This window comes from Convolutriloba macropyga, chromosome 15 (assembly GCF_964194025.1).
Source record: "Convolutriloba macropyga chromosome 15, txConMacr16.3, whole genome shotgun sequence".
NCBI classification, from domain to species: Eukaryota; Metazoa; Xenacoelomorpha; order Acoela; family Convolutidae; genus Convolutriloba; species Convolutriloba macropyga.
The window spans coordinates 48,583,025-48,655,113 of record NC_134482.1 but is presented as its reverse complement, the minus strand read 5'-3'; the positions used below and the strand labels follow the sequence as shown (position 1 = coordinate 48,655,113).

General features: G+C 34.3%; 1 protein-coding gene across 1 annotated transcript; it reads left to right on the top strand.

The window, feature by feature from the left end:
• The first annotated feature begins 33,579 nt into the window (after positions 1-33,579).
• Positions 33,580-64,160, top strand: LOC142354232 (uncharacterized). Its single transcript, XM_075406483.1, has 5 exons — positions 33,580-33,766; positions 54,352-54,663; positions 57,677-57,732; positions 58,164-58,383; positions 62,277-64,160. Exons 1-5 carry the CDS (start codon positions 33,580-33,582, stop codon positions 63,983-63,985), a joined length of 2,484 nt encoding a protein of 827 aa, XP_075262598.1. The 3' UTR covers positions 63,986-64,160.
• The last annotated feature ends 7,929 nt before the right edge of the window (positions 64,161-72,089 follow it).

The window sequence follows — 72,089 nt, the reverse complement described above, 5'->3', positions numbered from 1 at the left end:
CGTTCATTGTGCGACCAGAAAACTGATGTTTATAAGAGGTGTATAAGCTGTCCACTGTCTGATGTTAAAAAGATAAATCATCTGTTTTTGGAGTAATTCATTAATGGAACACGAAATGAGAATAATGTGATAAGAACAATTTTTCAGAGGACGAAAAGGGTAATTGTGGGACAAAACAGAGTATTCACTAGTAAGCAAGTAAGGTTTAAAAACCTTAACGGATACGCAATTGAAAATTTTTTTTTTCGCAAATTTTTTTATAAAGGTCAGGTAAAACTAGACACATAACTGCTGCCATTTTGTACCCAAACTGATTTTGGAGTGATTTCTTTAAACTTTGGCATAAGGAAGTAAAGCAATTCAGTTCAAACGCCTCGAAAATTTCATTTGAAAAATGACGTAGTTCAAGAGACAGCAGCTCTGAAAAATCCGCTATTCATAATGGATTACGCAGAATAAGTCTCATATTTCGTTCTGATACACAACTAGTAACCATTTCACAACGTCGATTGGCCCGATATCAGGGGAGTTTTCTGATAAATATTGAGATAAAAAAAGAGTCCGAGAATTTGCTATAGCATCTCTCTACAGTTTTATCAGTTTTTGTAAACTATTTTGTATTTGTTCAAAAATATAATAAAGTTGTTGAATACCTTATAGGTGTTTAATACTTAATTTACATTTTCAATTAAATTATATTTTTTTAACTACATTTTTCTAGTTTTTCAGAATAAACATTAAAAAAATTTTGTTTGAAAATTCGACATTTAACAAATAAAATGAGTTCGAGCTTCCACTTTTAGAATATTTACTAGATTCATAACATAATATAAAAGCCGAATTACTCGTTTGTTTTTTCTGGACAAAGATTGTTTTAGTACGAATATTTTATTAGTTTCTAACTTCAAAGTATAACAAGGAATTATCAGTTATTTCGTGGCCATCTAGTAAACAATCAACAAAGTTTGATTAATTCACCCTCTTAAATTGAGTTCTGAAGAATCTGATTTCGTTCGAAGAATGATGATCTCAATGTTTGCGTGCTTGAAATGTTTGCTCGACTTAAAATTTCTGACTTAAGTGTTTGTAAGGAATATTTGCAAAGTCACGCAATTGAATTCTCAATATTTGGATATGAAAGAAGGATAATGGCATCATTACCAAAAAAAGGTGATAGGAAGCAATAGATGGAATAATAATACAAGTCAAATCATTCCATTAATTTTTCTCTGTCAGATCAATCTGATAAAACGTCTCTCTTTAAAGTTTCTCCGTTTTACTCGAGTGTTTCTTCTATGTGTGCCAATTCCCAACAAAAAACTGGAACTCATTCGGTTTCATAGAGACTTTGGTTCTAACCCAAAAAGATTTGTCAGATTTACTGTGTCCAGATTTTTAAAAATGAACAAAATTTCTGAATCAACTTTTCAAGTTTTCCAAAAAGATAAATCTGGCGCCTTTGAGAAGTACCAACAACTTTGAATTGGAGATAACGAATTCAAAATTTTCTGTTTCCTCGAGAATAAAATCCTGAAAAAGGAGCTGGATTTGAGTGAGCACCCCGCTCAATTTGATAAGAACCCATGTATGTTGCAACGATGTCAAAAAGGCAGAGAAGGCAGCATAGGTCGAAATTGTTGAATAAGTGTGAATTTCATTCAATACGTTCAGGAGAATCCAGCTTCCATTTATGTGCAGATTTGACTCTTTTATCGAACGAAAACAATGTGTTCAAGTAAGTGATTTATGTCAGCTACACTTTAGACGAGTTCACGAAAATGATTAAAAATTTGAATTCCTTTTTCTAACACTGAACAGTGTACTTTTCAGTCATAATTGGTGAGTGATCTTGTGATATGACTTTGTGTTCTCTACAATAAAATTTTCATTTCAAAAAAATTTGATCTGAGATTGAGTTAGAATATTGGTTGCTCAAGAAACAATTTTTAAACTCTCAGAGATAAGTCAAAGGTTTTACACGTTAGATTTCATTAAGTACTTTAAAGATATTCTTATACTGTTCTTGAAGCTCAAATTTCCCAATTTAAAAAATAATTGGACGTAGAATCCCAAATTTCAGAAATTAAGTGGGCTATTAATAATGAATTAGCCAGAACAGGTGTTATATATCGTACAGATATACAACAAGTTACCATTTCAAAACACCGTTGGACCGAATATCAGTTTTCTAACAAATATTGAAATAAAAAAGAAGAGTCCGAGAACTTACTATAGCATCTCCCTACAGTTTTATCAATTTTGTAAACTATTTTGTATTTGTTCAGAAATATAATAAAGTTGTTGAAAACCATATATGTGTTTAATATGTAATTTACATTTTCAATTTTATTATAGTTTTTTAACTATCTTTTTCTAGTTTTTCAGAATAAATATTGAAAAAATATTGTTTGAAAATTCGACATATAACAAATAAAATGAGTTCTAACATCCACTTTTGAAACATACACTAGATTCAAAACGTTATATAAAAGCCAAATTATCCGTTTGATTTTTCTGGACTAATATTGTTTAGTACGAACACTTTATTACTTTCTATCTTCAAAATAAAATAAGGGGCTATCAGTTATTCCGTGGCCATCTAGTAAACAATCAACATTTTTTTTTAATTTACTCTCCTAATTTGAGTTCTTAAGCGTCTCATTCGGTCGAAGAAAGATGATCTCAATGTTTACGTGCCTGAAATGTTTGCTCCATTTAAAATTTCTGACTTAAGTTTCCGTATATGGAATTTTTCAAAATCACGCAATTAAACTTTCAATATTTGGAAATGAGAGAAAGATAATGACATCATTACCAAAAAAGGTGATGGGAAGCAATAGAGGGAAAAAAATTGAAGTCAAATTATTCAATTATTTTTCTCTGTCAAATCAAGTTGATATAACGTCTCTCTCTCTCTCTCTCTCTCTCTCTCTCTCTCTCTCTCTCTCTCTCTCTCGCTCTCTAAAGTTTCTCCGTTTTACTCGAGTGCTGCTTCCATGTTTGCCAATTCTCAAACTCAAACTGGAACTGACTCGGTTCCTTCTATATAGACTCTGGTTCCAGCCCAATAAAACTTCGCAGATTTACTTTGCCCAGATTTTTACAATTGGACAAACTTGCTCTGAATCAACTTTACAAGTCTTCAAAAAAGAAAACGCTGGAAACTTTGAGAACTACCAACAACTTCGAACTGGAGATTACGAATTCGAAAAACTCTGTTTCCTTGAGAACAGAATTCTTAAAGGGGAGTTGGAACTGAGTGAGCACCTAGCTCACTTTGATAAGAACTCATGTATTGCGGATGTGCTGCAATTATGTCACAAAATCAGAGATGTCAGCTTAGGACACAATTGACGAGTAATTGTGACTTTTATTCAATGAGTTCAGGAGATTCCAGCTTTCATTTGCGTGCAGATTCGACCCTTTTTGTTGTAAAGAAAACCATGAGTTCAAGCACGCGATTTATGTCAGCTACACTTTATACGAGTTTAAGGCACTGTTTCGAAGTATGAAAGAAACATTTTTTGAGTCTCAGAGATAAGTCAAAAGTTCATCATATTAGCTTTCATTACGAACTTAAAAGACATTCCTCTACTGTTCTTGAAGCTCAAAAATTTCCCACTTCTAACAATTTGCACTAAGAATCCCAAATTTTAGAATTTAAGTGGGTTATTCATAGCGGATTACGCAGATCAAAACTTATATATCGATCAGATAAACAACAATTTATCATTTCACAACATCGTTCGAACGGATATCAGTGGACTTTTCTGACAAATATTGAAAGCAAAAAGAAGAGTACAAGAACTTACTAAAACACCTCCAAAAACTTTTATCCTATATTGAAAAAATTATGAAAAATTGCATAGACCTGGACGAAGGAACGCCAAGTTGATGGATTTTGTCATTCTTGTCAACGTATTCAATTGGTACGAAAACATAAAATCAATTTTTCCCGAAAATGTAAAATGGGAAAACTGTTTCTGAGCAGCCTGTGTAAAAATTGGGACAAAAAAATAAACTTGGAGGTAATTAACCCAACAATTTCCTCTTGCAGGAACTATTGATTAAGTAAATTCTTTTTTTAGACTTTCCCTTGCTAGATTGAAGGTATTTTTATTACATGCTATACTACACGATTCTGCTGGAGCGGTTAAATCAATTACTAACAAGGGAACAGAATACTGTTACAAAATAACAACTTTTCCAACCTCATGTTTCGTGGGACATTTAAGTGGGTTAATCTTGTGGGTCCATCCTCAAACTTTCAAATTGCAGAACTGCTAATTCATTATTATTCGAACCTAGAAAAAAGAATGTCTCTCGTTGCAATTAATATTGAGTGCTTGGAGGGAAAAATTGTCAAGATTTTGTGTGTTTTCAGGGATGGAAAAGTATTGGGATACATTTTCCTCGCGCCCAAAAACCACAATCCAACTTTCAAGCAAAGTGGAACACTTAAAAATTTCGTGGCAGAAATTGGAACAATGAAAAACTGGATAATAGTGAGTTGCCACCAGTCATTCACCAAAAATGTTCACTTACAACAGAATACTTTGCAAAAGGGTTAGAGAAGTGTAATCTCTCAAATTTCTTGCGTAAGGATGTGGAGAATATAGATCATCTTGGTTGTCCAACAGTTTCCAAACTTCTCGACAACTTGGATACACTGACTTGGATTGTAGCAACTATCCGTTACGACACAAAAAAAATTATTTCAATGTGTAGAGAAAAAAGCTTATGCGTAAGGAATTTGAACTCTTGTTTCCTTTGATAACGAGTAAAATTTGTAGTTTTTAATTGTATTTGTGATCGTTTTGTAATTAATTAATTTTAAGTTACTACTTTTGAAATCAGGGGAAAGTCGCATTGGAAGATGATTAGCTGAAAAATTTTCCACCCAAAGGAAGACAGATACTTTATTGTTGATTTTGTCTTTTTTCAAAATTTCAACTCTTTTGTCATCTTTCATGTTTTTTTTGCTGCCAACTGTTGTGAGCAAACAGTACTTTGTCTCTCTGTTTTTTTTAAGTCTGGAGGCTTACCTCATTTTTCTAGTTACTTATATTGTAAATCAGTTGGACTTCGAGTTCACTCAGAGTCTAACCAATAATTGAACAAAGTATTTGCTGATTTTCGATTATTTTTGTGACGAATTCTCAAGCTTGAAAGATTTTGTTAAAATTGCAACTGCTGGAAGGCACAAAAGACTTAGTGCAATATAAATAAAGCATTAACCTGTTCATCAGAGTATGTCGGAAAGAGATATTAAGTTACAAAGTACTCATACAGTTTTATTCCAGTCTCCTATTCTTTGACAACAACTCGCCTTAAGATTGAAAGACGGGCTTACAAAAGCTATTTCAATCCCGTTTGGTCACTTACTTATTGATCTGACTCCGAAAACGGTCGAATCTCATAGATTTTGTAAGAACAGTGGTTCTGTTCCCACTCATTTTTCTTCCTAAAACGAAACAAGAGATAGATTACTTTTTCAACGATGAACACACAACATCTCTCTACACTGATAACATTCCGAACCTGTTCCCAGAACTATATGAAAATTTTCTTAAGAAATGTTCCATAAGATTTCGTTCCGTCTCTTAAATGAGTGCATAGTAAACATTCTCAGAACGCAACTACAAGAAATGCAAAAACAAGACGTAATTAAGTACAGAGACGAAAATCATCAACTCGTGCTAAATAAGAAGCGGAATAAATAAAAGAAGAGCAATTGTAAGTTCACGAAAAGGAATAGAGCTCCTATCAATTTTGACACCATCTATCGTTATTCGATTGTCCATAAATGGAACAACTTGTTTTGATTCCTCAAAACCTTTACGAACAAAAATTTATAGTGGAAGCTAAAATTTTGAACACTTTAGAGCAGAAGCCAGTTTCTTTTCCAAGACATTGAACCCTAATTACAAGAAAATCAACGCCAGAAAAAGATCATCCAAGGACGAATCAATTTTTGAGAATAAATCAAATTTTGAATTGGCCGCGAGTCAAGCTATTTCTTACTGACTCAATTTTATTGGATGGAACAGATACAGAAGTAGCTTTCGCATACTTTATTTATGCATTAAAAAGAAAAAACTTTGTACTGACAAGAAAGTCAAAATTTACTCTACTAGAAGTGAAACAAAGCTGCTGCAGCAGAACAAGCTATCAAATCTCTGCAAAACCTTATTTATCGCTATAGGGAAGAAAATGGTGACAAAAACAGGAGAAAAATCGATTCATTTCTAAAAAACTATGAACACAAGAGTTAATCGCTCAACAGGTAAAGCTCCAAAAAATAAAACAAACAAAGACTTTTTGTCATTTTTTACAGATACCCAATTAACCAAAAAAAGCGACCATGTTTTGAAGTGGATGAAAATTTTCGTATATCAAAAAAAATTTTCCGGTCAGAAACAATTAGAAATCTTAGTTCACAATTCATAAATCTCAAATTATAAAAGTTTTTAAAATTGCTACTTAAAAACCACCAACATAAAACCTTTGCAGAGAAAAAGGCGATGAAAATCTAGGTAAATTTTATGATCAAGAGCTTTCAAAGTGTATTATTTTATGATGAGTTCTTTAACTGTTGAGATAAGGAATGGGAGGTAGCGATAAGAGGACTGTCGAATCCTTCCTTGAACCAAAACATAGCAGAGGGTATAATCTTCTATCTGGATGAAGCGATATCTGATCCAAAACCAGCGGAATATTACACACTTGATCCAGGTCTATAACCCTCCATCTGTGATATTGTAAATGGAGTAATTAGAAAGGAAGGAGTTTAGGAACGTGAAATATATGAAAAAAAGCCGTTCAAAATACACGCTAACAAATTTACACAGGGATTTCCTTCGAGTCTTCCAAATGAGAATTCTTTACTTGTCAATATTAGTGCGTATATTTGTCATGCCTTTAGATGCGAACAAGTTGCCTATGGTTCAGGTGTTAACGTTGATGGTGATGGTCCATATGTTCCCCTATGACATTGTACGAATACATACCCTAATAATATATATATATATATATATATATATATATATATATATATATATATGTATATATATATTATATATATATATATATATATATATATATATCTTTCTATATATATATATATATATATATATATATATATATATATATGCATAGAGTAATATTTTTGGATACAATATTGTGGGCGATACAAAAGCTGCTTTTTTACGATGCATTCCGTTCATATCAAATATTAAGAATGATGACATCATCTCAATGGGACAATAGATGAAATTATCAAAATTTTCCAATATTTTAATTTTAAAAAAATCTAAAAAACACTTTCCACAGTATTAAGCTCAAGTTCTGGAACTCTTATGGAGAAAAAAAGATTCTTTCAACTCTGTTGGTGTAACAAGAGCAGTAACAATGTTTAGAAAAACCTCTGACAATGATTTTTCAATATAAAGTTGTCAAAATTGTTTGCTGATAGTGATTTACCGTACTTTCGTGGTTATTCCGGACGGGCTTGTCATGGTTTCCAATTTGAAAAAGAGCCTCGCTATTTAGAGAAAAGCCCTTTTATAGATCGAGAGGAAGAACTTTCGCTGAAGAATAGAGCTACGTATTACAGTAAACTAGCTATCGATTTACCCCAATGCGAAAAGTTACTGCTTCCAAACACAAACGTTAGACAGAAATTGATTCAAGCAGGACCCTATTTTTACATGATCTCCTACAATCATCACGTTTCTCCTAAGGTTGTTGGTTGTTCCCTGTTTACAAGACGGGGTTGATGTTAGCGAAGTGTATGACCAGACTATCAAATATTAATTAACTCACCAACCTGCTTGTTGCAACTTTATGGAAATAATTGCACATAGATTTATAATTCCTTCAGGACAAAACCAGTAGTAGTAATATAGTGAGCTACCCTCCCCGATCCCATTTATTAAGATAGGGTATTGCGGTCTTTTCGGAGTAGGGTCCCCTTCCATGTATTAAGATAGGATATAGGCGCACATAATATTTTTGAATACAATATTGTGGGCGATACAAAAGCTGCTCTTTTACGATGCATTCCGTTTATATCAAATATTAAGAATGATGACATCATCTCAATGGGACAATAGATGAAATTATCAAAATTTTCCAATATTTTAATTTTAAAAAATCTAAAAAACGCATTCCACAGTGTTAAACTCAAGTTCTGGAACTCTTATGGAGAAAAAGAGATTCTTTCAACTCTGTTGGTGTAACAAGAGCAGTAATAATGTTTAGAATAAACCTCTGACAATCTTTTTTCAATTTAAAATTGTCAAAATTGTTTGCTGATAGTGATTTACCGTACTTTCGTGGTTATTCCCGACAGGCTTGTCATGGTTACCAATTTGAAAAAGAGCCTAGCAATTTAGAGAAAAGCCCTTTTATAGATCGAGAGGAAGAACTTTCGTTGAAAAATGGAGCTACTTATTACGGTAAACTAGCTATCATTTTACTCCAATGCGAAAAGTTACTGCTTCCAAATACAAAGGTTAGACAGAAATTGATTCAGGCAGGACCCTATTTTTACATGATCTCCTACAATCATTACGTCTCTCTTAAGGTTCTTGGCTGTTCCCTGTTTACAAGACGGGTTGTTGTTAACGAAGTGTATGACCAGACTATCAAATATTAATTAACTCACCAACCTGCTTGTTACAACTTTATGGAAACAATTGCACGTAGATTTATAATTCCTTCAGGACAGAACCAGTAGTAGTAATATAGTGAGCTACCCTCCCCGACCCCATTTATTAAGATAGGGTGTTGCGGTCTTTTCGGAGTAGGGTCCCCTTCCATGTATTAAGATAGGGTGTAGGCGCACATAATATTTTTGAATACAATATTGTGGGCGATAAAAAAGCGGCTCTTTTACGATGCATTCCGTTTATATCAAATATTAAGAATGATGACATCATCTCAATGGGACAATAGATTGAATTATCAAAATTTTCCAATATTTTTATTTTTAAAAAAATCTGAAAAACGCATTCCACAGCATAAAACTCAAGTTCTGGAAATCTTATGGAGAAAAAACGATACTTTCAACTCTGTTGGTGTAACAAGAGCAGTAATAATGTTTAGAAAAACCTCTGACAATCATTTTTCAATTTAAAATTGTCAAAATTGTTTGCTGATAGTGATTTACCGTACTTTCGTGGTTATTCCGGACAGGCTTCTCATGGTTACCAATTTGAAAAAGAGCCTAGCAATTAAGAGAAAAGCCCTTTTATAGATCGAGAGGAAGAACTTTCGCTGAGAAATGGAGCTACTTATTACGGTAAACTAGCTATCGATTTACTCCAATGCGAAAAGTTACTGCTTCCAAATACAAAGGTTAGACAGAAATTGATTCAGCAGGACCCTATTTTTACATGATCTCCTACAATCATCACATCTCTCTTAAGGTTCTTGGTTGTTCCCTGTTTACAAGACGGGTTGTTGTTAACGAAGTGTATGACCGGACTATCAAATATTAATTAACTCACCAACCTGATCGTTACAACTTTATGGAAACAATTGAACGTAGATTTATCATTCCTTCAGGACAGAACCAGTAGTAGTAATATAGTGAGCTACCCTCCCCGAACCCATGTATTAAGATAGGGTATTAAGATCTTTTCGGAGTAGGGTCCCCTTCCATGTATTAAGATAGGGCGTAAGCGCGTACATGTATTAAGATAGGGTGTAGGCTGCGTGTATGAAGTATAGGGATAGAATATGCATGCATTAAGATTAGGAATAGAATCTCCATTTATTAAGATTGGGTATAGCCGCCATGCATTAAGATTATGTTTAGCCGCCATGTATTAAGATTATGTATAGCCGCCATGTATTAGGATTATGTGTAGCCGCCATGCATTAAGATTATGTACAGCTGCCAGGTATTAAGATTATGTTTAGCCTTCATGTATTAAGATTATGTATAGTCGCCATGTATTAAGATTAGTTATAACCGCAATGTATTGAGATTATTCATATCCGCTGACATTTACTAAGAATAGGTAGAGGATTAGGGTTATTTCTTGAAAAATTGTTGAGATTTTTGTACAATTTTATGCTGTTTTTTTTTAAATAATTTCTAAATACTCTCTTCTGATTGGTTAAAAATGACAATTTTTTTTAAAAATGAATTGAAAAAGTTATAAATAACCAACAAAGTATAAATTATGCACATCAAACTACAAAATCACTCGAACTTTTACATTAAATAGGTATAAATTATTATCAAAATAAGCGAAATCCGAGGTACATCCAGCCGAGTGTGTTAATAAAGTCGACAAAAATGAAAAACTTGCGTAGCTAACTGAGTAAAAGGTACACCGGCTTAGTGTATACCCCAGTAATTAAATTTACAAAAAGTTACTTATAAAATTTAGTACATGCCCATCATGAACATTGTTCAATTTTGCTGTAAAAATTTAAACAGATGACATGCAGCATAAATAGTGTAGAATCCACACAAGTTTTGCATTTTCTGGAGTGGTCTGTGTATCATTTTCTGATACTTTTTATTCAAAAATTTGTAATGAGTGACTGATCGTGCTAGAGAATCTGCATAGTAATAGTTCCTATTGAGGCGACCAATCATTATCGAATGTTCATCAACCTCACTGATTGGGGAAGTGTTGATGATTGCAAAAGTGAATTTGGTTAAATTTGGGACAAAATCTGCTGGAAAGGATCCAATGTTCCGGAAATTGAGCTCTGGAATACGTTCAATAATGTCACGACGTGAGGTGTTATCCATGACAAATAAGTTTTCTTTTCGTTATCTCACAAGCACCGTTTGTACAAGGATTCCTGACAGAGCAATCAAGTTGAAAACTTTCGTTCTGTTGAGAGAAGCAACAATCTTTGGATTTTGTGATTTTTCGATCGTTTCTTCCTGAGTGCTGGGATAAAACAAAAACAATCATTATAAAAAGTCCAAGGAAAATTAGCAATGGAATATAAATATATATATTTGAAGTTAGTCTACCGCATTTCACATCCATTAGTTAACTATTTTGATGTAGAGAACAACAGCCAGATAGAGAGGTTAAACCTAATAATGTTCCAACAAAGTATATAAAATCGTAAACAAATGTGAAAAATCTCACACAATTTTAGCAACCATCCCAAACTGATCAATTTTAACAGTAGACATCTTTTCTCCCAGAACAATTATTTCAGTCACGTTTCTTAGCGGATGATCGAAAAACATTTCCAATCGAATACTTTCACCGATGAGCTCAGGATAATGAATATTCTCTCCAGCATTTTGAAGTGAAGTGAGATCAAACACGAGTATGCAATGGTTCCGAAACAGATGATGTGGTAACGCAGCAATTTCCTCGTTAAAGTTCATTGCTTTCGTTTTTTCTACGTATGCTCTACAGTCATTAGCTATAGCTCTACTTCCGCGAACAATTCTAGGTTCTCGCAATCCAAATTTTTGATAATGGAAAGGATTTTCTCGAGAACTTTCTGTGAATTCCGAATGGTGTTCATCGCAATAGCTACTCTTCTGATTGGAGCATTGTTAAAAACATTTTCCTAAATAAACTGGTTCTGTCCTGAGGGATTAATAAATGTACGCGCTATTGTTTCCAAAAAGTTGTAACAGGCAGGTTATTGAGTTAATTGGTATTTGATAGTCTGGTTATACACTTCGCTAACAACAAAACACCGTGTAAATAAAGAAGAGTCTCGAACTTTAGGGGAAACGCGAGGATTGTGGGAAATCATGTAAAAACTAGATCTTGCATGAATCAATTTCAGTCTAACTTCTGTATTTGGAAGCAGTAATTTTTCACATTGGAATAAAACTTTAGCCAATTTGCCGTAGTATGTGCTTCCATTTTTCAGTAAAAATTCTTCCTCTCGGTCTATAAATGGGCTCTTCTCATAATCACTAGGTTCTTTTTCAAGTTCGTAACCATGACAAGCCAAAATATCTTCATTATTCTCGTTGAAACATTTAATTCATTGGAATTTAAAGCCTTGTGTCCATAGAGTCCATTCGAGTTGTACACTTTTTGATTGTTCAGATACACGTCACAGTTGGAGAAGAGTGAATGTAATATATTGTTGACGTGAGTTAGATAATGTAAATCTCCATCCGTGGAAGACATACCCATATCTGCTTATCCATGCTAATTTTTTTCATAAAGTAATCAAACAATCTTCCCTTTTTTTGCCCAATTTTGATTTGAAGGTGGATATCTCTCAAATCAAGAAAGATACTTCTATCTGTTTCAAATTCAATTTCAATGCTGCTTTTATCCAGTGAAGTACTAGGATAAACTTCTTGAACATGAGAAGACTCAATTGGTTCCAAAGCAGGAATTTGGTCAAAAACCTCCAAGAAGAGTTTGGTAAAGTGTCCATATCGAAAATTAGAATCGTTTGTTGATCTAGAATTCTTTCTAGATTTGCAAATATATCTTTTCTTTTTCGACGACGTCGACTGATTTTTGGAGGTGATCTACGAATAATGCGACGCTTTCTTGTTTTCCCTGCACCTAGCTGTTTACGTAAAGTTTTCTTTCCAACATCAGCAGCTACAGATTTGATTTTTTTCTTCCCAGTCAAAGCATTTACAATTTCAGCAGCGGCCATTTCAATAAATCAGCTCCCACTCTTTTTGCTGCTGGGACAACATTTCGTCTCAATAATGGAATCGCTGTTCTCCCAATTGTTTGCGCCAAAGCTCCAAATCCCCCACCCCTCTCTCTGGTATATCCGAGAAAATACGGTAAATCACTATCAGCAACCATTTTTTACACTCTTAATTCTAAAAATAATTTTCAGAAGACTTTCTAAATATTAGTACTGCTCTAGTTACTCCAACAGAGTTGAGAGGTATTTTTTCACCATAAAAGTCCCGGAGCTCTAGTTTTATGCTGTGGAATGAATTTCTCAGAATTTTTTTGAAATGTATGTTTGGAAAATTTTGATAATTCATGTATTGCCCAGTTGAGATGATGTCTCCATTCTTGACCTTTGATATAAAAGGAATGCTTTGTAAAAAAGCAGCTTTTGTATCACCCACAATGTTGTATTCAACAACATCGCTATATATCATCAAGGCATGTATTCGTAGAATGTCATAAGGGAACTTGGGAAAATGTGGACCAGCACCACTCATGAAAACACCCATCCCATAAACAGCTTCTTCGCATCTAAAGACATGACAAAGATCTGCACTAAAAATAACACGTAAAGAATTCTTAATGGGAAGACTCAAAGAAATTCGCTGTGTAATTTTGTTAACGTGTAATGTGATTGGTGTGCTTTCATAATTTTCACGTTCCTGAAATCTTTTGTTCATTTCGTTTACAATATCAGAGATTGACGGATATAGTCCTGGATCAAGTGGGTAATAGTGGTTTTGGATTCGATGTTGCTTCATCTAGATAGATGAATTTCCCTTCCGTGATGTTTTGCTACAAGGAAGAATAAGATAGTTCTGTAATTGCAACCTCCCATTCTCCTTCGAGTTAGATTTAATGCGAAAGAAATTTTGTAAAAGAATTTAATGTATTATTTAGATAACAATCAAAGGAAGCATTCGAAACTAACTCTACAGAAAAAGAATTCATCTCGAAATGATACAATTTGCAAGCTCTTGTTCTTAAAATTTGCCTAGAATTTCGTCACCTTGTTCTCCGTGAAGGTTATAGGTTGGTGGTTTTGAAGTCGCACTTTTAACAAATGGAAAATTTTCACTTGTGAATTGAGACTTGTAACCTTTTCTAAATAGGATATCGTACTTGGAGATTCGAAAATTGTCTCCAGTTTCAGAGCGTGGTTTTTTGTACTCAACAATAGGGTTTTTGTAAAAAAAATTGATAAAAAATCTTGAATTTTTTAAGTTTTCGGGTGATTTACCTATAGATCTGTTAACTTTTGTGTTCATAGTGTTAACAAAACTATCCATTTTGTGAACGTATTTATCGCCGTTTTCCCCATGTAGCAGTAAATAATGTTTTTTTTTTAAGGTCTAATTGCTCTTTCTGCTACAGCAGCCTTTGTTTCACTTCTTGTAGTGTAGATTTTGCTGTCTTTACTCTTGCAAAATGTTTTGAAGTCTCTCTCAAACTCAGTACCTTGATCAACCCACACTCTATCAGGTTTAGTGTTCTTCTTTCACGTTTTTTAAAGGCAGCTACAGCTTCAGAGGCATATTTTGACTTCATTGATTGAGCATGGACCAGGCGAGAAAAGCTGTCAACACATATCAATAAATATTTCACAACGTTATTAAATTCAGACAATTTATCCATAAACGCCAAATCAAGACACCAAATCTCATTGATGCATTTTGCAAAAGCAGATAATCTTCGGAAATGTCGCATCGCTTGTCCAAATTTAGTGTAAGAATTCTTTCTGTATAAAAAATCAGTATCCTTCTTCTTTGACAACCAGCTAGCTTTCTGAAGGTTTTGAACTGAACCATATGCGACTTTTCCTTCCTTGTACAACCTCTGTCGCTTGCCTCTTTCAGAATTGGAAAGAGATTCAGCTTGCTCGTTCTTTGCTTTTGGCATCTTTGTTTATAATTTTATGTAGATTTCAAATAATTGCGTCAAGAATTGTGTAATAAATACCGAGACATTCAACAATTTTCTTCTTCAAAGCGTATACAAAATCGACAAATGAAATGTTTGTATCTCTTCCGTCTAATAAGTAGGAGTCAAAAACGGACAGCTTAATGCGAGGAGAATTTAAAAATTCATTGGTAAGTAAATCGTTAGAGGAAGACTTTGTTTTAGCGTTAACTTTTTTTATAAACAGTGTCCTAATTTTTTGGAACCGAATCCTGTTTTTCGTTATATTTGTCCAATCTTTGAGGTGATAGCCTTTTTTTTATCATAAAGTTGTTGAGGAATCAAAACAAACTGATCCGTTTCAAGAGAGACAATTAATGATTGACGGAGTTAAAATTGATATAAGACTGATCACTTTTTTGGAGCTCAGGTTCTGTCTTCTTTTACTGAGACTAGTTTTTTTCAAAATAAGAAGATGAATTTCTTCTCTGAACTTTAAAATTTCTTTTTTTTGAATTTCTCCTGGCTCTCCTCTTAGAAGTTTTACTATGCACTCGTTTAGAAACTGGATGAAGTCTTTGGGACAAAATTTGAGGAAAGTTATTTTGAAGCTCTGGGAATATTTCTGGAACGCGATCAGAGTAGAGAGATGTTGTGTGCTCATCGTTCAAAAATGTTATCTGTTGCCTTCTTTGAGGTAGAAAAAATAAAGATGGCTTTGAACCACTGTTAGATCAGTATCTTAGAGAGTCGACTGTTTTTGGAGTCAAGTCAATAAACAAATGACCATAGCGAACTGAAGTTGCGGTGGTATACCAGTCTTTTAGTTGAGATCCCAATCCCAACTGTTGACTGAGCGTGTGCATTTGTAAGACGTCTCTGGGTGATTTGAAAAAAACTATATGGGTATTCTGTAGCTCAATATCCCTTCCTAGTCGGCTTTGATGAAAGAGATTGTGCTTTATGTACACTGTCCTTAAACCTTTATGTCTACCAGCAGTAGCTATTTTTACAAATTCTTTAGAACTAGAAATTTCTTCAAAAATAAGTAAACACTTTGTTCCATTATTAGGTAAATTCGTTATCAACTCAAAATCAACACCTTGAACGAACTCAATGTTTTCAAAGTTTTTTGAAACGTGAATTGAAACTTAAACAACAAAAAAATGCCAAAAACTAACAAAAAGATAAGTGAACTAAACATAGCACACAACCAAAAGATTGTTCCGTCAAAGGAATCAGTGAGAAAAAGCATCAAAATTGAAAAAGTACCAAAGTTAGGGTCAAGACTATGAAGGAAAAATAAAGTATGGGAACACAGTATTTGTGGATATTTTTTAACCAACTCATTCTTTATTACTAATTTCAGAGAAAAAAAATACAAATGAAAATGGTAAATTACAATCACGAATACAAACATTAAATTTTATCGAAAAATTCAAAAAAAAAGTCCAAAAAAAGTCCATATCCCATAAACGTAAGCCTTCTTTTCTGCACAGTGAAGAGTTTTCTTGTGTCGATACGGGTAGTTGCTGCAATTCCATTCAGCATCATCGTTTTCTAATAGTTTGGAAGCCTTCGGACAACCAAGATCATCAAGATTTTCCACATCCTCACACAAGTAGGGTAATAAAACTTTGCATTTTTCAAATCCTTCAGCAAAGTACTCTGTTGTTGGTGAGCAACGTTGATGTATAAAAAAAATCAGCTCAGAATAATCAAGCTTTACATGGATCCAATTTAAACTGTGAACACTTTTTGTATTCAATTTTGCTTGAAATGTCGGTTTGTAGTCTTTAGGTGGTACAAAACTGTATCCAAGTACAATTCCGTCCTTAAAGATTCCCAATTCCTTGACAATTTTTCCTTCTAAGCATTCAATATCTACTACAACGAGAGGCAATCTTTCTTCTGGGATGATTTTTCAAATAATGATCAACAGTCTAACATTTTGAAAATACGTGGATGACAAATTTTTATAATATAATATAAGTTTTTGGGTGAATTACCTATAGATCTGTTAACTTTTGTGTTCATAGTGTTAACAAAACTATCCATTTTGTGAACGTATTTATCGCCGTTTTCCCCATGTAGCAGTAAATAATGTTTTTTTTAAGGTCTAATTGCTGTTTCTGCTACAGCAGCCTTTGTTTCACTTCTTGTAGAGTAGATTTTGCTGTCTTTACTCTTGCAAAATGTTTTGAAGTCTCTCTCAAACTCAGTGCCTTGATCAGCCCACACTCTATCAGGTTTAGTGTTCTTCCTTCACGTTTTTTAAAGGCAGCTACAGCTTCAGAGGCATATTTTGACTTCATTGATTGAGCACGGACCAGGCGAGAAAAGCTGTCAACACATATCAATAAATATTTCACAACGTTATTAAATTCAGACAATTTATCCATAAACGCCAAATCAAGACACCGAATCTCATTGATGCATTTTGCAAAAGCAGATAATCTTCGGAAATGTCGCATCGCTTGTCCAAATTTAGTGTAAGAGTTCTTTCTGTATAAAAAATCAGTATCCTTCTTCTTTGACAACCAGCTAGCTTTCTGAAGGTTTTGAACTGAACCATATGCGACTTTTCCTTCCTTGTACAACCTCTGTCGCTTGCCTCTTTCAGAATTGGAAAGAGATTCAGCTTCCTCGTTCTTTGCTTTTGGCATCTTTTTGTTTATAATTTTATGTAGATTTCAAATAATTGCGTCAAGAATTGTGTAATAAATACCGAGACATTCAACAATTTTCTTCTTCAAAGCGTATACAAAATCGACAAATGAAATGTTTGTATCTCTTCCGTCTAATAAGTAGGAGTCAAAAAAGGACAGCTTAATGCGAGGAGAATTTAAAAATTCATTGGTAAGTGAATCGTTAGAGGAAGACTTTGTTTTAGCGTTAACTTTTTTTATAAACAGTGTCCTAATTTTTTGGAACCGAATCCTGTTTTTCGTTATATTTGTCCAATCTTTGAGGTGATAGCCTTTTTTTTATCATAAAGTTGTTGAGGAATCAAAACAAACTGATCCGTTTCAAGAGAGACAATTAATGATTGACGGAGTTAAAATTGATATAAGACTGATCACTTTTTTGGAGCTCAGGTTCTGTCTTCTTTTACTGAGACTAGTTTTTTTTCAAAATAAGAAGATGAATTTCTTCTCTGAACTTTAAAATTTCTTTTTTTTTGAATTTCTCCTGGCTCTCCTCTTAGAAGTTTTACTATGCACTCGTTTAGAAACTGGATGAAGTCTTTGGGACAACATTTGAGGAAAGTTATTTTGAAGCTCTGGGAATATTTCTGGAACGCGATCAGAGTAGAGAGATGTTGTGTGCTCATCGTTCAAAAATGTAATCTGTTGCCTTCTTTGAGGTAGAAAAAATAAAGATGGCGTTGAACCACTGTTAGATCAGTATCTTAGAGAGTCGACTGTTTTTGGAGTCAAGTCAATAAACAAATGACCATAGGGAACTGAAGTTGCGGTGGTATACCAGTCTTTTAGTTGAGATCCCAATCCCAACTGTTGACTGAGCGTGTGCATTTGTAAGACGTCTCTGGGTGATTTGAAAAAAACTATATGGGTATTCTGTAGCTCAATATCCCTTCCTAGTCGGCTTTGATGAAAGAGATTGTGCTTTATGTACACTGTCCTTAAACCTTTATGTCTACCAGCAGTAGCTATTTTTACAAATTCTTTAGACCTAGAAATTTCTTCAAAAATAAGTAAACACTTTGTTCCATTATTAGGTAAATTCTGTATCAACTCAAAATCAACACCTTGAACGAACTCAATGTTTTCAAAATTTTTTGAAACGTGAATTGAAACTTAAACAACAAAAAAATGCCAAAAACTAACAAAAAGATAAGTGAACTAAACATAGCACACAACCAAAAAATTGTTCCGTCAAAGGAATCAGTGAGAAAAAGCATCAAAATTGAAAAAGTACCAAAGTTAGGGGCAAGACTATGAAGGAATAATAAAGTATGGTAACCCAGTATTTGTGGATATTTTTTAACCAACTCATTCTTTATTACTAATTTCAGAGAAAAAAAATACAAATGAAAATCGTAAATTACAATCACGAATACAAACAATAAATTTTATCAAAAAATTCTGAAAAAAAGTCCAAAAGAAGTCCATATCCCATAAACGTTAGCCTTCTTTTCTGCACAGTGAAGAGTTTTCTTGTGTCGATACGGGTAATTGCTGCAATTCCATTCAGCATCATCGTTTTCTAAGTGTTTGGAAGCCTTCGGACAACCAAGATCATCAAGATTTTCCACATCCTCACACAAGTAGGGTGATAAATTTTTGCATTTTTCAAATCCTTTAGCAAAGTGCTCTGTTGTTGGTGAGCAACGTTGATGTATAAAAAAAATCAGCTCAGAATAATCAAGCTTTACATGGGTCCAATTTAAACTGTGAACACTTTTTGTATTCAATTTTGCTTGAAATGTCGGTTTGTAGTCTTTAGGTGGTACAAAACTGTATCCAAGTACAATTCCGTCCTTAAAGATTCCCAATTCTTTGACAATTTTTCCTTCTAAGCATTCAATATCTACTACAACAAGAGGCAATCTTTCTTCTGGGATGATTTTTCAAATAATGATCAACAGTCTAACATTTTGAAAATACGTGGATGACAAATTTTTATAAACATACAAAAGAACAGACCAGTAATGTGAGCCAAGAGACATGAGCTCGGAAATTGAGGTAACATGTAACAAAAACCCGGTCCTTGGGTTGTAGTTGCCTTAACCGCTCCAGCAGAATCGTGTACAATTGCATGTAAACAAAATACTTTCGATCTTGCTAGGAAAATGTCCAAAATTGAATTAACGTAACCAAAAAGTTCTCTGCGGGGGAAATTTTGGTCAATTTCTTCCAAATTAATGTTTTCATCCCAAATTTTACATGCAGCCAGGAAACAGTTTTTTCGTTTTTCGTTGTTGGGAAACATTGGAAAAATACAACTTTAACAATTAAAAATGTTTAAAAGTTTGACAATATCCATCAAATTTTTTTCTTTCTTTATCTAAAGTGATACTGGGCATTTTGAAAGTCTCTACATAAGAAAAAAATTCAGGAAGATGTTCCAATAATTTTTTGTATTCTTCTTTTTTAGCTCAATTTTTGTCAGAAAACTCTATTGAACTCCGCTCCAACGATGTTGTGAAATGGAAATTTCTTGTTAATCAGATTGATATATTAAAGTAGTTTGTCGTAATCCGTTATGAATAACCCACTTTAGTTCTGAAAAATTGGACTCACTGTCAAGTTTATCAATTTTGGGAAACTTTAGAGCTTCAAGAACTGTATACGAAGACTTTTTTAGTTCATAGTGAAGTGTCACATGGAATACTTTTGATTTGTTTTTTAGACTCAGAAAAATGTTTCTGGAGGAGCCAATATTCCAACTTATTTTCAGGTTGAAAAAAAGAACAAAAAAGATTTCAAATAATATGAATTAAAAAGACAAATACATTATAAAATTACACATTTATTGAAATGTACATTGTTGAATGTTGGAAAAGTCCTTCAAATTTTGTATCAACTCCTTGAATTCATCCAGAGTATAGCTGACATAAGTCACTTGTTTGAACTCGTTGTTCTCCTTTTCGACAAAAAAGTCGAATTTGTACATAAGTTGAAGCTGCGTTGTCCTTGATGTATTGGAGGAAAGTAACATAGAGTCTGCGGTTTCGTCCAATGCTAATCTCTCCCACTTTGTGACACTGTTCCAGCATGTGTTCCATGCCTATGTTTTTAGGTTGGTTTTCTCTCACCTCTAGTTCTCCATTGAGAAGATCCTCATCGAGGAAGCAGAAATTTTGAAACTCATAGTCTCCAATTCGCAGTTGCTGGTACTTTTCAAAAGTCCCAGAATTTTCTTCTCTAAGACTTGGAAGGTTGGATCAGAATAAAGTTGTCCGTCTCTTGAAATCTGAGACACAGTAAATCTCCCAAAACTTTTTGAATCGGAACCAACGTCTATATAAAAAGGAACCGAATCAGTCCCTGTTTTTGTTGAGGATTGAGTGTACATTGAAGGAGCACTCGAAAGAAAAGGTGATACTTTGGAGGGAGACATTTTAACAACTTGAGCTGAGAGCGAAAAACAAATTAGGTGATTTGTGTTTGTATACAATTCCTCTCAATAACTAAAAGTTTCCTTTTATGGTGATGACGTCATTTATACCCATAAAAGGTATGATAAACGACGTTATTTCCTTATAGGGTAATCTATTCGGAAATCGTGAGGTTCGCAAATTTTTTAACCAGAAATTCGAAAGGATCCTGGTGTTTAGCTCGTCTGTGTTGCATTAAAGAAAAATAGTGCTTGAAAAAACTTTGAACAGGTATAACAACGAATTCTTTTAGCCTTCAGTTTCTTGAACTGTACCATTATGAAAATAACTTTTTAGCTTTTTAAGGAAACAGAAATTGATACCTCTAAAAATAGAAAATTACGTTACCGTACTTTTTGTTTCCATATATAGGTTCTACTCTGTTATCCCGATAAAGAAATGGCAGCAATAATGTGTCAGGTTTTACCTCAGTTTTACTGAGATTATAATGATAAGACATTATTCATTTCTGTATCAGTAAAGGATTACAAACCTTATCTGCTCACAAAAATTACTCTGTTGCTGCTCATAATGACAATTTTTGTCCATTAAAGACTTGTCGCTACCACATTATTCTCATTTCATCCTCAGTGAAGGAGATATTAGAGAAAATAGAAAACTTGTCTTATATTTATCAAACATTTGATTGCTTGTACACACTCTATAAACATCAGTTCTTTGGTTCCATTTTAGAAGAGTCAGGAGTGGTCTTTGCTCAGTTAACCAGAGCGATGGAGCACAACTTGGAGAATAAGTACGTGCAAAAATTACCCAGCATCTCGAATAAGCGATTGAGCAGAAAAAAGTTCAAGCGTCACCTACTACGCGCTAAGCAAAGAAATGCGAGTATTCAAACCCTTGGATCATATTTTCTGCATAGAATTCATTCCCTTAGAAACTCAAAGTATCAGAGTGAACTTATAAAGATTGTTGATTGTTTGTTAGATGGCCATGGCATAATTGATGATCCTTTTTTGTATCTTGAAATTAGAAAATAACGTATTTAGTTTCTTGTTTGTGTGTTGTGTTTTGTATTTGTCATTATAATTTGACTTAACTTATTGTTAAAAATCTATTTTACAAAAATTTTTCTTAAAAATCGGAAATTCAAACAACTTTATTGTTAAAAATCGAAAAAGTTTTCAACGTTTTCTCTTAATAATCGGGAATTTTTTCAAAAATTTCTCTTAAATATCAAATTTTGATTTAAAAAATTTTCTTAAATGTCAAAAAAATGCTCAAAAACTGTCTTTTAAAAACGCAAGAAATATTCATTTTTTTCGCTTTACGGTATGATTTTGCTCAAGAAAAGAAACTTTCCGTACATTTTAAAATGACAACTTTCGGGCTTGTTTTGTTTCAATAAAAATCAGTTTTCAAAACAAAGATTTTTATTAAAAATCGAAAAAAAAATTCAGTTTTTTTCTTAAAAATCAATGTTTAAATCAACTTTTTGTGTTAAGAAGCAGAATTTTTATCAAAGGAATTATAAAATTTCGACAAAAGTTGCTGTGTGTTTGTCTGAACATAGCCTGCACAGTGTTTGGAGTAAAGAAATAGTTGAACTTGAAAATAAATGAATTTAAACAAAAGCATACATACATCAAAACGGACTTTAAAAGAATTCAAGCATAACATTTACAATATCAAATTTATTCAAAAAAGTTCTCACAACGTACTCTGTCAAGTTTTGAATTTCATTGCCAAATGGTCTGACTCTTTCAACGATTGCTGGAGATTCTGTAGGTCTAACACTGATGGTGTTTACCGGAGCCTCATCGGTCAGCACAATGGGGTTGTGAGCTGTTCCGTCCTCTATGGAGGGGGTTGTCATTGACGGTGTAGTCGACATATCAGTCGAACCATAATACTGAGCTGGATCGAAGTTTTCCAGATCGTTAAATGACCACGCTTTGCTAGTATCGACACTCAATTCGCTTTGTCCACTGCTGCCAGCATTGCTGACTATCTGGAGAAGGCTGTTTTGCGCTCTGGACTGGACACTTGACTTGTCTCGGTGTATTGAACCAGTTGTTGGGAATCTGTCTTTCCTCCCACAGAAATGTGTACTGAATGCTTCCAGCAACGTAGTTGTCGGGAAAATCTGTTCCATTAACGTGAGGATAGTGATGCCCATTGATCACAACAACTTCGTGACCCATTGCGTGAGTTTCAAGCTGATTTTCCGTGATTGGAACTTGTCCTTGATGATATGTGTGAAACTGTTGTCGCTGGTGATCAATAATGTGCCACACTGTAATAGGCAGGGTTAGAATTAACTTTTAGAGCCCATTCGATAGGTCTCTGATGCTCATCCGAGCAGTCTCCTCTTTGACAGAAACTGAGTAGAGAAACTGTTGTTCTGTACTGTAAATTCCACTTCTCAATGTGGTGAGATGAGAAGAAGGATTAGAGTCAAAGGTAGCAGAGACAGAGGTGACGTTGTTTCAAGAGAAGAGAAAGAAAGTGATGTTGGATGAATTTTTCAGCTCTATTCATACTAAACTCCAACCAATGAGTTTCCAAAATGGTAACGTTTAGCAGAAAAAGTGACGTTTTTATCCAGAAAAGGAAATGTATCAGTTGTAAAGTTACCAAAGAAAGAATCAACTCACAAAAAATCCAACAATACTATACGAAACAGGTAAGCTATATACAGAATAATGACCAAAAAGGTAACTTTTACACGTGTTATCCATCTAATTAAAGATGGATAAATTAGAGGAAATGAGTTGACCTAATTGAGCAAAAAAGTCAAGCTTGATAAATTCTCTCCATCTCGTTAAATATCAATTCGATTTCGGAATTTTTGGAACTAAATTTTTGTATATAAATGTTGGGGAGTCGTACTCCAAATCGTACTCTTACCCCCTCTGCATTGTAGTCCGTGTAATAATGAAAAAATAGCGCACTCTGCAGAGATGAAGTTATTTTTACGGGTTCAGGAATTGGTACATAATTAGATTGAGTCAAATTTCTGTACTGTTCCATATTTTCTGGGACAGAATTCAGTATGAAAAGCTTTTCTTACTTGTTGATGTGTAGTTCTGTCGATAAATCGAAAGATTGTTTTGTTATGTAGTCCTCATACTCGAATTTTTTGATAGAGAAGGTTGCATATTCAATTCCTTTCTAAATAGAATTATTCTGTTCTTTCGAGTAAAAACGTCCAAGAAATTGTAAAAGATATAAGAATCATTATCAATTATGTCTACTCTGTAAGTATCAGCGATTCTTTCCTTTCTTTTGTAAATGTTTTCCAAAAGTTGTAAGTGATTCTTGATGAACTTTTTTCACAAATGAATACAAAATCAAGCAAAACTCTGCTAATATAGAAGAAAATTAAAATAGAAAAAGCAATGCATGAAATGATATCGTTTATCTTGAGAATTAGATTTCTAAATTTGAAGTCTGATTGGATGGGAGGTTCTATTACAACAACATTAATTTGTACAACGTAAAATTGTTTTTCTATAATAGATGGAAACTTTTGCTTCAGATCTCTCTGGTTGTTTCGAAAGCACATTTATGCGCTAGCTTCTATTTTCAATAAAACTACGTTTGATCTCAGACAGTAACTTTTATCGATATATGAGATACACAATTTTGGACTACATCTATTCAAAATACTGGAACAATCGGGAAGTTTTAAAGAATAATTTTCTTGTTGTATTTTCTTGGGGGATAAACTCTGTGTTGGAAAGGAAAAATTCAAGTAAAGGTTTACAAATAAGAGAGAGAGGAAAATGAGAACGTTTGAGAAATGAGAAATGCAAAAAATTGTAAAGTTCGAATTTTTTGCCACGGAACGAATTTGTACATTTAACTGAAAGTTAGTTAAATATATTCGGAACTGTCGCAATCGGAATCATATCAATCTTCGGGAATGTTCTGTCATGACGCCTGAATCTAGAATAGAAATGACGTCATTTCCACATATGGAAGTGATGAGTCATCATCAAGTAGCTCAAAGTTACATAGCAGCTTTTAATCATTATACTTTCTGTTTTTTTCAGATTCAGATGCTCCGCAATTTACCTGAATTTTACTCAATTCATCTTGAAGTACCACAACAATGCCTGCTCTCGATAGAAATCTCCCAGTGAAATGCACAACGTGCGAAAAAATGGTGGTGAAAAAGCATATGGCAAGACACAAACAATGTGATAGTGGGACTTTATCATGTCCCAATTGTCCCAATTGTTCCACCAAGAAGAAGGAAGACTTGAATTATCACCTTGCCAAGCATCATGCACCGAAAGATGTTAAGCTTAGTACTGCGTGTACCGTGTGCTTGGAAGAATTCCCAACCTTTTATTTTCTTCAACAACACAAGAGGAGAAAACATGGAACTTCTACAAAAGTTGGGACCAAATCCAGTGAAAAGCTCAAAGAGGTCCTAGAATCAGAGGAGCTAGACAAGAACAACGAGCAATTGCAGCAGGAACTTAGTGCTTGTCAGCTTTTTTGACGATACGGAAACGGAGAATGGGAGACATCGAGTGTTTAACTTCAAGTTGTCCAAGATCGATCCCATTGAGATCAACGAGAAGTTAAAAGATGTTTTTGAAAAATTAAATTGTGCTGTTAAAGTGAATCTGGCTCTTGGATTTATCTTGCGCAATGTGGACACAGATGAGTATCAGTACTTTTATGCACATGAGAACAACACTTTCTTTGAAAAATCTTATTTACTCTGCTCAAAAGGAGACCTGGTCTCACTTCAAGACAGAGTTGAAAAGATGGATCTAGTGGAGACGTGTGCACAGGAGCGGGAAAATAAAAAGTTGCGATTTGCTTTAACTAGTAACGTAACAATATTTTGCACTCTCCTAAAAAACATTCCAATGGGATGTATCGATGCAGTTCTTCCTGAACAGTTACTCAGACGATCAGATGTGAATTGTCTTGTATCGAACGGTTGTATTTCGCAGATTAACGCTAGTGGTTTTCGCTAAACTATCAGAAAACCAATAGGGCTCTGTCTGTGGCATGCAAACGACTTCAAGAGAAAAATATACTTCTAATGATAGAAAAAAAGTAGACACTTGATGAAGTATATGATAAGATACGAAGAGAAAATTTTAAGTTTATTTCTTGTAAATAGGTGATGGTTCATTCTAAATTAAACCAAAAACCAAAACAACAGCTTGCTAAAGAACGAATCAGTCCTCAATCTGAAAAGTTCAAAAGAGAAAGAATAATACCGTAATGCAAAGAATGTAGATGGATTTCATTGTTTAACTAATTCTAACCCTGATCCCTGTAAGAAAGATGAGATTCACAAATACTAGAAAAAAAAGCAGGATATGAAGGTTTATTTGATGAGATATTAGAAATAGCTGAAAGTTATTAGAAAAACAAATTAGAACTCGAGAAAAACTAAATAATTTTCTTTAATGATGGTAGATAGGTGCAGCCAAAACTACAAAATTAATTAGTTATGAATGCACAAACAGCTGGCCAAAGAAGTGTTTACTCCTCGAATAATAACGTTTAATAGGCAAAGAGTAAAACAATTGTATGAATTTGATACATGGTCTGCAACCCTAATACATTCCGGCGGCTATACTTAATTTTAATACATTGCGGTAAAAATATAAAAAAATGATTAATTTAAATGCGAGGGGAATCATCCATTTTGAATTTTCCGTTAATTTCTGATGCCTGTACAATTCCCCTGCCGTTACAACTTCCGTGCGCGCTGCCTGTACAATTCCGCTGCGAGCTGCCTGCAAAATTTCCCTGCGCAAATGACCTCTAAAACACGTGACAACTGGCTCCGGAAAATAACCCACCTCTGCTCCTTCCGTACTACCCGGGAACACATGTAGGCGCCAATAGATTTATTCCCCATCCTAATACATTAGAGTAGACCCGATCTCAAAAATACTCCTATACCCTACCTTAATACATGGGGTCTACACCCTCCCAGGAGTTTTGCTCTTCCTATTACTACATGTTGTTTGAATATAGTTAAGTTGTTGCGTTTTATCTAAAATAGGATACAAAACAGGATCTAAAAATAGCCAAAATAGGATACCAATTGCAGAATATATTAAAAAATATCTTTGATTTCCGTTGGTGTTAAGTCTAATTTGAAAGCTGCTGATGTCATCTCAAATTTTATTGCGTACGGTCTGTATCTTCTTATTGTTGTTTTCTCATAGATATCTAGCGGTATATCGTAAGTTGTTATATGTTTGTGAGGTTAGTTCTGCTAAATCTGATATTTCTTGAGTTGCTTCATGTTCTGTTAGTTGTTCAATCAGTAAATCTTTTTACGTCTACATCTTTGCTATAAGTGTCTAATAATTGCCAATTCCAACCAGTAGAGTAATCATGTAATTTTTGTTTTGACTGTGATAATTTGGTATATATTTTGAGAAAAAGTTTTTAATAGTAATTAGTGCTATTTGTTTTACAATTATAAAGGTGTTATTTCCTAAGTTTCTAATTATTTTTCTTACTGTTTTGTACTTTTTGTCGCTACGTGATAATGCTACAACAAACTCAACTTTAATATTATTGGCATAGTTAACTCTTTTTTGTCATCTAGTTTGTTCTTCAATGCTTGAAAATGTCTTCCAGTGTTTATTAAAGTTTCTGGTTAGCTAAGATATAGAGAAAATTAAAGATTGTTTTGTTAGTATCAAAGCATGTTTTGCAAATGACACTTTTTGAATCAGACAAGACATGATATCAAGCTTACTTTTTCATACGTTAATGAAAGAAGATTTGGGTCGTCTACAATGCTAAGGCGTAAACATATCACCAGATATTAGAGAGTGAAGTGAGAGAAGAAAATTTTATTGATATACCAAGAATGACTCAAAAGTTAAAGCGAATAAGATTCTTAGTTTTATTATAATAGTTTGTAACACTATTTCTTTATTCATCTGGCGTCATATAATACTGACTGCAGTGACCAAAGATATTAAAGATAGGACATTGCTAAGGATGTGAGCGTAATTTCACTCCATTTATGAATGATTAGCCACATTTTATTGTCCAGTCGATTTCCAAGACGGCTTTTATTAACAAGCCAATTTTCAGAAAATTTTTAATTGTCCAGCCGAAAATTGAGGATGGTTGTTTTAGTTCCAGCCAAAATCAAGGAGATCAGTTCAAATCGAGACAAAATTCTTTCTTATCAAAAAAATATCCAGAAATTTTTTTGGTCCTGATATTGGTCGAGGTTATTCTTTTAAAAATTCCAGTTCTAGACCAGCATATTCAGCCACGAATTTAGAAAGAGAACTAAAGCGTCTAATTAGAACATCCAAAATGACCTCTAAAACACGTGACAACTGGCTCCGGAAAACAACCCACCTCTGCTCCTTCCGTACTACCCTGGAACACATGTAGGCGCCTCTAGATTTATTCCCCATCCTAATACATTAGAGTAGACCCGATCTCAAAAATACTCCTATACCCTACCTTAATACATGGGGTCTACACCCTCCCAGGAGTTTCGCTCTTCCTATTACTACATGTTGTTTGAAAATAGTTAAGTTGTGTCGTTTTATCTAAAATAGGATACAAAACAGGATCTAAAAATAGCCAAAATAGGATACATTGCAGAATACAATTGCAGAATATATTAAAAAATATCTTTGATTTCCGTTGGTGTTAAGTCTAATTTGATAGCTGCTTATGTCATCTCAAATTTTATTGCGTACGGTCTGTATCTTCTTATTGTTGTTTTCTCATAGATATCTAGCGGTATATCGTAAGTTGTTATATGTTTGTGAGGTTATTTCTGCTAAATCTGATATTTCTTGAGTTGCTTCATGTTCTGTTAGTTGTTCAATCAGTAAATCTTTTTACGTCTACATCTTTGCTATAAGTGCCTAATAATTGCCAATTCCAACCAGTAAAGTAATCATGTAATTTTTGTTTTGACTGTGATAATTTGGTATATATTTTGAGAAAAAGTTTTTAATTGTAATTAGTGCTATTTGTTTTACAACTTTAAAGGTGTTATTTCCTAGGTTTCTAATTTTTTTTCTTACTGTTTTGTACTTTTTGTCGCTACGTGATAATGCTACAACAAACTCAACTTTAATATTATTGGCATAGTTAACTCTTTTTTGTCATCTAGTTTGTTCTTCAATGCTTGAAAATGTCTTCCAGGGTTGATTAAAGTTTCTGGTTAGCTAAGATATAGAGAAAATTAAAGATTGTTTTGTTAGTATCAAAGCATGTTTTGCAAATGACACTTTTTGAATCAGACAAGACATGATATCAAGCTTACTTTTTCATACGTTAATGAAAGAAGTTAATGACATGATATAAAGCTTACTTTTTCATACGTTAATGAAAGAAGTTAATGACATGATATAAAGCTTACTTTTTCATACGTTAATGAAAGAAGATTTGGGTCTCAGGAGTCGTTAAAATAAACTCAAGTTTACCTGGCTAGTTGAAGATCTATTTCTCTGGTCTAGAGATCTTCTGTTATATGAGTAACAGTATTCAAGGTACCGTCTACAATGCTAAGGCGTGAACATATCACCAGATATTAGAGAGTGAAGTGAGAGAAGAAAATTTTATTGATATACCAAGAATGAGTCAAAAGTTAAAGCTAATAAGATTCTTAGTTTTATAATAAAAGTTTGTAACACTATTTCTTTATTCATCTGGCGTCATATAATACTGACTGCAGTGACCAAAGATATTAAAGATAGGACATTGCTAAGGATGTGAGCGTAATTTCACTCCATTTATTAATGATTAGCCACATTTTATTGTCCGGTCGATTTCCAAGACGGCTTTTATTAACAAGCCAATTTTCAGAAAATTTTTAATTGTCCAGCCGAAAATTAAGGATGGTTGTTTTAGTTCCAGCCAAAATCAAGGAGATCAGTTCAAATCGAGACAAAATTCTTTCTTATCAAAAAAATATCCAGAATTTTTTTTGGTCCTGATATTGGTCGAGGTTATTCTTTTAAAAATTCCAGCTCTAGACCAGCATATTCAGCCACGACTTTAGAAAGAGAACAAAAGCGTCTAATTAGAACATCCAAAACGCTATTACACTCACTTAAAGTGTTACACAATTTCTGCATGGCACTTATTGAGCTTCTCTTTTTCATTTTTCATAACGTTAAACTAAGATGAAGTCAAATCCAATTACCAGTGTCATTCAAAAAACCAATTACCAGTTTCAATGTTATTCATTCATTTACTTTAGTTTTTGCGCTTTTTGAAACTTTTCAATCATAGCAATGTTTGGATCCATGTTTTCCGTTGATTCAGGACAGTGACAATTTTACAAAGTGGTATAGTGAACCGTGTTAAGATTAAGAGAAGAATGCTTAATAATAACACGTGGTTTCTTAGGTGTTTTTTATTAAAAAATCAAGAGTTCTGCTTAATGATTTTCTTTATTTCAATTTTTAACTGCTGGTTGAGAGGTAATAAATTCAGTCTAGAATTTTTTACTGTCTAAATAACGTAGGAATTCCTAATAACATAACCAATTAAATCGTGAATTTATGATTGAAAAAAATATGCATAGACTATTTACATAGAAAATAAACAAACTAAAAAAGGAAAACTGACAAATTGATGGGAAGGTAAATTTAGACAACAAGATTATTTTGGAAGCGTTAGAAAAAATTGATGCTTTAACTAAAACACTAAATTTACAATTTCCTCACCCGTAGTAACAGAATCAAAATAGTGAGAAAACGCTACAAGCTCTTCTAGATAACACCGCAACATTCATAGCAATAGAAATTCCATTTTCCCCTGCATAACGAGATCATAGAATTGATTCATTTAAAGTTACAATTGAAATGATTAGTTTTCTACCATTAATGGGCTAACAAACAATTAAACAATTATTTTTAAAACAAGTTGACGCATCTTCAAACAACATTCAGATGGTTGATTTAGATGTTTTCATCGAACCCAGAATTATAAAAGCGAAAGTCTGCAACTATGATTTCACTGACAGTTTCACTATGTTAATCACTATTAACGATTTCTCTGACCAAAATAACAGTTGAAAAGAAGAGGAAGAAAGGGTTTCTAAGGTTTGTCATTTAAGCGCGGAAAGATAATAGAAATAATAGAGCAAATGTTATTGGAGGTCTATTGACTGTTTAAGAGAGTCACACGGAAGGTGCAATTCCAGAGATCAGTGAACCTACTTCGCTGATTAACGCTAGTGTTTTAGGCTGAACTAACAGAAAACCAAAAGGGCTCTGTCCGTTGCAAGCAAACGACCTAAAAGGAAAAATATTCTTCTAACGCTTGAAACAAGGTCGACACTTGATGGACTATACGATAAGGTACGAATAGATAATTTTACGTTTAATTTTTGTAAATAGGGGATGATTGATTCTAAATTAAACCGAAAACCAAATAACAGCTGGCTAAAGAAGTTATTAGTCCTCAATCTGAAAAGTTCAATAGAGAAAGAATAATACCGTTATGAAAAGAATGAAGGAGGATTTCTTTGTTTAACTAATCCTAACCCAGATCCCTCAAAGAAAGATTAGAATTACAAATACTAGAAACAAAAGCAGAATATGAAGGTTTATATGACGAGATATTAGAAATATCTGAAAAAATATTAGAAAGGCAAATTAGTACTTGAGAACAAATAAATAACTTTCTTTAATGATGCTCGATAGGTATAGCCACAAATACAAAGTTAATTACGTAAGAATGCACAAACAACTAGCTAAAGAAATGTTTAGTCCTCGAGTAACAACGTTTACTAGGCAGAGAATAAAACAATTGTATGAAGACAAAACGTGGTCTGCATCTCAACGCAAACTCAAAAACATTTATAAAGTATACTAACAGTAAAAGATTTTTCGCAATGTATGCTTTGGCATTAGTTTTGAAAAGTAAAACAGATACCTGATTTCGAAAAACTTTACCTTCGAAAAGTAAAACAGGTACATCTTTTACACTTATTTTAGCCCAATTCTTCTAGGAGGCGGTACAACACCAGTAAAATTGTAGATTGAAAGGAGGAAGTGAGGTTTAAAATAAACAATTTAAATCGTTACTTAAACAACTTAGTGTAGGGTTATACTCAACCTATAGTGACCTTGACGCTGTCTTTTTGGAGAGATTAAAAAAAACATTACAATAAGTGATTAAAAAATTAAAATGTTTTTTTTTTCCATGATGATTGTCATTGGTCACATTTATTGAATGGTGCTGTTGTAACATATAATTGCATTTATTGAATGATTTATATCAAATTTTTTTTGTGTTGCTGTCGTAACTATGATGTTAGCTGTTGATGCTTCTGACAGTCCTAAGAAAGTTAAATACTCGTTAACTTCTTGGAAACTCTGAGCCCACACCAAAACATATAAAAAAGAAAACATTTATGCAGAAAAGTCAAAGATGAATATTATGAACAACAGTTACGCATATCTTTGGTTAACAATTTGCTCTTCTTTGAAAAAAAAATGGTTCAATTTTTAGACGAGAGTGACAAAATTTTGACGCTACGTTTTTGTTAACTTGACTGATTTTTTTCACTTATTGAGTTTGACTTGTTGCAAAAGTGTTCGCATTTGTAAGACGGAGAAAAGTGCCGACAGTAAAGTTTAGCTTTGTTCATAGCGTTGCGGGTAAGTCTGTCGCGCTCTGAGGTTTCTGCTGCCTGGTCAATTGTTTCCTCTTCTGTTGGAGCTTGAAGATATATAACTGCAGTTGCCCGTGGTTATTTAAGATTTTCCAGTACTATGTTAAATCTTGCCGTGAAAACCAGCTTCGCTTGGGGTCTCCATTTTTCACATATAGTATGTAGATTCGAACTTACTTGGTCGTTTGCAGAATGGAATATGTTCCAAGGCCGTATGATACCTTTTTCTCACTGCGCCATAACATAAATTAATCAAAGGCTGTCGAATGAACAATGCAAACGCTTTAGGATTGACGAGAGTTTAGAAAAGACTTTAATTAGTTTCGCTCTACGTCATCTGCGGTTGGTTAAGCCCTTTTTTCTTTCTTATCAATTGTAAGTGGTATGGAGAGACAATTGCATAATATAATGTAGTGGATAACGACATAGAGGAGAGTGTCTTAGCTCTAGATTTATATAGAACTAATGTCAACCAAATGATATAGAACGAAAGAGTAATATAGTAAACAACGAATGGTTATCCATGAGTATGTACCACACTGTGGGATCTAAAATATCAAATCGTTTTACGATCAAGTATACTTTGTTTTGCAAGACAAAAATTTTTAATATGTATAAATGAAGGTCGCACTGGTTAATTTTTTTCCTGAGAAATGTGTAATTGTGAAAACATCAAAAATCACTCAACAGGTTCTGATGAGTATTTTATTTTTTTTCAGTGGTTAAAAGGAACCTTAATAATTTAGTGTGATTTGACTGAATTTTTGTTGTGCGTTTATTTGATGCAACTTCTGATCCAACTTTTCCCTTAAATCTCTCTCAGCTATTAATTGAGCACAATCTGTGCTAAATGAACGGTAATGCCGTTTAATTCAACCAATAGAACAATTTACTGCTTTTTTTCTTGAATTTTTTGATAGAATTTTTTTCTAAATATTTTTTCCAATCCTGTAAATTCCATTCTGTAACTAATTTTTTGTTTAGTTAATGAAAGTTCATTGAATTGTAGGTCAGGACTATTCCTGCTATGATTATTTTTAGATTCGTTCGTCGCAACCACATAATTAACGTTGTTTTTGTACTCATATGGCCTTGACGAGAGGATTGAACAAATACAATTTTTTAGCCAAAATGCATTATGTGAACATGCAGCACCGTAAAACGTTATGAACAATTTTTTGCCTTCATAACTATGAAACTATTTGTATAAAATTTATCAATCACACGAGGTTTGTGATAAGAGATTTGTTGACATTATTTCTTCTCTTATTGTTATCATGGCCGACAATCGATCTCTCGGTGGATACTCTCAGAATTCAAATGGATCATTCAGTCGTACCCACACCATCGAAAGTTCAATCAGAAGCAACCACACATTTGACGACAGTGGAAGAAGAGGCGGATTCCCTGCGACTACTGTTATGATGGCCATGGATCCCGACGGCAGTTTCACACTCTCCACAGGTATTTAGTGGAAGTTAAATCGCATTGTGGGCTTTTGTTCTATTTGCAAATTCATTTAACAAAACAGAAACGTAAAAGAAGAGAAATGTTCGCAGGACTCATCAAGTTCCTTGTAAAAACCGCCAAATCCACTTTTCGGATACATATTTCCATTTTAACGGTGATATCATGATTAACCGATTTAAAAGATAATGGGTTGATGGCAATCTAAGTTGCTGGGCAAACCAATTTATAACTTCCTCTTCCATTTCCTTTTTCCAAATATATTTTCTGTTCATTTTCCATAATACTTCAGGCGACTTTCACTTTTAAACTCTCCGTTGGCGTTCGGTTGATCACTCAATGAAGTCAAAATAGGGTGAGAAAGAAGTAGAGAGATGCAAACAAAAAATGAAATGCTCAAACCAGGAGAAACAATCGAAGAATTAGTATATGAAATTGTTCTGGTAATTAAATGATTATATAAATTGTAGCCCTTCCTAATTGTTACCTCAATCATTTCAGTTGCGAAAATATATATATATATATATATATATATATATATATATATATGAGGACTGGTTTCTAAGGCGACATTCAAAAAATATAACAAGGAGGTAACCACTTGAGAAAGGAACGAAAACACGTTTTCCTTTTTCGGCCCCTTACTTTAAAAGTTTATTAACTTGGAAGCTTGCAATATAAAATTGATATCATCTTCATCAGCGGTCTGATTTTATGGAACTTTTATGGAATTTTCTTATATGTTCCAGTTTTGAGAATTTCATCTGATTCAAACCTAAGGAATTGTCGGTTTTCGTTGGTCTCGCTTCGCCAAAGCCGATCAAAGCCCTTTCGTTTTTTCGTTGTTTTGATCGGACTGCGTCGGTATTTTTTCGTGGGTTTCAAAACTTGAAAAAAGTCGGGTTTCGTCGGTTTAAAACGTACGAAGTGTCGGTTTTCGTTGGTTTTAAAGCAACGAAGTGTCGATTTTCGTCGGTTTTAAACGTACGAAGCGTCGGTTTTTGTCGGTTCCAAACGTACGAAAAATTGGTTTTTGACATAAACTAGCTGATGTAGTGTCGAAACTATCTCAATTCAAGCTAAAAAGCCGACTTTCGAGGTTTTCCAGAATGATACGCATTTTTACCCTCCTCCTTTTTCATTCCGGGCTTGGGACCGGCAGTGGCAGAGTTATATATGAAAACTTTGTTTAATTAACATGAACAGCAAATAAAGACAACAGAAAGAACTTTTTGGAAGGTAGGTGTTACGCAGTAAAGTTTAGAGTTATTGTCCCGGTGTTTTAGAGATCAATATTCTGAGTAACTAACTAGAAATGTCGAGCTTTGTACAACGACTTATTTTGTTGTTTCATAGTGCAATTTCCAGCGGATGTAATTTGGATGAAACTAGCTAGTAATAGCCTTCTGTTGAGCAGTTCAACTGCGTGATATATGCACTAAATACCTTGTATTTTAATAGCTCGTCACTGTTCTATTCAGGTTCTCTCAGAGTCTGTTATAACTTAACTTTTAAATAAAGAATTTCCAGTTCCATCTGTAAATATATTAACAAAATTACAACAAAATTTTCAAAGGTAGAATAAATAATTGAAAGCTTTTTATCAATTTTGGTTATAGAGCGATAATCAGGCTGGTTCTCCGTTGTTCTTGTGATTGACCGTTCCACAGAGTTCTACCTCAATATGTATTGGTCATTCGCAAACATCTACTGATCTTCAAGTAGGACAGTTTACTGATCTTCCGGGTGTTTTACATCTCTTGTTGTTTGTTAAGTACATACACAACTTCCAAATTAGCACGCATTTTATCAGCATATCAGCATACCTAGTTCACATAGTACATATTTTCTCTTGTAGTTATTTACCAATAATACAAATTCATCGCCAGGGAACGTAAAAAATTAAAAATTGAGGCTTTTAGGTACTTGATATGCTTATCTGTAAACTGTCAATCTGCAGATGTTTTTAGTAAACAAAAAGAAATAAGGGGTTCAGGATTAGATAGAATTATTGGCTAAATATGGCCTTGAGAACTATCTGAATCTGAATGTGAACTAAATTACAGCACTTTTTATGGATTTTTAAAGGACAATCATCACAGAATAATGAGGCGAGAAATAGGGGCGGGAAACTGCCGGAATTAATCAAAATTTTCCACGAAAACTTATAGAAGGAACTGGGTTTGACATTTTTTTATGAAACATATAAAATCTGCACCGATATAAGATTGTACATAAGTTTTTGCTGGAGCCACCCAGACTATGTTTTCTTAGAAAAGTGGTTTGAACAAAAGCATTAAAATTAAAGACAATTATAAATTAAAGAGAAAAAAGTTTAAGTGTAGACAAACTTCATTTAGGATTAAAGTGAGCAAAGTTAACGCAAGATAAGAGTTAAGGTTGTTTAAGGAATGCTGTGATAGTAGAGATGGACTAATTCTGGAGAATAAGAATAACTTAAAGAAAGAATAACTCAAATAAAGGCAACAGAAAGAACTTTTTGGAAGGTAGGTGTTACGCAGTAAAGTTTAGAGTTATTGTCCCGGTGTTTTAGAGATCAATATTCTGTGTAACTAACTAGAAATGTCGAGCTTTGTACAACGACTTATTTTGTTGTTTCATAGTGCAATTTCCAGCGGATGTAATTTGGATGAAACTAGCTAGTAATAGCCTTCTGTTGAGCAGTTCAACTGCGTGATATATGCACTAAATACCTTGTATTTTAATAGCTCGTCACTGTTCTATTCAGGTTCTGTCAGAGTCTGTTATAACTTAACTTTTAAATAAAGAATTTCCAGTTCCATCTGTAAATATATTAACAAAATTACAACAAAATTTTCAAAGGTAGAATAAATAATTGAAAGCTTTTTATCAATTTTGGTTATAGAGCGATAATCAGGCTGGTTCTCCGTTGTTCTTGTGATTGAGCGTTCCGCAGAGTTCTACCTCAATATGTATTGGTCATTCGCAAACATCTACTGATGTTCAAGTAGGACAGTTTACTGATCTTCCGGGTGTTTTACATCTCTTGTTGTTTGTTAAGTACATACACAACTTCCAACAAATTAGCACGCATTTTATTAGCATATCAGCATACCTACTTCACATAGTACATATTTTCTCTTGTAGTTATTTACCAATAATACAAATTCATCGCCAGGGAACGTAAAAAATTAAAAATTGAGGCTTTTAGGTACTTGATATGCTTATCTGTAAACTGTCAATCTGCAGATGTTCTTAGTAAACAAAAAGAAATAAGGGGTTCAGGATTAGATAGAAATATTGGCTAAATATGGCCTTGGGAACTATCTGAATCTGAATGTGAACTAAATTACAGCACTTTTTATGGATTTTTAAAGAACAATCATCACAGAATAATGAGGCGCAAAATAGGGGCGTGAAACTGCCGGAATTAATCGAAATTTTCCACGAAAACTTATAGAAGGAACTGGGTTTGACATTTTTTTTACGAAACATATACAATCTGCACCGATATAAGATTATACATAAGTTTTTGCTGGAGCCACCCAGACTATGTTTTCTTAGAAAAGTGGTTTGAACAAAAGCATTAAAATTAAAGACAATTATAAATTAAAGAGAAATAAAGTTTAAGTGTAGACAAACTTCATTTAGGATTAATGTCAGCAAAGTTAACGCAAGATAAGAGTTAAGGTTGTTTAAGGAATGCTGTGATAGTAAAGATGGACTAATTCTGGAGAATAAGAATAACTTATAAGTGAAAGTTAGGATTGCGAGAAAGGCTTGGAATTAGCATTGGAAGTAGCATGATTAACTTCACTGAATGAGAGCTGTAGTTTTCAAGAAGATACAATAGTATAAATTTACTGGTTAAATGAATGGTTTAAAGCTCTGGTTATTTTCATGAGTTTAGCACTGTTTTGCATTTTTGAAGCACTGATGAATAGGACTTTGTGGTTAGAATGAGACTTAATGGGAAATAAGATAATTACTTTTCGAACTATTTCGGACATTTCGGGCGAAAACTTCGTGGTTCTGTTCGTCTTCTGTATCAAAGCTCTTAATTGTATTGAGTGACATGGTTGATGTTGCGGGCATTGAGTGTCGTCTTGGTTGTCGTTTTAACGCTCCCATGTCTTCTAGTTATATAACTGTTGGTGGGTTCTGGAGTTGTTTCGTCAAATCTGCTACTACGTCTGCTTTCAGGTGTTTTTGTATTGGAATTTCGGGGTCTATTTGTTCCACTTAGCCGGATAAAACTATGTAAAATTCGTCGTACTAAGGCTATCTTCTTGTATAAATACATAAAGAGGATTTGTAAGGCTAAGTTTCCAATGAGGACAATGATTGTTAGTGACAGAGAAAGCCTGATAGGAACATAGGATTCAAGTTTGTTGATTAATGCTGGCTTACATGACTTGGAGTCGATAAATACTGTTTTCAATTTCCTCAGCAAATCAAGGTTTCACTCAGTGCCAGCTCCATTTTGGAAGTTCATCAATGATAAGCATTGAATCGTTTAAGTGTGGAAATCGGTCAGGCAGTTTAACATTAATTCTCTTTGCTGGGAGGTACTGAAAACTTTTTAAACAGGCTCCAATCTTACTCTGGTCGCTGAATTTGGTATGTCTGCATTTTAATGTGATTAAACAGATGTTACAACCTGTATGAGGAATATTGGTTCGTCGGCCAGTTCCTTTTATAGCAACCTCACTATGGGTAAAACCAATTGAAGCTGATGTTAGAAGCCAAACTCTGTATCCAATGTACTGTGCTCTACCTGGGTTTGGTAATGCAACCTTTTATGTGTCATACGATTTCAATGCAGTAATGACATGGTGAAGCTTGAGGGTTGGTAGACACGAGGATTGCTAGGTGTTCTCCCTCACTTACCCATTGTATTGCGTCAACAAAGTCCATTTGGGGCAGAGGGATTATATTTGAACAGTAAAATTCAAACACTGTCTGGCTAGAGGCTATTGCCATTGCTAATGTCAGTAGAAGTCTGTCTTCAACTATTGAAATCTCTTGTACTAATTTCTCATCATAGTACAAAAGTATATCAGTAATAGGTTTTGCCAAAGTTAAAAGATCTGGGGCATTCCTTTGGTTGCCGTGAACTGAATCGAGCATCTTGATCAAAGGTTTACGTGGTATTAAAGAGAATGGAAGCCGTTTATCAAGTAAAGTCGGATCTGCATTAATAACATTGATTCTAAATGAATATAAAGCGGCTCGATAACTTTTGATATCTGCAAAAATTGTAAGGAAATTTAAGACTGCTGTGTTAAAGTTGAATTTGCGTTGTTGTTGTGTTGCTTGCATGTCCATGCATGTTGTTGGTTGGAAGAAAAATAGATTAATGCTAACTGTAACACTAACATATAATTTTGATTTAATTGTTAATATTAATATTAAATTAATTTCCCTTTTAATATTAAAACTAGCATTATGTTTAAATGTAATACTATTCTTAAATTGTGATATTTTTTTTGATTTTGACATTTACATTAACTTTAAATTTTTCTACGGGTGTTCTTATATGTTTCACAATCAAATAGATTGTTAATATTAAAACTTTATTTTAAAAAAGCACCTAACTCAATTTTCTTTTCAATATTATAATCTTCATATACTAACTATGTAAACTAGTTCATATATATGTTAACTATTTCATTATATTCATTACTTTTTTATCATGCTTTGTTTTGTCGTATAGTAGAACAAACGTTTCACTGAACTCTTTGTATAGAACATACATTTGCGATTACTTTCTTATTTTCTTTCTTAATTCCGTATTATATGTTTTTGATAGTAAAACACATAGAGTTGCTGTTGCAGATATTTCTGGTATAGAGGAATTTAACAAAATACGTGTTAATGAAACTTGAAACTGATTTTGTTGTTGCTATCGAAAATAATACAAAACTCTTTTTATCTCAGCCTTGTTAATATAATTATAATAACTAATTAACTTCTAAGTATAATTCAATGTTCATTTTAATAATAATTTCTAACTTTTTTTCATAGTATTAAAATTGTTCTTAAAATTTCCATTAGCTAAAACCTTCACATTTAAAATCATTTCTATTATTGTAGACAATTTGGGTGAAACAGATTTGAACTCGGTGTACTAGGTTGTATTATAAACTGTTTGCGGATTCATCCATTTTCATTAGTAAAATAACTCTCGATTTCTTTCACTTAGTCTCTTTGCTTAAAGAAATAATGCCTTTCAGATCTCGCTTGTTTTTTCATTAACCAGATTACTTTTTAATAGTATCGTTTTTAAAAATTGAATTACAGTTTTTGTTTATTATTAAAAGATCAATTATTAGCGCTCTCCATCTATCAACACAAGCATCGCTGAACTGAAAATTATTAGTAGTTTGATTAAATTTATTATGAAATTCTTGAACTAATTGATTTTTTTATTGTGTCTAAAGCAACTTTATAACAAAAATTAACTGTATTTGTAACCTTATTTGTCGATTTAATAAATTTATCACATAGTTCTTCTTCGACAAGAACTTCAATTAGTTGTTGTGTTTTTAGAGTACCTTTATCAAATTCACCTTTTGTCAGTTCGTTTTTTAATTACATGGTTGACTTCTTTGTTTTAGTAGATAATAAGTTATGGTCACAATACTCTTTGTTAAAAGCAACCCTAATATTAGTTGGTATTGGTATGGTCATAAGCATTTGTTTATTGTTCAAATTATTACTATCCTTAACTTCTAGGAGTAATCGATGTGCCTTTCTTATAGTTAATTTGTTGTTGCTTGGTGTCATCTACCGGCGTCTCGGAAAATTAAGTACCCAAACTTTGAAGTAACTAGAAACAAACCGGCAAACAGCTACTTCTGCAATCTAATACCAAAAACTAAATACATGCAGAACTGCTTTTTTAATACAGTTGTTTCCTTATATAACTCAACGTTCAAAGATTTCGGTGATGAAAAAAATAGCCCTACTTGCAAACAATCAATCGAAAAGACTTTGTTTAAAGATTTTTGCGAAACGTACCAGTGGCAAAAGGAAATGTTTCTTGGCGCGATTTGCGCTTTCTTTGATTCTTTTCTAGTGCATTACCTGATTAACTAAAATCTTCTGTTATTTACCCATCTTTAATTTTTTCTAAAAAGTTGTTATTATTATTATTTTACCCTACACTACCATTGATAATGTTACTTCTTGACATTGTTTTTTGGATAAATGAATGTTACTTTTTTGTTCATTGTTTACTTTGTTTGATCCTTTTCTTGTCGTTATTTACATAAGGGACAAGCCAGCTAGCTGGCTTATGACCTGAGGTCTATAACAACAAGTGACTCTTAAACTTCATTATTAGATTCAAATTTGATTTAGAATTTGAATTCAATTGTTCATAATATTTGCCTTCTATTATCTCACTATTAAAATCTTTAAACCTTTTAATCATTTTAACCTTTTAATCTTGAACCTCTTTATAACAACAAAATTGCTTCGCATAATTTTTTAAGTTGCCAGTTGTCTTCTTGAAATTTTTCAGTTTTAAATAACTCTGTATTCCAATTCCAATTAAAGTTGTAATTTTTAAAAGTATTTTATATTTATCATTATTTCTTACATGATCGTCAATTTTGTTTGTTAATCAAATTAAGTATATGTAATAATGCTTTATTAAATCTTTCTATAAAAACAGCATTTAGAGCACTAGATTTTGAGTATAAACTTGTATTTCCTTGAGTGAAGATGGAATTGTTCCATTAACAATATCATTATATCTATAATCCCATGATTTTTGTGCTGTTCTATTTTCAAATGAAGTCTCAATAAAGTCATTGGTTATATATATACATAAATATACCAGATTTATTCATTAAAATTTTAGCGCAAACATATTTTTAGAAAAAACTTTTGACTGTTAAAAGAACTTTTTATTTATTTTTGTGCCTACATAAAGAAGATAATCAATGAAGTCGGCAGGCTATAATCAACTTTGTATAACTATTGCTATAATTCTTTCTCTTCTAAACGTTGTTATTTCTGGAGAGAACACTTATTTAGCTAATTGATGCTGTTTTAATTTGCCATCAATAATTTTGAAATTGTTCAGTTGCTTTTCAGTAATTACGTTCATTGATAGTAGTTGTTTAGATACCTTTAACATCCCATCGAGTAATCCGTCGTGTCCATCTTTTTCTAAATTTTAAGTAATTTTACTAATTGGTTAGGATTAGTGTTAGTTAGACCAGCACCTTCTAATACCAATTTCTTCTTCTAAACCTCTTCGAGGTCGAGATGCTTCACTCTCGTCGAGAATTTGAGTCTCTATTAGTTGGTGTTGGTATGGTCATAAGCATTTGTTTATTATTCAAATTATTGCTATCCATAACTTGTAGGAGTAATCGATGTGCCTTTCTTATTGTTAATTTGTTGTTGCTTGGTTTCATCTACCAGCATCTCGGAAAAATAAGTACCGAAACCTTGAAGTAACTAGAAACAAACGGACAAACAGCTACTTCTGCAATCTGATACCAAAACTAAAAACATACAGAACTGCTTTTTTAATGCAATTGTTTCCCTATATAACTCAACGTTCAAAGATTTTGGTGATGAAAAAAATAGCCCTGCTTGCAAAAAATCATATCGAAAAGACTTTGTTTAAAGATTTTTGCGAAACGTACCAGTGGCAAAAGGAAATGTTTCTTGTCGCGATGTGCGCTTTCTTCGATTCTTTTCTAGTGCATTACCTGATTAATGAATATCTTCTGTTGTTGACCCAACTTTTTTTTTCTAAAAAGTTGTTATTATTATTATTTTACCCTACACTACCATTTATAATGTTACCTCTTGACATGTTTTTTTGGATAAATGAATGTTACTTCTTATTGTTCATTGTTTATTTTGTTTGATCCTTTTTTTGTCGTTATTTACATATGGGAACAAGCCAGCTAGCTGGCTTATGACCGGAGGTCTATAACAAGTGACTCTAAAACCTCATTATTAGATTCAAATTTGAATTAGAATTTGAATTCACTTGTTCATAATATTTGCCTTCTATTATCTCACTATTAAAATCTTTAAACCTTTTAATCATTTTTACCTTTTAATCTTGAACCTCTTTATAACAATGAAACTGCTTCGCAGAATTTTTTAAGTTGACGGTTGTCTTCTTGAAATTTCCTTAGTTTTAAATGATTCTGTTTTCCAATTCCAATTAAAACTGTAACTTTTGAAAGTATTTTATATTTATCATTGTTTCTTACATTATCGTCAATTTTGTTTGTTAATCAAATTAAGTATACGTAATAATGTTTTTTTTTTAAAATTTTTCTATAAAAACAGCATTTAGATCACTAGATTACTAGAGTATAAACTTGTCTTTCCTTGAGTGAAGATGGAAATGTTCTATTAACAAAATCATTATATCTATCATCCCATGATTTTTGTGCTGTTCTACTTTCAAATGAAGTCTCAACAAAGTCATTTGTTATATATATGTATATATATATATATATATATATATATATATATATATATAGACCAGATTTATTCATTAAAAATTTAGCGCAATCATATTTTTAGAAAAAAATTTTGACTGTTAAAAGAATTTTATATTTATATTTGTACCTACATAAAGAAGATAATCAATGAAGTCGGCAGGCTATAATCAACTTTGTATAACTATTGGTATAATTCTTTCTCTTCTAAACGTTGTTATTTCTGGAGAGGACACTTGCTTAGCTAATTGATGTTGTTTTAATTTACCATCAATAATTTTGAATTTGTCCAGTTCCTCTTCAGTAATTACGTTCATTGATAGTAGTTGTTTAGATACCTTTAACATCCCATCGAGTAATTCGTCGTGTCCATCTTTGTCTATAGTATAAGTAATTCTACTAATTGGTTAGGATTAGTGTTAGTTAGACCACCACCTTCTAATACCAATTTCTTCTTCTAAAACTCTTTGGAGTCGAGAAGCTTCATTCTGGTCGAGAATTTGAGTCATCACTACTAATTTTTTCTCTTGGTGAACGGACTTTATCCCTGCTTAATCGTTCAATACTACTTGTGATTTTTCTGGTAACTTTTGATCTGTAACTCTTAGGATTCCTTTTTGTATATAAACTATACCCCGCAGAAACTTTTTTATTTTAAGTTCCTTACTTTTTCAAATCTTGTACCGTTACATCTCTCTCAGTGAAAAACACATTGGAACCTTTTGTGAACTCATGGATATTAGCTTTTACTTGTATACCATTAGGTGTTTGAGAAGCACTACTCCAATTATTTTTTTTTGTGTGAGGACGAATCAAATTGTTTTCAATCTAATTGTTTATTTCTTTGTTTTGCCATCTCTATTAGAATACTCATCTCATTATCGACAGTAAACTCTTCTCTTTTGTAATCAGGTATAGTTAAAGGTAATGAAATTTCTATCTGAGAAGCAGTTCCCCCAAAGCGGTTATCCCCAATCCTTTTAAAATATTAATGCTTTCTTCTGGGGCATAATATTAATGCTATCTTCTATTTTTGATTTGATAATTTGTTCTTTGCACTTTCATTGTTGGTTTTAGTTATTGGATCAAATAACTCTTTTGAGTTACCATAATAATCTCATTATCTTAATTAATCTTTTAATCTATTTCTTTTGTATTTTCTTTTTCTAAGTTGTTTAATTCTAATATTGATTCTAGATTACTCATTTTCTATACATATATGTGTAATTCAATATATCATTCGATACATTTATTAATATTTCCGCAATCAGTATTGAGTTTTTCGGTTTCAAATATCGGTTTGGTATTCACTCATTACCATGTCTAATAAATCCTTCTTAAATCAGTAGTAATGTTCATTATTTGAGAACTAACGCTATTTTTGTCATAGTATCTATATCATCATTTGGTTTAAAATTCTCCTAGTTTTATTAGTTGCAACCATTTTATCATCCACTTCCTCTGTGCTACTTCCAGTTACTTTTATTTTTCGCATTATATTAATGCATTATGAAAATCAATACGTTTACTTTTTTTCTCTAATTTCTTTCTTTTATGAATTCCAAAACTGAAACTATTATTCTATGGTTTCGAAACTATAAATTCTTCAACAATTTAGCTACGAAATTCTTGTTTCAATTTACCAGGAAATTTATTGTTAGTCTTTCAGGGTATACCCACAAAACTGAAATCCATACGTTAATCACTAACTTCTCCATCAGTGAAATTCATTATGATACTCTACTAGAGACCAAAAACTCTATCTAATTACATTTTAACTTTTGGGTTGACTAACACTTTTAAGTATCTCAAACTCATCCGTTGATTTCTTTTCCTCGATGTATATTAAAGATTTAACACAGGTCTTACCAAACAATGAATTATTCATAAACTTAATTAAAGCTTTTTGGTTCTGTTTCAGCTTTAGTCCTAATTTTAGTATTGAGTACAATAGAATCTTCCTGAGTATAATCTTTTTAAGCTTAATAATCCTAAGAAACACATTTACTTTTATGCCCATCTTAAAAAATTTAGCTTTCTAAAACGAATTGAGTATTCATATTTATAATTATTACCTAATTTTAGCAAACACCAATTTTTCTCTGGACAATTACTCTTATAAATCAAATAACAGAAAATCAAATCACAATAATTACTGTTACTATCTATGTTTTACACCTTATCCTGGGCTAAGTCTGATATTTAAAGTCTTTATAAGATAGTTTTTGCATCAGCCATATGTATTATTTGCGTCAATATACTGCATTTTTTTTCGTTTGTTGAACGAGCTCCGATCGTGGCAAGCCATGGAACCTATCTATTACCCATTACACCAAAAGAATCACCTCGTATAGCATCAAAGAAATCCCTTAACTTTCGTTAATCTTGTCAAGACTCTAAGTCAACTTCACTTATTTTTGGAAAACAATCGAATCTGTAACCAGGTAGACTAGTATGGTGTAGGGGGGTTATTTATATATGTTTTCATATTTAGCTTCATAAGTAGATTGAACTAATGTTCTACGGTCATTCGACATTTTTTCTACAGATAAACCTTCACGTCGTTTCGTACTTTTTTTTCTATTAAGTCTATCAACTGCGGCTTTTGTAGGTATCTGTGATGATAGATGATAGAGATGACCTAACTGATTCTCTATTCATAATTACACAATTATTCCCCTTTAAAGTAGTTTACTGCTTCACTTTCAAATCCATATAAAGCCATTTTATTAAGAGACATATTATTATAACTGTAAAAATCTGGAAACTGTAATAAATCTATTCTGAGCATTAGAACTGGTATGAATAATGCTTATAATTTATATAGGATATATATTATATGCCGGATCTCTATAATCAATTGTTTCGTGACAGTGCTCTCTTACCTTTTGTTTCCATTCATTTTCTCATATATGGCATCATTTATGACAGTTATTGGCTTCGTGACAAAATTTATCTTTATCCGTAAATGTTATTGGTTCATTTAACTCAATATTTCATATAACTCCAATCTCTAATATATCTTGAGTAAACTCTTTAACAACGTCAAAACTAAAATAAGACTTATAACTACCGTTCAAACAATAACCTGTAGCAAAAGGTATATGATCAGATATTTTACAATTCTTACCTTCTATCTTCTCATTTATACTTTTAATATAGCATTACGTATCTGCAAAAAAATATTCTACCCAGCTTGCTGCATTTGATTTTTCTTTAAAATCATGGGTTTCTTTCAGGACAAACGATCTTTGGTTTATTTTGAACACAAAATTTAGGTGAATTATATTTATACTCGGAGTCAAACCAATAGGAGAATATTTCACAAAACCCTAATTTTGTATTTGTGATATCTGACTTTTTTAGTAGTTCTTCTATGTTTTAATTAGTGTGCAGTGATTTTTCCCAACTAATAACCATATATTCTTATGACCTTTATTAAACTTTGAGCCTATCTCAATTAGTTCTATTTGATACTCACGTCAAACATGATGACTCGAGGCGAAATGTGGCCGTAGGCCTATAAAGTTTCTGTTTATTTTGCAATTTAACTATATAATCTTGTTCACTTTCATTATCATCCCAATCATCAACAGGATTACTACCATATTTATTCTCCCTGAATCCCTCTTTACTCACAGGATTTATTGCTGCTCGTTTAAGTAGTCGCAATCAAATATATTTATTTTTTTCCATTATTGGTTTAGATTTTGTTTTTAAGACGTCAGGTAGATTAACTCACAACACTAACGATGGCCGTTTTTTTTCTATGTTTATCTGAACATTAGATATTCCAATAAATTCATTTTCATACCGTGACCTTTAAATGTCTCTTTCATGTGATCTATTTATTGGTTTAAACCTTTACGTAGATGTGTGGTCATATATTCATCTGTTTTAATGTTTACATTGTTGTTCTTTTCTTGTTCGTCACTTCTTCTTATAATTACAAACAACAAAAAATTATAATTAACTGATATAATTGATATAAACCCATCTAATAAATAATCTACAACAACATTGATGTCTTCAATAAACTCATCATCGCTCTCTGCAATATGGAATTGTTTCTGATTAGAGGCTGTAGTAAAGTTAAAATCATCACTGGACTCTAGACTTTCTCTACATTGTTTATTCATGTGATATTGTAACCCAGTTTCTTTCTTAAATCTTCTTTCACAGACCCATTTTGATACACCATCTTCAGATTCAACATCTGCGAAGCTGGTTCCCTGATTAGACTAGGCTATAACATGAGAGTTGGCTTTAACTTCGACCTCATCTTCATCATCAAAAAAATTTCTTTCACTCGTTTTACGTGAATATCAATCATTTGATGTTTGTAGTTTTGTTTATTTGACTTGAAAGTCAATTCACTAGTTTCACATGTTTCGTAATTAAAGGACATCTTATTTTTAAAGCAAATAATAATAAAATCAATAAAATCAATAATATGAGAATGTGCTAAATGTAAACACAATTAATGGAAAGGATGTTGTAATGAATGTTTAGAAAAAAAATTCTTGTGTTTTATATGAAATGATATATAAAAAGTAAAAGATTATATTAGTCAGAATGTAGGCTGTGTGTTGTCTCTATAGATATAGATTTACTTTTATTAACAATAGATTTAATGATTTAACATAGAGACTTAAACAGTGCCTATGGAAATCATTGGAAGATTACTAAATGTCTAAATTTGGTCACTCTTTTATTAAAAAGAATAGTGGCAGTGTCATTAGCAGGGGATTGAAAGCGCGCTGTTCGATTTTTTTTTATTTTCGATTTTTCCGGTGGTTTTTGTGTTATAGAAATTTTTACAGGCGAAAATAAGATTCTTACGGCAAAAATTTTTTAAATAAAGTGTGAAAAAAATCCATTTTTCGTGTTTTTTTTTAAATTGAATAAGTGGGCAAAATCACTGCGCACAGCGCATTTTGCCCCCTATTTTCTCACCAAATAAAGTTGCCCAAAAAGATTGCTAAAACCATTAGCATCATTTTCAACTTCGCTAAACTGCCTGTCAGATTTTGGTCTCAGAACAATGAAGACGTTTTGATAAAAGTTGAGACGTATATTAGACCATTTTGTATATATTGTCTTGCAAGAACCGTCGTGCCAAATTTTTATCCCAGTGTTCTAGAAATTTTGCATGTTAATATATGACAAACTATACCGAGCAGCAGTATTCAAATGCGCCACTACATTTCTAAAGCATCATTGTTCACACTTGCAGGTCATCAGCAAACAAAATAATTAAATCAAGTGATCCCGGGGTGAGGTGGTGGAAACATGAACCGGGTGATCCACACAACAAATTGGCCATGGTCAGACGATCCAAGGAAAATGTTGGCAACGATTCGAACTATTGCAAATTAATGCTAATTATTGAGAAGTAGATCGAAAAAATGCGTTCATGTCTTGACTATGTGGAACCATACAAAATTACCGGATATGACTCGAAGGTGCGACAATTAGAAATTGTGCAACTATGATAAGACGTAAATGTTCCAAAATTGACAATGCACAGGGCAGTTTTGCCTCTTTGAATAACAAAAGAAACATCTGAACAAAAACTAAATCAAGGCAAAGAAAAAATGAAAAAAAACTACGGATGGGAAAGGTGATTAAAAATCATTGAGTTATATGAAGAAACAACTGAAAGAACAAAAAAACCAGCTACGAAGCTCAACTTTTTCGTTTAAGAAAAATCAATGAAAAAAAGCAGTACAAGAGGTACCTAATAGCAGTGCCGTAAGCATCACTGTATCCGAGTGAATTATAGATTGAACCAAACAAAGCTTTTAACGACCTAAAGAAAACCTAGATTTTTAACCAGTTGTTCAGTTTGCAATTATTTCAAAAACCAAAGCAGTGTCAATGTAAAACTTCCTAAAAACTTCATTATACAATACTTTTTATGAAAAAACATATAAAAAAGTAGAGGAAAGTGAGGAGAAGTAGTTAAACCGTTATTTATTGAAAAAGATCTAGTTTCTAAAAAAAACAATTCGAGAAACTTGTCTTCTCAAAAGAAATAAAACATTTAGCACATCTTTTTCGAACTAACTAAACGCTTACAGGGGCTTTTTTTATTGTTTTATATGCAAGCGAAATTTGCTATCCCAGCAAAGACCATTAGGTCTCAATAGAGAAATTACAGAAAAAGACTACAAAATGGATCCTTGGCACCCCTATCGACTTCAAATATCAACACTTAGCGCATCAAACTCTACTTCTTGCTAGGATCTTGGAATTCTTTAGAACTTTTTTATCACTTTTTTTATATCACTGAGGGAGTTTACAGTTTAGAAGTAAGAAAATTCAGCAATTACAATACAAACAAAGGAACAGAACTTTTTTTTATAATAAAGGGAAAAGTGAAACAATTTGTATCCCAATTTTCTGAAAAATTAGGTTTTTAATAAGACATCAGGAGAAACGACTTCTATTTCATCTGGAAATGTTTTTCCCTTCAAACCGGACGTTCTAATTCTTAGCAACAGAGAAGAATATCAATCTGTATTGATCATCAATTTACTTAAACTGGTTTCAGAGATCAGCGGAAGGAATATCCCGATAGCAAATTGCTCCTCTGAAAATGCTTCCACGTTTGCACATCTGGATAATCGTTTTATTGCCATCAAAAATAGTACGCTAATAACTCAGTCCAAATCAAAATGCCTGAGCCCATAAAAAATAAACTTGCATCCGACAATTACGCTGCAAGATATTTTTTACCATTAGTGGTTTACCTTGATTTGAAGTCAAAGATCAAGGACAGACAGGAAAGTTCTGCCACATGCCTTGTTGAACAACTCCAACAATGCAGTTAATGTATTATGCTGGTCGAACGAATTAACCCCACGCCAATGCATTTGACATTTTTACAGGATCTGACTGCTTGATAGACTCATAGCTAATATAGAGAAATTAGCTGATTCTATTTTCAACCAAGATCCGACATTCCGTAATTTCACGAGAGCGGCACCACTCAAAGAAGCTAATAATTGTTGCTCGATTTGTAAAATTGAATTCATAAACGATAAAAAAGTTAATCAAATACTCAATCATTGTCTTTTACGAGAAGTTTTTTGGAAATGCACACAACGAATGTAACCTGAGGCGAAGAGCAATCAAATTTATGCCAATCGTTGGCATAGAAATGTGAACTGCGCATGAAAAAGTTTTCCAAAATTCGTTACTAAGCTTTCCAGATAACACAAATTAGCGCAATTATTGACACGAAAATCGGAAAAGGGATGAAGACACCACGGTTGATTGAGGTTCATAGACAGCTTCCAATTAAAGCCAGCTGCCTAAATGAGCTAATCCAAACTTCACCTGACAAAAACATACTCTATTGCGCAACTTCTAAATTGGATAATCAGCTGATCAGCGCAAATTTTAGAAAAATGAGGGTTTTTTTCCTTTCTCGTATGTTGATTCGTGCAAAAACTTTTCCGAAACATCACTGCCCGTTGCACAGAGGTAAAAAACAGTCCAAGAGATAATAAAATATACATCACTCTGAAGTAACCTATTCAACTTAGAATATAAAAGAGTTTCTTGAGCTCAATATAACAGGAGATGTCCTTCAAACCGCTAGGTGGCTCGAAAAAATGAGAGCAGTTTATTATGAGATTTACAGATTCGATTTTGTCTAGATCTACAATGCATCCAATTTGTCGGTGAATGCTTGTCTCAGAGTTTGGAAACTTGATATTCAGTTTTTGACAAATGTTAACAAATTAGATTTGACAGAACGAATGATTTGAGGATTTTAGCATCTGTATACAGTTTACGCTAATAGAAGACGGTAACAGTTTGCTTCTCAAAATTTCTGACGAACCAAAAAACCTACATCTATACTGAACTTTGATGACAACAACATTTACGGTGAAATCATCCTACATTAACTTTCCCTCCCTCTAGGATAATGAATTTTGTCGAGGATATCAACTTAGAAAATATTCTAAAGTTTGATGGCGAAGATAATGATGAACGTTCTATAGAATATATTGTAGAACTAAATCCCGACAACTCTGACCAACAGCATGATAAACACTGCGACTTACCCTTAATATCGGACAGAGAAACTTCTACATCTATGATTTGCACTGTTGCGAACTTTCAAGACCATTTTTTGAAATAATGGGACTATGAGAGGGAATTAATCAGACTATGGTTCGCACATTCGATCATCAAAGCACATTTTTCAAAAAAAGTACGACTAGGAGGTAGAATAAACCAGACTATGATTCGCTCTATTGCGAAGCTTCAAGCCCATTTTCTGAAATACGCGACTATGAGAGGGAATTAAATTCTATGGATCGCACTTTCGATCATTCAAGCCCACTTTTGAGGATAATGCGACCATGAGACCGAATTTACCAGACTATGATTCGCACTATTGCAAACTTTATAGCCCGTTTTTTGAAAGAAGTCGAGAATGAGAGGGAATTAATCAGACTATGGTTTGCACTTTTTTGATTATTCAGGCTCATTTTTCGAAAAAATGCGAATATGGGAGGGAAAAAATCAGACTGTGATTCACAATGTTGAAAGTTTTCAAGCCCATTTTCGATGTAGTCAGACTATAAATCCATTTTTTTCGGGTTATTAACCGAATTAGGGCGAAATTATTTGCGAGACCATGATTCGACTTAGTCCGATGATGATTCGAAATAAGTCGTGCACATCCGACTTTTTGCGACTATGATTCGTTGATGCCAGATCATGAGTCGAAACAGTGCGACCAAAAAGTTTGGTCCAGGCAGTGTATTTATCGTCTGGGAGCGGCACCACCAGACAAAACAATGTTGTATCATATTTTGACCATCTCACTACGGCATACAAGAAATGCCAGAGAATAAGCACTCAAAGGATATAATCAGTGAATTGTATTTTTTTTGCACTGAACTAATTCATAGTTTTAGAAATTAAGAAAAAATGCGTGTGTCAAAAGTTTTGTTGTCCGGAAGCCCCCTTCACACAAACGCACCCAAAAATTAATGACTCCAGCTTCCCGGGCCGAGGAATTTGGCCAAAATTATGTAAGATCAGCGGCAACTAGCGTTGACAAATCGGAAAATTCACCGCAATTTTCTAACATAATTTTGCGTTGAATGCGTTGAATTTGAAAACAAAAATTCAACGCATTCAACGCAAAATTATGTAAGAAAGTTGCGGTGAATTTTCCGACATGTCAACGCTAGTTGCCGCTGATCTTACATATTTAGCGTTGAATTTATCGGAGATCTTACATATTTTTGCGTTGAATTTAGCGTAGATCTTACATATTTTGCGTTGAATTTAGCGTAGATCTTACATAATTAGCGTTGAATTTAGCGTAGATCTTACATAATTTTGCGTTGAATTTAGCGTTGATCTTACAAAAAATCAAAGCGTCCACTTCAACTATTAACCTCCAGTTGCGTATGGGACTCGAACTGCTGACCTCCTGTTTGCTTGTCGCATCTTCTACCATTGTGCCACAGTACCTTGTTTTTCTTATGAGCCGCAATTCTTGTAAAGCGTAGATCTTACATATTTTGCGTTGAGTTTAGCATAGATCTTACGTATTTTGCGTTGATTTTGCGTAGTATTTAACTTAGCATATTCAACGCATCTACCATTTGAGCGTACTGGGAAAAAATTAATTTTTTTAAAAAGTTTTGAAAAAAAATTTGAATGCCTAAAACTGTCTGAAATGGGTTTTGCACCGTAAGAAAGCACTCAAAGATTATTTTTTGCTGACTTCATGTTTCTCACCTGTGCAGTATAGGGGTCGAAACAGTAAAAAAATTAATTTTTCGAAAAAAAAACTTGAAAAAGTTCTGAAATCGTAAAATTGACTGAATTGGATTTTGCACTATAAAAGAGCACTAAAAAGTGATTTTTTGCTGACCTCATGTTTCTCACCTGTGAAGTATTGGAGTCGAAACAGTGAAAAGATTGACTTTTTGAAGGAAAAACTTGAAAAAGATTTGAAATCGTAACATGGTCTGAATTGGATTTTGCACTGTAAGAGCACTAAAAAGTGATTTTTTGCTGACCACATGTTTTTCACCTGTGAAGTATAGGGGTCGAAACAGTGAAAAAAAAATGATATTTTGAAAAAAAAACTTGAAAAATTTGAAATCTTAACTTGTTTTGAATTGGATTTTGCACTATAAAAGAGCACTGTGAAGTATTGGGGTCGAAACAGTGAAAAAATTGACTTTTTGAAAAAAAAACTTGAAAAAGATCTGAAATCGTAAAATGGTCTGAAATGGACTTTGCACTATAAAAGAGCACTAAAAAGTGATTTTTTGCAGACCTCATGTTTCTCACCTGTGAATTATTGGTTTCGAAACAGTGAAAAGATTGACTTTTTGAAAAGAAAAATTGAAAAACTTATGAAATCGTAAAGTGGTCTGAAATAGAATGGAAAGGTTAGCGTTTAATGCGTTGAATTTCTGTTACATCAACGCTAAATTCAACGCTAAATATGTAAGACCTACGCTAAGATTCAGCGCTAAATATGTAAGATCTACGCCAAATTTCAACGCAAAATTATGTAAGATTAGCGTTGAATGCGTTGAATTTATGTAAGATCAATGCTAAATTTCAACGCTAAATATGTAAGATCTACGCCAAAATTCAACGCAAAATTATGTAAGATTAGCGTTGAATGCGTTGACTTTATGTAAGATCAATGCTAAAATTCAACGCTAAATATGTAAGATCTACGCCAAAATTCAACGCAAAATTATGTAAGATTAGCGTTGAATGCGTTGAATTTATGTAACATCAATGCTAAATTCAACGCTAAATATGTAAGATCTACGCTAAAATTCAAAGCTAAATATGTAATATCTACGCTTAAATTCAACGCAAAATTATGTAAGATTAGCGTTGAATGCGTTGAATTTATGTAAGATCTACGCTCAGGCGTAGATCTTACATAAAATCAACGCATTCAGCGCCAATCTTACATAATTTTGCGTTTTTTAGCGTTGACACCTCGGCCCGGGTATTGAGAAAAGGAATTGATTAAACTAAAACTTTCTTGTAGTTACCGAGAAGTGGACGTAGAAATTTTTTATTGGTTAAAAAAGATGAGCATTGTTTCAGTTCGAACTGCAGATGTTCGTCAGACGATGGGGGCGATCGACACCCACAGACCTCCCGGATCTCATCAAGTTCCAATCGTTGCTGAGGAAAACCGTCAAAGAACGAGGAACACTACCAGTCACCAAAGACATCTCAGACAACCACTCCAGTACGAACAGACAACGACCTTGTCTTCAAACTTACCAGAGAACCAGGCCAGTTCCGAACCTCAAAATGGACATCAAGGTTCTTCGTTGTTGCTTCAAGGACCAAGTAGCGGTTCACATCCCATCATAGTTGGTGTAGAACCCGGGCAAATTGAACTTAGTCCAGGTAAGGTAATGCATTAGAAGCAAACTCTACTGTTATCACATTCTGTCCAGCAGTTGTGAAAAAATCTAATTTACGGATAATTCTGATTCCACTTGGGCCCATTGGTCAGTTTGAGCCAATAATTTCTCTCTAAGTCATCTCTCCAGCACCCGGGTCGAGAAAAAAATCGGAAAAATATGTAAGATTACCGGTGAAAAATTGATTTTTTCACCACAAATTTTGTACATAATTTTGCGCTGAAATGCGATGAAATTATGTAATTTCACCGCCAGAGTCAGCGGTGAACTTACAAAAATGCACCACATTTCACCGCTTACTACAAGTTACCATCCCAGCACGGATTTGAGACTCTCACCTACTGCATGCCAGTTACTTCTTCACTTTTGAGGGATTAACGGTGAAATTACAAAATTTAGCGGTGAAATGCGGTGATTTTTTGTAAGTTCACCGCTTACTCTAGAGGTGACATTACATAGTTTCACCACCTCAAAAAGTTTCAAAAAGATGTATATTTTTTCGTGGGTCAATTTTCTTTGCGTCTTTTAGTGAACCTCTTTGAACCTCTTTGAACCTTATTTTAACCTCTTTGAACAAAAGACAACTCGAAGCGTTTTCTAAGCGGGGAATTTATATAGCTTCACCGCTAAGTTAAGCGGTGAATTTATGTAATTTCATCGCATTCAACGCTCATCTTACATAATTTGAACACCTTTTTCAATCGGTGAATTTACGTAATATCACCTCTAAATTGAAAGCTGAAACTCTGTAATTTTACGCTACCAGGCGATAAAGGTTTTTTTCACCGCATTTACCGCCTGATTTGTGTAATTGCACTGCTTCCACCGCTAATCTTACAAAATATTCCGCATTCACTTATCTTGCATAATTTTGCTTAGAATGTCCTTGAAACCTTGACCCGCGCATCTTATATTGGAGATTCGGTTTGATTTTTACATCCACGTTTGCAATTAATAAACGGAGTGCCGGTTCAGTTTTTAGTTTCAAAAAAGGGTGATTTAATCTTTACTCGATTGAATATAGCACATAATTTTCCGACTCTCCACAGTTATTTGGGGTTTTGGAACTTTATGCTAGCCCTACCAGTAGTATAAAATTCTGACTAGAACCTCAACGGGGGGGGGGGGGGGGGTTAGTGCAATTACTGCAGCGTGACCATCGTCAACGGGGTGGGACAACTAAAGTTTTTTAAAATTCGAATAATAAGCCCACCATTTTTCCGTCAAAAGCAATTTTGAAAAAAAAATTATCCCCCGTATAGGAGTGGACGAACACATTTTCGAAAATTAGAGTCTAAAATATTTTTGTCGAATTTTTGTCTCTGAAGGATGTGAAATGCCATCAAAAATGTTTTGTGAGTGCAAAAAAGTTGTGGGAAGCACTGTTGTCTGAAATCGAAATTTTGAGCCCCTAGGGGGACCAGAAAATGTAAACTTTTTTGAAGGTTTTAGTCTAAAAACTTTTAGACAATTTTTAGTCTCTAATGGGCGTGAATTGTTGTGAAACAAATTTTGTGATTGAAAAAAGTTGTCGGAAACATCGTTTTGAAAAAAAAACAAATTTTTAGCCCCCTAAGAGGTACATGTAAAACTTTTGTTAAAATGGGGTTTAAAAAAATTTTAATCAATATGAGAATATGTGAAACCGGGATTTTCTTAGTAATAAACACCAAACTGCATCTCACCACCAAACCATCCGCTAAACAAACAAACTAAACATACACACACACACCACACACATCTACACCGCAATATGTGAATTTTTGAAGTTTGCCTCTCTCTTCTTCATTTGCATAACGATTGCTTACCAAAAAGTCTTACAAGCATTAAATTTTTATCTTCAAAGAAACTACCTGATGTCATTGTTCCCTCGGAAAAAAACAAGATCTTGATAGGTGTTTTAGTTTCAATCAGTAATCTGAAACGACAAGATTAGATGTAACCGCTCACCTAGAACAGAAATCAGCTGTCTCATATATGTATTCAATAATAAAGGAAAAAGGTTTTTTTAAGCGGGCTAACTTTTTGTTAGTTACTCATTTTGTAGTTCCCTTTCCATTTATTTCACATTTCGCTTTATTAATTAAATTTTTTGTGTTGACTGCTTAGAAGATTTTTTTTGTTTTCATGCGGGTTGTATGATTAAACTCATAGACAGTTATCGCCTATATATGAACATTTTAAAATGTCAAGATTTGATGGTACTCGCTTTGAGAAGAAATTTCAGCCAAAAAGCTGCACATGTTTCATCAATTTTACGGTTAAAAATGCTGTAAATTCAATCGCGGTGAATTATTGTAAGATTTGCAGTTTTGAGTGGTGAAGTTTTTTTTTCACCGCTTCTGCTTGGTAGCGATATATTATTTTCTCATCGCTTAGGTGGTGAGAAAACCTCAGCGCCAAAAAACCGCGAATGTTTCAATTTTTCAACGCATATGTTTTCTTCCATCAAGCTGATTGAATCTGATTTAGTTTCACAGGAAATATAATACGAGTAAGTGATATATGGTGCAGTGGAATAAGAAGCTGACATGCGGGAGGTGAGAGGTTCGAGTGAAAGCGTTGAAAATAAAAGTTTCACCGCTAAAAGCCGCAAATCTTACAAAAATTTGCTGCTTTCACGTCATCCATCGCTAAAAGATGCCGGCACTTTGCGGTGGATTTTTTTGCCGCTTTTCACCGCATTTCTTACATTACTTTTTCAACAAAACATTGACCCGGGAATGTTACAACTGTACAAAAACCGCCCCAGCTTTTAAGTTAGAGATGAGGATTCGAACGTACACCGGCACCGGCACCATAAACACAGAAAGCAAGCGCAATTCAGTCGGTTTTGACCTGCATATTTATGTTCTAAAAACACGCGTTTTTTTTAGCAGAAGCCTACAAAAAGAACATCGATTTGAACAATATCCTTAACTAGATTACATCATCATTGCATTTTACAGAATTTAATTGTTTTTTTTTCTTCTTACTTATTTGTGGCTGTGGTGCAGATGGAAGCAACATCTTCAACTGTGATGAGGGTCTCGTGAGTAGCAATTCCGAAAAGGTGAGCGAATTAACCAAGGAGGTTCGTTTTTTGAGCTCAAAAACCGAACAACAAGAGCAAGAAATTGCTAAACTGCGGGAAAATCAAAAAACATGAACGATCGCCTGCGGTGTCAGGAACGGTATTCCAGGAAAGATTGTTTGCTGATTTCCAATCCCCCATTTGAAGCAAGGAATGGTGCAGACGTCACCCGAGACACTTTGAAATTTTTTCAAAATTTTCTTTGTATGAAAATAGACTATAATCGGATAAAAGCTTGCCACCTATTACCCGGTAACAATGCCAAAACAACTTCCACTGTTATCTGTAAGTTCATATTCTACCAGGACAAAATTGATGTGTACAAAAAACGCAAGAGCCTACGAAACAAAAAAAACTTTCTGAACAAGCCAAATATATACATGTACGAGTCGCTGCCTGAATGTGAACAGGAAATACGAAACGAGGCACACAAGCGAGATATGATTACGAGCACCAACAATTGTGTTGTCTCAGTTTTGTTTCATGATGGAAACGAAAAAACTAAGTTTGTCAAAGTACAAGAAGTTGAAGAGTTGGACAACTTAGATGCCGTCAAAAAAAGACAAGCAACTGAACGCAACAGCGTCGAAAACTATCGCCGGATAACAAACGCCACTGCTTCGGTAGAGAGTAAAGGAACGAAGACAAACTTAATGCTTAACTCAACCTTTTGGTTTTGATTGACTTCAAAGAACTTTCGATTATTTTTCTGTTCAAAAATAAATTGATTTCTCACGGGAAGATAAATACATTTGGTAGAAACAAAGCACAATTAGATAAATCTAGCTGTATATTGACAAAAATTTTTTTTAAGTTTCTACGAATCTACCAGTGATCTCCGCTGGTGCCTTTCAACCTAGTTGCGATCTCCGCAACCTGCACAGGTTGGAAGAAGGGGAGTTGAAGCCTACAGAAAAAGAAAAACTCTGCGATCTCCGCGGAGATATTAAAGCAACTAGGAACACTCTAAAAACTATCCAAAATTTGTAGCTTTGTTAAAAACTTTTGTTTCACATTTTTTTCTCTTGCAGTTTTCCAAAGTTCCTTTTTTGCTTTTTTTTGTTTTGTTATGTTTTTTTGTTTTGTTTTTTTTAACAGTCATGCGCTGTTAGGATGAGATGCTGATAAAAACCAGTCAGCCATAATGACAAAAACGCAGACAAAAGAACATATGGAGGTTTCAGAAAACAAGGACACTTCAGTTAAAACGGCAAAGGAGTGGATACTTCTTCGAAACATTCGTTCTTTAACAAAAATTTTGATGAATTCAAAGTTTTTATTAGTCAGACAGAGGTTGAGCCATTGGCAATCTGCCTAACTGAAACCTGGTTAAAAATAGCTTTGAAAGCGAATGTTTTTCTCTGCAGAACTACCTGAAGATGGAAACATCCAACAGAAAAAAAAGAGGAGGTGATGTTGGCATTTTTGTACACAAAAAAGCGACAAAGAAAAGAATTGCATCAGTTGATACAAACAGTCTGCAAGCTATTAGTTTGGAGATTAATTTTTCCGATAAAACACACTTAGTGACTTGTATATACATTCCGCCCAATGCAACAAAAGCAGAAACCTTTGAAAAACTTTTTTCCTATATTGATGAAATAAGTATGACACCCGATACTCTACATATCGTGTGTGGCGACCTAAATGTTAATTTTTTGAAGAAATCGGCACAATCGACCCTAATAATTAACCAAATGGAAACGAATGCTTTGGCTCTTGTAGACCCTCAAACAGCAACGCGCGAAACAATTAGGACAAAAACTTGTATTCATGTTTTTTTCACAAATTTCAAATCAAAAAATTTTGTTGAAAAAACTAAAATCAGCGACCATTACACGGTGGGACTAGAATTTGTAGAAAAGAGAGAAAAGTTTTGAAGGTGTTCAAGTACTGAGAAGAAACTGGAATAAACTAGACAATGATCATCTCCTCCTTGAGCTCAATTCTTTTCTCCAGAAAAAATTTGAATCAGTGAGAGGCCAATTATTAACAAGTGATACCAACCGGTGTGCAGAAATCGTACATGAGAAACTGGTTGAGGCACTCAATACTTTTTTTACCTCTAAAGCCATCAAAACAAGGCGCCAAGAAAGAATGGATTGACAGAGAAGTAAAAAAATGCTCAGCTAAAAAAAGCCAACTCTGGAAGCGTTACTTAACAACAAAATCCCAAAGTGATAAAGAAGCGTACGAAAAACATTCCAAATTGTTGAGGAAAAGAATAACAGGAAAGATGTCAGAATTTTATGAAAAGCAAATAATAACAGAAGCTGGAAACAGAAAAAGGAATTTTTTTCAGTTTGTTAACGAAGTAGTCAATATCAATGGAGATGAAAAAACAGCTGTTGATGATCATGATAATTTCAATAATTTTTTTGCTACAATAGGAGCTAACTTAGCAAAAAAATTTTCTTCACCAAAACTGACACAGAGAGCAAAACAAATAAATTCTATGGTTTTCAGGACAATTGATGAAAAAGAAGTTACTGCCGCTATCGCTAAGACTAAGAAAAAGTACAGCACAGATTGCTATAATTTGAATTACGTCTATATCAAAGCTGTATCGGCAAGTGTTTTGCCGGTTCTGACGATGCTCTTCAACAAATGTTTTGAGGAGGGAAATTTTCCGAAGCCTTTTAAAATAGCAGCCATAACACCACTCCATAAAGAAGGAGACAAGAGCAAACCAGAGAATTAAAGACCGATCTCATTGTTACCTATCATTGGCAAAATATTTGAGTTCCTAATTTTTGATAGAACTGAAAACTATATAGAAAAATTCAAGATACTAAAAGCTAATCAATTTGGGTTTAGATCAAACCACAACACTACCGACGCAAGTGTTTCATTGTTAGAAGATATCAGAACGAATAAACAAAATAACGCAAATGAAATCAAGGTAACTTTTCTGGACTTGAAAAAGCATTTGATACTGTCGACCATCACATTCTCCTAGAGAAATGTTCAGATTATTGATTGAGGGGTAAAACTTTAAGCATAATAGCTTCCTTCCTGAACGACAGAACACAGGTACTAAAACTGAAAGGAGAATCTTCAAAATCTAGACAAGTGTCGTTTGGAGTACCGCAGGGTTCCATCCTTGGACCACTGCTGTTTATTCTTTATATAAATGACAATTCATGTAGCAATGAAAACAGTACAGATTATCTTTTTGCTGACGATACCGCTATAAAAACCATTGGAACTCCAAAAACAATAGATAGCAAGCATCAATTGGCTCTAAACAATGTTACACACAGGCTAGAGCAAAATAAGCTCACACTAAATATCAAAAAATCAAAGACAATGTCTTTCAGGCAAAAGAAAGCCAGTAAAAATAGAAAATGTAAACATTTTCAAGTATTTAGGCATCATTCTAGATCACCGTTTAAGCTTTTCCGAACATAGCAATTTTATCCAGAAGAAGCTGAACCAGTTCACTGCTATGTTTTATCGTCTGAAAGTTCCTAAAAGTATCGCATATGATGAGAGTCTATAAGACTTATGTACAGCCAATCATACACTACGGAGTCATAGCTTATGGGTCGACGACAAAAAGCATCCTACAGCCCATTGATAACAAAGTAAACAGATTGCTTAGAATGATATTTTTTAAGAAAAAGTTTGAGTCAACTACAAAAATACGAGAAGAAAACAACATCTACAGCACACAAGAACTCCATATTTACGAACTGCTAAAGTTGCTGATAAAAGTGATACGAAAAGAATGCAATGTCGAACAACTGAAAAAAGCAATCGCAGAAAAAGAGCTGATTGAAATTGATGGGAAGAGAAAAACAAAAAAAAAAACAACTCAAAGTGAGTTACCCTAAACTAAGTAATTGCTCAATCACAGTAAGGTTGAGAAAACTATGCAACTGCTTGCTTGGTTTAGATCCTACTTTTTTCAAAAGCCTGAGAAAAATGAAAGAAAAACAGGTTAAAGTTTTCGCTACAAATTTCCTTAAAAACAATGTTTTTGGTTCTTTAGACATACAAAACTATATCTTTGGCTGATTGGAACGATCGATATTTGTAAGTTGTTTCCTGCCGTTTAAATCCAAGAATTGTGTTTTGGTTTTATTTGAAACTTTTTTTTAGACACATAGTAGTCCTTTTCCCTGCATAAACCCAACAAACTCTTTTGTTTATCTTCCTCACAAAGGCGCCTGAAAACGATCCATAGGGGTCAATGGTGTCCTTTCGGAGCGCATGTAACAGTTGAAAATAAATAAATTATGTAAATGCCCGTTTGTATCATGCGTAATCCGTAAACAATTTATTATTATTAGAGACCCCACACCAACATTTGATATGTTCAGACCAAAAAGAGGCAACCAGGGGGAGTAGTGCTTTCTATGTTGCATGGTCTGGAAACCTGGAAGAACGCAAGAATGTTTGTTCAAGGAGAACTTGCAAGTCCTTGAAAGAACTTGCAAGGAACATGAATGAACGAAAAGGTTGTAATAAAAATTCAAGCTTAATCTGTGTCCGAGTAGTATTTCGTTTCATCATTTTAGGAGAGTTGGAAACACGCGAGCTGTCTTCAACGAATAACTGCAGAAAACACCTCGGAAAACATCTCAAATACTTTTGCTGTAAATGCAACCTTTCAATATGTGAAACTTGCTGGACAAACGATCACGACGGAGACAATCACCAGATTAAGTTGTTCGAACTCGTTTTGAAGCCTGAAAAGGACATTTGTGATCGATTTAAAGACTACAAAGAACAAACTACCCAGTTTGTGAATAAGTTTCATAGTGTTTTTGAACAATTTGTGAAAGATGTTTGTGATCTGGAAAAGAAACAAATCCAAGTGATGAAATCAAGGAATAATGAAGAGTTGATGAATAAAAGGCAAGTGGTTAGAGAAATGGTTGCCAGGCAAACTGAAGCTCTAATCAAAATCCAGAAAGAAGTGAGCGATCAATGCAGACTGAATATAGATAGATTGGCAAATTTGTTCCAATTAGACAGTGATCGAGAAAATAACGCAAACACATGCAGGAAAACACACTCGAGTGAAACGCCGAAGGAGAGAAATGAGACTGTGACGTCACAGATAAGGTCAAGAAACTGGGGGAATCTCAAATCATTGGGAGCAATAAAACTCACGTGTGGAGAGAGTTTTGAGTGTGGAAAAGCAGTTTACAATTGGAGCACACAACAGATCATATGTTCAGAGCTACATCGAAATGTAGTTGGATTATTAGGTTTGAACAGTGAAAAGAACAGTGTGACAGTTGAACACAGAGTGATATGGGAAGCAGGGTTGAGGGGAAAAGAGAGTGTGTTGTGGGATATAGCAAAGACAAGCGACAGCACCCTCTATGCTTCTGTATTTTGTAGGAGAAATAAGAGATGGAGAGTGAGTGTGTTGAGACAGGAGGGTGACTTGAGGGAGGAGAGACAGCTGGACACAAATGTCATCAGCAGGGAACAACCACAGCGAACAGACTTGAAGAAGGATTATATTTGGGAATTGAGTAGATCACGTGATAAGAGAATGGCCATTGTGACCAGATTAGATAATTGTGAGGAGTGTGTGTACAGATGGGAGAGTGTTTATATCTACAGAGAGGAGAAATGTATTCACAGGGCGAGACTGGATATTGAAAGAGATATGCTTGCTATGCGTGTATGTTACACTGGGAGTCATTTGATCGTGCATACAGGAGGGAATAGGGTTGCAGTTGTAGCATTGGAAGCAGGTAATAATATTAGAAGGAAAGAGAAAAAAGAGAGACAGAAGACGAGTAGAGAGACTATGAATGGAGATGAAAAGAACAGCAATTCCAATCCACAGAACAAAAGGAGAGAGAAACAGGGAAAGAAAAGTGAAAGTGGGAAAATGGAAGAGAGTACGGCAGGGAGTATCAAACACGTCACACTACAAGACACTAATGATATATGTGGATTAGCTTGGGTAACAAGGGACAACGATAATGTTGAAATGGAACAAGCAGGATCAATGTTGCATACGACGACTAATAGTGATGGATATCTGTTTGTGGGTGATGTGATAGACCATGGAAGACATAATTGTTCAGTGTATGAGTTGGATCTAGACAGAGTGAAGGATGGAGACAGATTGAACAGCAGGAAAGATGTTGAAATAGATGCCATGTTGCCAATGTGCATGATAGACAACTCTAATTTGTTTGCAATCCAATTCAACCCATCCAATGAACAAAATCCAGTCATTTTGACACTGGAGTTCAACTGAGATTCACTATTTGCATTATTGCCTTAAACAGTAAACCCTATCATGGATGTTGTCACGAAAGTAATCCCCATTTTATTCACTGACAAAAGACTGGGAGAAGCTGAAAATGTTGTTATGAAATGCAAGGACAAACACAATGCTCACTGACGCCCTCTAACTCTTTCCATCTTCTTAATATCTTGCTAATTCACTCAATATATTTCTGAAAACAATTTTCCTTTCAAAAATGACTTTTGCCTCAGCTGCCAAGTGAGTTCCTTCAGGATATATTAAGGGCTTTTAAAGTAAAACCTTCTATGAGTTCTTTAACACAAAAATGCAATCTTGCTGACAACTGCGGTTGCCGAGAAAAAGGCCAATTTTGATCCAATTCTCTTCCGTATGGATTTTAATTTACGAACAGAGGCGTTTGACTATACTTTTTTGAAAATGGAGTAGTCTCTTTGTGCAGTTTTGTCAGTATTTTTCAACAAAATACCAATTATTTCATAAAAATAACATCGATATATTTCTACTGATGAAAATGAATAAACCTTGTTTTTGTTTCCTGGGCCGAGACAATTCATCAAAATTATGTAAGATAATCGGTAACTAGCGTTGACAAATCACAAAACTCATCGCAATTCTCTTAGTTTATTTTGCGTCGAATGTAATGAAGTGTGCATCTTTAAGTTTTTTTACATAATTTTTCGTGTCCAAGATCTCTCATAATGTTGAGTTATTAAGCGTAAATCTTAAATAAATTGAGTATGAGTTTAGCTTAGATCTTAAAGAAATTCAACGCTCTGAGTTTTCTATCTATGTGAGACTGGAACCACTGATGATCTCCTCAGATTTTGTCGCCTTTTCTACAACTGTGCAGCCGCACTTCTTTCCGCAAAAGTATATAAAGTGTAGGCTAAAGTGAACGAAAAATTATGTAAAATCTAGCTTAGGAACTCAAAATTACGTAAGGTATACGCTTAGACACGCAAAACTATAGAGGATCTACGCTTAGACACGCAAATATATGCAAGATGTACGCATAGAAAGGCAAAACTATGTAAGAATGTAAGATAATTGTCCGTTGATTCCATTTACTCTCCGCTGGTCAATGTGTCACCAACTGATTATCTTTTGCTGGAAAATGTAAACCTTCACTTTTGGCTTCCTTGTTTGGTCCTTGGTCGAGGCCTATATTAAAATAAAGTATTTTTCTTTTTTTAATACAACGTTTCGCTATGTTTCTTTCCGTTCCTTCAGTTAACGACAAAAAATAGGTATATTGAATAGAAAACACCAGGATTTTTTATTAATTTTTTGAACAACAAAAAACTTTTTTTGTTTTCCTACTAAGATTTCATTGTTTTGATTGTGTTTTTTTAACTTTTGGAGGTTTTTTATACGCCTCTTGTTGCTGTAATTAATCCAGCTACGCCACTTTGATCTTTCAAATAAAGCCATTCATGGAATAAAAAGTAAGCAAAATTTACACAAAGCAAACACAAGAACACCCTAAACTCAGCAATTTCTTGCAATTAAATGTGTCACCTGTCAAATAACAAAAAACATGAAAACAGAACTGTGTTATGCGGTCATTAGTAAATCACAGCATGAACGAACTTCCTGTGAATATCGTTATGTTCTTTTCATGCTTTCAAATCGATTCTTCTGGGAAAACATCTCTTTTTAAAATGACAGAAGTTTTTATATTCTTTTGTCTGCAAACTCCCTAACATGTTTTAAACTTTCTTTTTGAGTTAAAAAGCACAAAAAGTTTTAAGGTCTTGTATGTACCATAAAACTCTAGGGCCTTGGATAAGTTATCCAAGACAGCTTAAAAATTTTCCAAGACAGCAAAGATGTTATGAAAAGACTATTTCAGTCAAAAAAATTAGGTAGCACCAAGAAGATTTTATGGTTTTGTATGGGCCATAACAGTCTATGGTCTTAAATATGGTACACAAGACATCACTGAAATTTTTTTGCTGAAGGTTTTTTGTTGAAAATCAACGGCATTTCCGAATTAATCGTTGTAAAATGTGATACAAAAGACGTCATTTGAGAACAGTTTTAATTTTTTGTATGTTCTTGTGGATGGTATCAAAGAGGCCATACAACCAAAAATGACTTAAGTTTGGTTTCCAAGATATATTATTGGTGGCCAACCGGGGCAGTCTATTGGCATTCAAAACTATCAAAACAACTCTATTTTGTGAATTTCACTAATTTATCCGAAATAAATTGTATTTTAATCTATTTTGTACCTTGGTTTGGCCTAGAAGAAGTTGTTGGCAAAAGATATCCTAACTTTACAAGCAGTCGGACAAATATTCTGCCGTGTTCTGTCGTCACTTCTAGCGGAACACTCGTCCGGCAGTTTTTAAAATTAGAATATATTTTGCAAACAAATTATTCTAGGCCGAAGCAAGGTATAATATAAAGAAAAAAAAAAACGTTTTTTTTCCGGATAAAAGAGAAAAGTTTACAAAAATGACACCAAATGAACCCTAGAAGCTTGGTAGTAGTCTCTAGGGATCAGTTCGTTCCTTCAACAGCTCAGAACAAGCTACCGAGGAAGTTAAAAAATGCTCGAGAGGTTACCAATCAGCTGGGATGTTCAGTGCTGGGACGGACGCATTGGCCCAACGATACCAAATTGCGTTGCCGTAAAATGACGAACCCCTTTCTCAGGAAAAAACTCGTCGATACCAAAAATCTACCAAGTTCCGTTGGAATGATTGCTTAGTTTTAGGAGATTTGGAGTAATATGGCCCAGATTGCACGAATAGGTGCTTACAGGAGTTAACGGACGTGCTTTAAAAGCTTAATAAACAAATCAGAATGTTGCGTCAAAAGTGTTTGTCAGCAGTCGAGATTGACAGGCAAGATAACAACCCTGTGGGTTTCCGAAGTTGACTTACTTACGAATGCGGCCATTGGTGTTGTCACTGACATGACTTCTTTTGTCGAAAACGAACGGAAGTGATTTTTGACACGAGCCTCAGAGCACAAATTACAATCATACAAAACACTCGCAATCAAAAGAAAATAATATATTTAATCTAAATGAAAATAAGAAATAACATTTTTTATTAGCACACTCGAACGATAACCCCCACCCAAATTAAGTTGTTTTTGATAACATATTTTGGCGCCCAACCACATCAGGCAACGAATTCAACCCCTGAAAAAGCTAAGTATTGCTCTAAAAAATTGATTGAAATGGGAAGCAATTGATCTGCACCATGAGTTTTTTTGATGTTTCAGTATCCAAAGATCTAGAAATTTTACAAAATCAGTCCAAATGTAACAACAAGAGGGTTCGCAAAACATCACAACAGACTGAAAGCAGATTCAAAAGACCAAAAGACAGTCTTTGAAAATTTATCTTATTATTTACGCGCGCGCTCAGTTTTTGGTTTTGGGGTTTTACCCGGCCCAAATCCCCCCAGGTTGGTTTCCTTCCCAACTCCCCCGCGCTTTGTTTGCTTTCAGTTTTTGGGGTTTTACCCGCCCCAAATCCCCCAAGGTTGGTTGCCTTCCAAGCTCCACCGCGATTTGTTTGCTTTCGGTTTTGGGGTTTTACCCGCCCCAAATCTCCCCAAGTTGGTTGCCTTCCCAACCCCCGCACTTTCTTTGCTTTCGGTTTTTGGGGTTTTACCCGCCCCAAACCCCCCAGGTTGGTTGCCTTCCCAACCCCCCCGCACTTTTTTGCTTTCGGTTTTGGGGTTTTACCCGCCCCAAATCCCCCCAGGTTGGTTGCCTTCTCAACCCCCCGCGCTTTCTTTGCTTTCGATTTTTGGGGTTTTATCCGCCCCAAATCCCCCCAGGTTGGTTGCCTTCCCAAGCCCACGCGCTTTCTTTGCTTTCGGTTTTTGGGGTTTTACCCGCCCCAAATCCCCCAAGGTTGGTTGCCTTCCCAACCCCCCGCACTTTCTTTGCTTTCGGTTTTTGGGGTTTTACCCGCAAAAAATCCCCCCAGGTTGGTTGCCTTCCCAACCCCATGCTCTTTTTTTGCTTTCGGTTTTGGGGTTTTAACCGCCCCAAATCCCTCATGTTGGTTGCCTTCCCAACCCCCCGCGCTTTCTTTGCTTTCGGTTTTTGGGGTTTTACCCGTCCCAAATCCCCCCAGGTTGCTTGCCTTCCCACCCCCCCTGCGCTTTCTTTGCTTGCGGTTTTGGGGTTTTACCCGCCCCAATTCCCCCCAGGTTGGTTGCCTTCCCAACCCCCCCGCACCTTCTTTGCTTTCAGTTTTTGGGGTTTTACCCGCCCCAAATCCCCCCAGGTTGGTTGCCTTCCCAACCCCCCGCGCTTTCTTTGCTTTCGGTTTTTGGGGTCTTACCCGTCCCAAATCCCCCCAGGTTGGTTGCCTTCCCAACCCCCCCCCCCTGCGCTTGCTTTGCTTTCGGTTTTGGGGTTTCACCCGCCCCAATTCCCCCAGGTTGGTTGCCTTCCCAACCCCCCGCACCTTCTTTGCTTTCGGTTTTTGGGGTTTTACCCGCCCCAAATCCCCCCAGGTTGGTTGCCTTCCCAACACCCCGCGCTTTCTTTGCTTTCGGTTTTTGGGGTTTTACCAACCCCAAACCCCCACAGGTTGGTTGCCTTCCCAACCCCACGCTCTTTCTTCGCTTTCCAGTTTTGGAGTTTTATCCGCCCCAAACTCCCCGGTCTCTTTTCTTCCAGACCACTCATGCTATCTTTGCTTTTCGTCTACTACCGAGTTTGATTACTATCTCAACCTTTCTGCATTTCACTAATAGGTGTGGACCTATTGGTAAAAGCTGTTACAGGTAGATTGCAAGTATCCAGCAAGAAGGTTACCGGCAATTAGAACTTAGGTATAAGTAGGTACAAGTTGCAGCAGGTAAGTAGCAGGTATTAGGTAGGTTAAATTTGGGAGCTTCTAGGTAGGTAAGTTTGGTATAAGTTTGCAGGTAGGTATAAGTAGGAAAAAATTGCAGCAGGTAGGTAGCAGGTATCAGGTAGGTAAAATTCGGGAACTTGTAGGTAGCTAAGTTTGGTATAAGTTTGCGGGTAGGTAGCAAGTGTTAGTTAGTTGGATTATTAACAATCCTTAATTGAACTTGATTTGTATAAGTTTTAGCAGTTAGGTAGCAGGTAACAGGGTGGAATTTAACAGGTAGTTAACTGGTATATGTAGAAACACCCAGATAGCGCTGTTAAGTAGCCCTTAGAAAACCTTTGAACCAGATAATTGTCAAGCTGTCACGAACTTGAGAATAAATTTAGTATTGCTTATCTGGTGTGAGTTACATAAACCAAAACCAAAAACTTTTCTCCAACAAGGTAAAGAAAACAGTCTACGTTTTAGTCATGGTAGACACTCGGTCAACCGCTAACTCCGATAGCAACCAGAGAGAAACAACTATCTTGGAGAATCTTCATCAATGTTCTAGTGCTCCAACAGAGAGCCTCTCTGAAGAAAACCACAGTGAACATAGCGAACACAGTCGTCTTAAGATAGAAGTTAATAAGTGTATCGATAATTTCAAAAAATACGTCAAAGGGAAGTCACAGATAAATACTCAAGAGGACTTCAGCCTCAGTGTTGGTGTCACCAAAAGACCAAATTATCCGCCGGACAGCTCTAATTTTCAATTTACTAACCCAGTTCAACCTCGTCTTGATATCAGCAATCAGGAGCAATAAGCAGTCAGTTCATCAGCGCCCGCTGTGAACAACAACGTCAGTTTTTCTGCACCCAGCAGCGTACTATTTGATTCTAACGCCGCTCCATCGTCATTGCTTAACGCACATTCCTTCAATTGGCCCACTACTCAGAGTTTTTTCCCTGAAACAAATCGCAACACACCAAACAATAACTTCGATCATCGAGAACTTCTAAACGCGGAAAGCTCAAACCAATGTTCAACCAGCTCAATGTCAGTATGTTTCCAAAAATTTGTCCCGAAACAGCACGCAGAAACGTTCAACGGTGATCCAATGAAGTGGATAAAATGGTATAGCTTTTTCAAAGCAACTATCGACCAATCACCCATGTCGTCAGCTGAAAAAAAGATCCATTTGCAATCACTACTCACATGAGAAGCTAAAGCACTAGTTGATGGCTACAGTTGCAATGATGATTTATACGCAGCAGCTCTATCAAGACTGCAAGATCATTTTGGCAATTCAAAGAGGATTATCAATGCTTTTCTGGACAAATTATCGAACTTTAGAAGTCCAAACTTATCAAATCCAGAAAGTTATACACAGTACTCCTCATTTCTTCTAACGCTTGTCTACACCTTTCAACAACTCGGTTTTATTAATGATCTTCACTGCACAATCAACATGAACATAGCTTTAACAAAATTACCAAATCCAGTCAGCCTCGAATGGAACCGTTACGTCCTAGAAAAAACCATGACACAGCCATTTTTAAACGCGCTTGCTGAGTGGCTCCTTAACTATGCGAAAGCATGCCGAGGTTTACCAACAAACTCAAACCTCCCATCTTCTCAAAACATTGGTGTTCATAAAATGGCTTGGAAAACGTCGCACTCTACTAGAATTAATGAAAATCCGAAATCAAAGCATCAATTGCTGAGTAACAGGGACAAGGGCAATTTCAGTCTAAAACGAAAGAAAGCGTTAGTTGTCCTAACAATGACAATTGCCAATACCTCTACAAATGCATACATTTCCAAGCACTGAGTCCCCCAAAACGGAAAGATCATGTTATGAAGCAAAAGCTTTGTTTCAATTGTTTTGGACATCATCATGTCGATCAATGCAATTCAAAAAACGTCTGCCGCGCAAAAGGCTGCGGCAAAAGACATAACACACTTCTGCACGATAGTTTTTAGAACAAAATCAACTCAAACGTTAAACCAGTGCAATTTGTTGGAACAGGCCAGAAGGCTTTTGTGGCATTTCAATTGATAAATGGAATCCAGTCTGTGAAAACATACGAATACCTAGACAACGGTAGCTGTCAAAGTCTACTTCTGAAGTCAACAGCAAAGGAACTTGGTCTTAATCTCGAAGAAACAGGTAAAATGCCTATAAGTGGGTATCACACGACTAAGGAAATTGATTGCTCCAAAGTATGCCTTGACATAAAACCAATAGATAGCTCAGTCGAACCTGTCAGACTTAATGATGTTATGGCAGTACCAGATTTGAACAAGTCCGTAGTAAATGTAGCTCAACTAAACGCTTTGTGCAAAAATTATGATCATCTCAGTCATATAAATTTTCCTGAACTTGAACGGAACAATGTCTCAATTATTACAGGCATTGACAACTTAGACTTGATTCACTATAAACAAATTATAAAAGGTCCAAAAATGCCCCATGGGTCGTTGAAACTCCATTTGGCTGGACGTGCGCCGGTAAAACGAATTTAGTTTTCAATGAGTCTACACCTGTACAGTATACTCAGGTGCAAAATTGCCCTAATATGGACGACCTCTTTTCAAATTGGTCCAAGATGGGATGAAAGTGGAAAACTTGGGCAGTGCGTTGCCCCGAAGAGCTTTGTCGGAAAATGATAAAAGAGCGATTGAAATTTTAGAGTCCACAACCAAAATTGTTGACGGTCATTATCAAATAGGTCTCCTCTGGAAGCAAGGTGCATTTCTTCCGAACAACAGATGGTTAGCATTAAAACAACTTGACCAATTAGATCAAAAGCTTTCAAAAAATCCGATACTAAAGGAAAAGTACCAGGCTACTCTGGACGCAGACTTGGAAAAGGATACGTTGTTAAAGTGCATGATTCCGAATCTCTAACAGATAATGTCTCTTTTTTGCCTCATCACCCAGTGACCAATGAAAATAAACTATAGAGTTGCAAATGCCTCCAGCATTTTCCAGGGTCAGTCCCTCAACTCTAATTAACTGAAAGGACCAGATTTGCTCAGCAACTTAACTGGTGTCATTATGAAGTTTCGTGAGAATCGAATTGCCCTGTGCGCAGACATAGAACAAATGTTCATGCAAGTGAAAGTTGACCCTAAAGACCGGCCCTAATTACGCTTCCTCTGGAACAACTGTGGACACATAGAGACTTACGAATACACAAGTCATATTTTTGGGGCAACAGATTCACCCTGCATAGCATCTTACGCGCTCAGAAGATCTGCTCAGGACAATG

Bases quoted from the DNA above. Each gene is read 5' to 3' on its own strand.
- LOC142354232 (XM_075406483.1), top strand. From the start codon at position 33,580: ATGGCCGACAATCGATCTCTCGGTGGATACTCTCAGAATTCAAATGGA. The intron at 33,767-54,351 runs GTATTTAGTGGA...GCATTGTTTCAG, and splicing joins CAGTTTCACACTCTCCACAG to TTCGAACTGCAGATGTTCGT. The intron at 58,384-62,276 runs GTAAAGGAACGA...TCATCATTTTAG, and splicing joins CGCCACTGCTTCGGTAGAGA to GAGAGTTGGAAACACGCGAG.